Source organism: Zootoca vivipara, chromosome 7, assembly GCF_963506605.1.
Source record: "Zootoca vivipara chromosome 7, rZooViv1.1, whole genome shotgun sequence".
Classification (NCBI taxonomy): domain Eukaryota; kingdom Metazoa; phylum Chordata; class Lepidosauria; order Squamata; family Lacertidae; genus Zootoca; species Zootoca vivipara.
The window spans coordinates 11,567,344-11,639,432 of record NC_083282.1 but is presented as its reverse complement, the minus strand read 5'-3'; positions in this window follow the sequence as shown (position 1 = coordinate 11,639,432).

Sequence of the window (72,089 nt, the reverse complement as noted above, 5' to 3'; positions counted from 1 at the left end):
TGGTTTAACCCTTCTGCAAAAATAAACATTGCTTTCCATAGCCTGATGTGGCTAGGAGGCTTAGAAGAAGAGGTGCTGTTGTGAGAATGCATATTAGAAAAAAGCCAAAGAATTTGCATGCTTTTCAGGGAAACCTTGTTTTTCTGGTTTGTTTTTGGAGCAAATTTAACAGCATTTTTACCCGTCAAAGTTGAATACCCCCCCCCCATTTTGGACAGATTTGCTCATGAGTGACCTAGAAAGATAAACTAAGAACACTTCATTTTCCATTAGCTGAAACCCAGCTTTTATTATGTGCTGCATGTTGCTGGTTTCTTTGTCAAGGTTATCAGCTCTTTGAAACAATGGTGTGGCAAACCGTTTAATTGCCTTTCCCCACAACCTGCTCAAGTTGAAGAGTTTGAAGCGGGCTTTGTGCAGTTCCTGAACTCCATTTAAATCCAGGTCTAATTAAAGCATTATGTGAATAAAATGCAGGTTGTCCTTGTCAAAGCTTGATTAAGGTGACCATAGAATGCCCTTAAGTAACCAGTGATGTAAATGGATTCTAAAACTTCTGTCACAGTTGCCTGAAGGAGGTGGTCTGAGACTTCTAGAATAAGATGACAAAGCATTAGAGGAAAAAAATAGGTGAGACAAATCCAGAAAATGCCAAAATCAGGCCTGGCTCCAGGTTTTGGAGAGCCTGGGGTAAGATGCCAGTGATAGACCATACTCCTTAAGCAACAAAGCCTGTGATAATGATATCTCTCTCTATATTATATTGGTTTTTAAACAAATAAAATAATGATTAAACACTTATCCAGCAGTACGTTTCCGAGCACAATTCAAAGTGTTGGTGCTGACCTTTAAACCCCTAAACAACCTTGGCCCAGTATACCTGAAGGAACATCTCCACCCCCATCATTCAGCTTGGACACTGAGGTCCAGCTCCGAGGCCTTCTGGCTGTTCCCTCAGTGCGAGAAGTGAGGTTACAGGGAACCCAGCAGAGGGCCTTCTCGGTAGTGGCACCTACCCAGTGGAACACCCTCCCATCAGATGTGAAGGAAATAAACAACTATCTGACTTTTAGAAGACATCTGAAGGCATCCGTTTAGGGAAGTTTTTTATGTTTGATGTTTTATCACATTTTTCATATTCTGTTGTGAGGCGCCCAGAGTGGCTGGGGAAACCCAGCCAGATAGGTGGGGTATAAATAAACTATTATTATTATTATTATTATTATTATTATTATTATTATTATTATTACAGAATTCAGAGAAAGGGGTTGGCCTTTAATTGCAGATATAATGGAGAACACTCCAAGTTTTTAACATAGGGACATTCCCTCCAAACATGAATAAATGAACCAAGCTTTCAACAGCCCTTTCAACATAAAGGGGGAAAGGGAGGGATAAATTTTTGCCAGCCTGCTATCCCCAGTGACACTCCATGCTCACTCAGGGAGCCAACAGGTTAAAAGGGGGGGGGTGGAATAGGAAGCAGTGAAGATGAGGAGGTAGAGCAGTCATCCTAGTTGCTGCCCAAAGGGAGAAGACAGGTAGCAGGTGACTGAACACTTCTTCATCTCATTTTCATTGCTGTTGTTGCTTCTCCACTGAAGCACGTGGAAATGATGGTGAGAAAAAGCAACAGCAGAGAACTGTGACTGATGCTGGGTCCTTGCAGCATGTTGAGGCCTGGCTGCTGCCCAAGGATGCTTTTGGCAGCCATGTCTATTCCCATGAGTATAACATATTAGTGTGTCTCTGTGTGATGAATTCCTTTCAGCATTATTTCTGTCTCTTTGGCAGCTGATAATGTTGGAATCTAGGGACGTGGGTGGCGCTGTGGTCGAAACCACTGAGCCTAGGTCTTGCCAATTTTTTTGTTGGAAGCCGCCCAGAGTGGCTGGGGAAACCGATTGGAAGGTCAGAAGTTCAAATCCCCGCGACGGGGTGAGCTCCCATTGCTCGGTCCCAGCTCCTGCCAACCTAGCAGTTCGAAAGCACACCAGTGCAAGTAGATAAATAGGCATCGCTCTGGCGGGAAGGTAAACAGCATTTCCATGCACTGCTCTGGTTTCGCCAGAAGTGGCTTAGTCATGCTGGCCACATGACCCAGAAAAAATGTCTGTGGACAAACACAGGCTCCCTCGGCCACTAAAGCGAGATGAGCGCCACAATCCCAGAGTCGTTCGCAACTGGACTTAACTGTCAGGGGTTCTTTACCTTTACCTTTTAAATGTTGGGATCTAGGCAAAATTCTGTAGCAAACCCAAAATTCTGTAGCAAAGCCCACATTCCCTCCCCCCCTCTCTCTCCCTCTCTCTCTCCGCCTCTCTCTCTCATTGAAAGGCAAGGGTTTAAAGCTACACAAACAAAATGGTGACCTCAAATAACCATTCTTGTGCAAAACTTTCTTCATGGAAGGCCACCTGCTTTCCCCCACCCCTTTTAAATGTCTCAAATACTGGAATAGAAATAGCACATAAAAACAAACCCCAACAGCTTTTCAAAAATAGTCATTATGGAAAATGTCGCCCAACCTACTACAAAGCTTTCCATTCAGGGGAATGTACTGAGCTCAAGTGCCATACATAATTGCCTACCACACTCCCTGTATTTTAAGTGTAGGCTACTGATTGGGAGTACAAAGGGAGCCCATCAAAACAGAATTCAGTAGAACAACTCTTAACTCACAGTGCTGTGGATGAACGCCTCTGCAGATCTTGGAGAGAAGAAAGATTAAAGGTTGGCAACCATAGTAAGGTGCCAGAATGAGAACCATTAAGAGACATCTAACACAACCCCACAAAAAGAGGGAAGAATCAAGGACAACAAGTGTTCACCACTGATTAAACTGAAGTGGGACTGAAGATGTTAAGCAATCACCATCATAACAGCTACTGCCCGGGAGCTGTTGAAAGCTCTTTGTGAATTAGGAAGCAGCTTCTTGTTCATTCTCAATTACTGATTCATCCAGGGAGGGTTGGAATCATAGAATCATAGAGTTGGAAGGGAACCCAAGGGTCATATAGTCCAATCCCCTTCAATACAGGAATCTTAACTCTTCTTGTCTTTCTCTTCTTCTTCTTCTTTGGCGATCACTCGTAGCTGAGTAAGATTGCCTTCCATAAACACATTTTTGGGATTAGGGATGGGTTTTTGGAAGATGCCTGTGTGTGAATTTGTTTTGTATGTGTGTAGATCAGTGCAGGCTGACCAACGCACAGTAAGGCTCTGTTCTGATGGCATGAGTTAGGAATCTCAGCTAGACTCATACATGACAGATGACTGTCCAACCTCTGCTTAAAAACCTCCAAGGAAGGAGAGCCCATCACCTACTGTGATGTCTGTTCCACTGTTGAACCATTCTCACTGTCAGAAAGTTCTTCCTGATGTATAGTTAGAATCTCCTTTCTAGATATACTCACTGAAGAGTCTGCTTATCAGAATTGTTCCAGCCAAGAGAGTCCACTGTGCTTACACTAGTGTGACCAAGAAAGAGAAGCAGTGGCAGAGCTTTGCAATAAGGAGAAAGCTTCTTAATGGACTAATCAAGACCTTAATGGACTAATTGGTCCCTTTTGCCTGGGACTAATTTCACGCTCCCCTTAAACTCCACAGTATTCAGCGTCCATGCCTTTATTTGTCCCATATAAATGACTGGTGACCAAATGTGGTTCTTGGAGGGTTGTTGCCACGAGGATGAAACCATAGTATTTCTCCACTTCCAATGCCACACCCTTCTCCATTGCTTTAGCTTTGCTGGAATGTGTCCATGTATGTGTGGAATATAACCTACTGGCTATGTGTCCATGTATGTGTCCATGTATGTGTGGAATATAACCTACTGGCTACAAGGTAACAGTTGCATCCGTTGCAATGCAGATGTGCCTTTCAGCGCTGCTCAAAGGTATGTGGGGGGGGGTAGGGATTTGGTGGAGAAAACTGTGTGCTTTAGTTTTATTTAAGGTTCATGTTGTGTGTGTGGTTCCTCGGGTTACAAGTGCCTCAGGCTACAAACACTTCGGGTTACACACTCCGCTAACCCAGAAGTAGTACAGTCAAACCTCGGTTTAAGTACGCCTCGGTTTGAGTATTTTCAGTTTAAGTACTCCACGGACCTGTCTGGAACGGATTAATCCACTTTCCATTACTTTCAATGGGAAAGTTCACTTCAGGTTAAGTACGCTTCAGTTTAAGTACAGACTTCCTGAACCAATTACACTCATACCTCGGGTTAAGTACGCTTCAGGTTGAGTACTCCGCGGACCCGTCTGGAACAGATTAATTCACTTTCTATTACTTTCAATGGGAAAGTTCACTTCAGGTTAAGTACTCTTCAGGTTGAGTACTCCGCGGACCCATCTGGAACAGATGAATCCACTTTCCATTATGGGAAAGTTCGCTTCAGGTTAAGTATGATTCAGGTTAAGTACAGACTTCCGGAACCAATTGTGTTTGTAAACCGAGGTACCACTGTACCTCAGGTTAAGAACTTTACCTCAGGATGAGAACATAAATCGCGCGGTGGCAGCGGGAGGCCCCATTAGCTAAAGTGGGACCACAGGTTAAGAATAGGGTTGCCAGACTCAATAAGGACAGGACTTCGGTGCCTTTAATTGCCCTGCTCTCTTTTGAGTCTGGAAACCTTAAAGAGAAACCAGCAGACCCTTTGCTTGGATATTAAACAAACGGTCTGCTGGTTTCTCTTTAAGGTTTCCAGACTCAAAAGAGAGCAGGGCAATTAAAGGCACAGAAGTCCTGTCCTCTATTGAGTCTGGCAACCCTAGTTAAGAATGATTTCAGGTTAAGAACTGACCTCCGGAACGAATTAAGTGCGTAACCAGAGGTACCACTGTATGTTTTTAAAGAGAGCCAGTGTGGTGTAGTAGTTAAGAGCGGTAGACTTGTTATCTGGGGAACCGGGTTCGCGTCTCCGCTCCTCCACATGCAGCTGCTGGGTGACCTTGGGCTAGTCACACTTCTCTGAAGTCTCTCAGCCCCACCCACCTCACAGAGTGTTTGTTGTGGAGGAGGAAGGGAAAGGAGATTGTTAGCAGCTTTGAGACTCCTTCGGGTAGTGATAAAGCGGGATATCAAATCCAAACTCTTTTCTTCTCTTCTTACTCAGAAATAAACCCGTCTGGCTGCAAGGGAGGAGAGGGTGTCCTGTTTTAAGATTTAAGTGCCCTATATGAAATTGCTGGTTTTTATTCTGGTCCTGGTCTGTGGGTGCTTGGGTGGTTTGTGCGTGTGCTCGGTCCTATTGAAATGACCTAAATGTTTCTTTATTCCCAGATTAGCGTTGGAATGCCCCATTTTTCTTCTAGGACCCAGGAATGCTCCCATTACTTCTTACCAATGGAGTGTGTGATTTCTAGCTTATGTGAGAGCAGCACCATAGAAAGGGCGGCCCTTTTGGGAGCACTGCAGTAGCCTCAATGACCCCCCACCGCTTCTTGCTCATGTGCATGCTCCCCCCTCTCTCTTTACAGCTTTTACATCACTGTTCATCAGCTGATCTTTGTCCTGTGATCAGCTTTCTCTGAGACCAAGACTTGATTGGTTAGTGTTGGATTTCCTAGCCAGGTTAAATGGCGGTGATAGGAGGCGCCACATTTAGTGGTGCGCCTCATGTGCCCAAATGTCTTGGTTCTGGTCCTGCTTTGGTACATTAGCTTATGATCTGGGGTGGGGTGGGGGCAAAGGTTAGTGAGCATGATTTCTTCAGGAGGGGAGAAGAAGGGGAAGAAATTAAAACTAACTCCCATGCCCTACCGTTATAAGGGAGAGAATAAAATTTGGCAATCATCAGGGTTTTTTTTTCCTTCTTCTTTTCCCTCGGAGAGAAGAAAGTGAAAAGCAATTATGTTGCTTGGGCTACAACATTAACTTAAATTAACAGGGAAAACATTTAAAAAACTAATCTAAGTTCCATAAATGCTTTGCCATCTTGCAAATATAAAACTGAAGTGGGTGGGTGGGGGAAATAAAGTGCTCTCCCCCCCCCACTTAGTGTAATAATGCACTTCAGTTAAAGACAGATAAAAGGGGTGTGGGAGAATGTACAATGGTGCCGTCAAGAGGATTCAAAACTTGGCTGTGTAACATTTTAATCACACGTGTGCACACTCACATACTCACCAGGAAGAGGATAGCTAGCTTACAGTTTTCTCTAAACTAAGAATTACATGGATTATTCAATCTACATTTAAGTCCTATTGGAATCATAGAATTGTAGAGTTGGAAGGGACTTCAAGGGTCATCAAGTCCAACCCCCTGCAATGCAGGAATCTTTTGCCCAATGTGGGATTTGAACCCATGACCCTGAGATTAAGTTTCTCATGTTCAACCAACATACCAGAGCATGTACCACACTGGCGAGACAATGCATGGACAGGTAAGAAGGTAAAAGGTAAAAAAGCCTAGACGGTTAAGTCCAGCGACTTTGGGGTTGCGGCGCTCATCTCGCTTTCAGGCCAAAGGAGCCGTGTTTGTCCACAGACAGCTTTCCGGGTCATGTGACCAGCAGGACTAAACCACTTCTGGCGCAACAGAACACCATGATGGAAGCCAGAGCGCACAGAAATGCTGTTTACCTTCCCGCCACAGTGGTACCTATTTATCTACTTGCACTGGTGTGCTTTCGAACTGCTATGTTGGCAGGACCTGGGACAGAGCAACAGGAGCTCACCCAGTTGTGAGGATTCGAAGAGCCGATCTTCTGCTTGGCAAGCTCAAGGGGCTCAGTGGTTTAGAGCACAGTGCCACCCGCACCCTATGGGCAGGTAGGGTCTCGGTGAGAACAGAATGCTCAACTAAATGGGGCACTGGCCTGATCCAGCAGGCTTTTCTCATGCTTTTGTTCGCGTTAACTACAATGGGCAATGGAAAAGCCATAATTGTTTCTCTTTTGTAGCTGCACTGCAGAAGATCTAGCACACGAGTATACATTTGACTATGGAAATGTGTGATGGGGCCATCGGCATGAGTCAAAATTGCTGCTTCTCTTTATTTATATAGCAGGGAAACAATGCAGAAGAGACATGAAGTCACGTGGCTTCATTCACATGGGGAACTGTCACAACAGGCAAACCTGCAAAAATCCTCAACCACAAGCAATTTACTATCCCAGCAGTTAGGCTTCCCTCCCCTTTTTGTCTTGCTTATTACTGAAGCAATTTGCATCAGGATGAGAGCCTTTTCCACCAGCTCATATTTTTGCTTCTCCTGCTGCTTGATCCTGCCACGGAAGCCTAATTTTCTCACATTGATACCTGCCTGTTGCCATAGAAAAGAGATAATGTCTCAGAATTGACACTGCAACTTTATGACTGCATAGAAAAGGTATGTTTTAGTGCTAAGCAGCCTTGCTTTGAAACAGGAATCTGATAGTTTTGCTTTGAAACAATATCTGATAGTTAAGGGCGGGGAGAAAAATCAGGGTGTTGTGTGAAAATTAAGCCAATTATCCATATAGGCAATAATACTCATACTCCAAAGTCTTTTTTTTTTTTTTTGAATACCATAGAGGCACAGTGCAAACACATGCAAGTGTGCTCGGAAGTAGGGATGGGGAGAACATTGAGCCTGTTTGCATTTTAATGAGAAACCATCTAATTCACACGTCTCAATCCAATATGCTGTGTGTGGGCCTCTCTAAATAAATGTAGAATGATGAATAAATAACTTGGCTGATAGCCCTTATTCAGCTCAATTCCATGGCTACAAAAAAAATCTTATCTCCTTTTCTATGACTCCTGCGCTTTCCCATCCTTCAGCTTCCAGATAATGGGACCACTGCTGTCTTAGCATGCTGGGAATTTCAGCCTATGGACCAGAGTATGGAAACCCTATAGGGACAAATTTCTTAATGCAAACGAGGGAATGAGCTGCAGCTATCAGGACACAACACTTCCTGGCACCTCTTTGCACTCTTGCAGTTGGTCTAAAACTGCTTGCTTATTTGTTTCCCCTGCTTATTTTGAGTCTCCAATGAAAGTGGTTTGATTACCTAGCACTTGTGAATGTGTTTGGAAAGGGTACAGTTCTGTTCCAAGACTTCAGGCTATGCAGTTGACATACACGCTGTCTCACCAACACAACAATTAGAGATCCAATTGACTAGTTTTTTTTCCCTGCGCCAACTTCCCCCTGCAAGTTAATTGTGTGATGCTTTTTTTGTAACATTGCAATAATTTAATAATTGCTTTCAAAGCAATTATCTTTCCTAAGGGGAAAACAAAGCACAACAAAAAAGATCACAGATAGTAAACGGCAGCTTGGCTTCTTCTACAATGGCCTGCTTGAGGATTCACATGGGCAATTTGAAAGGGGGTTGTCACTTGATCAGTTTACAATCTTCCCACCTTAGTACTTGTTAGGCCTCTTCAGTCACATAAGGGATAGAGCAGGAATGAGCATGCTGCCCCTGCCCCTCCTACTATGCCAGTTGCTGCTTCCCTCAATGAAATGAGGGCTATTGTTTGCAGCAGGGAGCCTGCCATCCTGATTGTGCCCTACTTGGGCAGAGAAGGCTCCCCACTACAGGCATTCCACCCCTCGTGCATGGAGGTTGGTGCAGACCGCAGTGAGGCTGTGACAAAGGGGACAAGACCAATGGGCTCATCGCAGCAGTAGTTGGCAGCTCAGGTCAGTGAGACTTAAGTTAGCTTCCTGTTGTCCACATGGCTGCAGCATAGTGGGAGCGGCAGCAAGGTTGGTGCAGTGCAAACGTACTGGCGGACCTAATCAATCACTCCTACCAGTGTTTGCGCATCATGGCAACTTTGCCACCACTTTACCCTTCCTCCAAGTAGGCTTCATCAAAGCAGGCAGTGGGAGATGAGGTGCCCTGCCCATCGCTTTTGGCTCATCCCCATTAGGTGGGGCGAAGCCACAAAGTCAGGCAGCAGAAGCCCCCAAGGTAGCACCCCCCATGGGTGTCCTACCACCTTTGCCACCAGTGAAGAAGTGGCACTGATTTCCAGCGAGATCTCGCAGAGGCAGGGGGCAGCAGCGTGGCAGCACGTCCTGTTTCATCTCAAGTGTCAAAATGGGGCACACCACCCTGCCCTCTCATCATTATCTTATGAAGTGGATAATGACTGGAAATGGCCACTCACACGGTTCAATCAACGGCCATTGGGAAGGAAGCGCAAAACTGTGTTATCTTCATGGATATTTCTGCTTTCAAAGAAACTGACCATACACATTTGGTACATTATAACTGCTCCATAACCTTTTAACTCGGAACTCACCCTTCTTCAGAAGAGGCCACCCATAAAACACAATAGCCAACATCACATAACAGCAATACTCTGTAGATTACTGACCCCAGCAGCCAATATCGCAACCTCCAAAAGCCTATAAAAAGTTGAAAATCTTCAAGGGGTGCCTAAAACTGCACAAAGTTGAAGTGCTATCCCAAACCAGGTTGCTATTGCTGAGAATGACCTCGGATGCGCAACTGAGGAACCTTGTCAAAATCATCAGGATAATTTGAAGATTCTTTCAGAAATACTACATATATTTTTGCAAATGAGAGTTTTTGCTAACGTTATTCAGTACTTTTGGCTTCCCACAAATACCACCAGCATTCCAGCTGAGAGCTCCCTGGATTTTCTTCAAATTTGGAGGGGACAGGACACAAATTCAGTAGCAATTCTAAAGCTCATTAACCCATAAAGATTAATGAGGGTTGCGAACGGACCTCTAAGAAATGAGTGTGGGTGTGTTGGGGGGCGGGCTTAAGCCCACCGGGAGCGGCTGATTGGAGGGCGGTGAGTTGCTGGGGTAAATAGGATGTATCTATTCTTTGATTGACAGGGGAAGGCTTTAAATACTCAGCGTGTTGGGACGATCGCCATTCTTGCTATTGATTTAATCTGTGGCAGGGAGCACGTCGCTGGAGCTCAACTACGGTTGGAAATTTCCTTGTTTTAACTTCCGATTGGAATCTCTCCTTTTTCAACTCTTTTCTTATCCCATCTCTCCTTCCTTTTATTTGTTTAAAACCCCCTTTCCCCCCTCTTTCGCCCCTCTTTTTCCCCTCTATCTTCCCCTTCCCCCTCCCCCCCCAACTCACTTTTTTGCTCTTAGCCGGCTGCGGAGGCAATCGGCTAGCGGTGTGGGTGCTTCGGAGCTCTGCTCCATCGCAGCAGCCCGGTCTCGGCTGCAGGGGCTTGCCGCTTTTGGCTTCCTCCCCCCGCTGCTGCTTCGGGCCTCAGCTGGAGGGGGGGTTTTAGTGCTTGGGGGACGGGTTACTGGATCTGGGCTTCCCCTCTGGGAGCCAGGGTGTCGCCCGTTTCCCCCCGCTGTTGGCGATCCCGCTGCACAGCTGATCGGCGGGATCGCCTGCTGTGATTGAGGACGCGCCGCCGGGAGCGCACGGAGGCTCGCGCCGGCCTCCAGCCGGGCCTGGGAGCGCGCTGCCGGTTCGCGCGGCCTCCTTGAGCTCAGACGGAGCGAGGGTGGGGTCGCGCAAGGCCTAGGGTGCCCACGGCCTCACTTAGCGCCGCTTGCTGCCCCTCTCACCCCTCCGTCCGCTCCGCAGACGGGCCAGCACTCCCCTTACTATCCCTTGTTTGCCGGTGGCGGGGGGGGGGGAGGCGCGCCCGCGGCTTCCAGGCCCCTTCCAGGCCTGCCGTGGGTGGTTTGGGGGACCTGTGGAGGCGGGGGGGGGCTTTTGGCGTAGGCCTCAGTGGGGCCTCGGCCTCAATTTTTGGCTTGCTTGTTTTCCTCTAAGGAACAGCGGCAGCCTTTCACTCTAGATCTGGCTTGAGCTATTGCGGTTGGGCCCAGTGCTCCCTCTGGTGGCAGTTGCCTGCATCGCAGGGGAATTTAGTTTCCTTACACCTTGCTGTTGGCTGTACGCTCCCCCTTGTGGGTGGTCGGGGTAATCGCACCTGGGATTTAATTCTTTTCCTTAGGCCTCAGCCGCTGATTAGGCCCGTCGGATTCCCGAGTCATCTTTTTGGGTGGCGGCCATTTTGTTGGTACCTCTTAGGCGGCCGCCATTTTGGGTGAGCCTGATTCATCCAACCTCCTCAATTATATTGGTTACATCTAGTGAGTGCTTATTTATCGCCAATTTTGCGATTCATTTGCATTTTCTTAATTCATTAGTAGTTTATTGTTGCCTTTTTAGTTTGTTTCTTGCAGACGTTCCATCATGACTGAAGGCCAAGGGGGCGCGCAGCCGCCTAGCAAGGCTCTATCGAAGAGGATTATTAAGGGTCCTTCACAGGCCCTTCGCTCTCCTCCCTCAATGTCATCGGCGGGTCGTGTGCAGGCCTTTTTGGCCAGCATTGCTGGTGATGCACAGGCCTTGGCCAGTTTTGGCTCTGGCCTGGACGCGCTCATGCAGCAGACTGCCACGGCTGCAGCTTCATTGTCAAGTGCACCTTCCGATTCCACGTCGGCTGCGGCTTCCGCTACTGTCACGACGGTGGCACAGGTCCACGCTGCCTCCCCCTCAGTAATTCCGGAATCCCCTCCCGAATTGTCCTCCTCAGATGAGGACAATGTTGTACACCCTTCAGGGGTGATAACGACATCCACACAGGTTGGTCCTGCGGTACTTCTTCCTTCTCCCCCATTAGTTGCTAGCAAGAAGAAGGTGCCGCAGGCCCGTGGGCCTACCAAAAAGCAGGCCAAGAAGAAGGGTGTCTTGGGGTCAGGGGGGGCCATGCAACCTGCGGCGTTGCCCGCTCCCGTCTCCTCTCTTGTTGTCTCTCCTCAGGTGGCGCTTCCGCTAGAGGGGCAGGATCTTTCTTCCACGTCCTCGGCTGAGGACGCGTTGCCTGTGCCGGATAAGACCTCGCTCGGCGGGAAGCGTCGTCATAAGAAGAGGTCCAAGAAGCGAGCTAAGCGTCGCAAGGACGACACTTCCGCAACCTCTTCAACAGGTTCGTCCACTTCTGACGCGGAATCTGACGCTTCAATGGGCCTCTATTGGGGGTTTGGTGAACGGGCTGGGGGCTTCCCTCTTTGGGTTTGGAAACGTAGAGCCAACTCTCACCGTGCACGCTACGGCGCGGTGCAAGATTGTTTGAATGGCACACTTCTCCCTGAGGTCACAGTGTCCACAAATAGGGCCAGGGACATCATCCCTGGCAGCCATCTGTCGTCAAGGTTGCGGTCTCGCATTCTTGATGGGCGTTTCGTAGATATATTTGAACTGGCCCCCCCAGAGGAAGAGGTCCCGGTCCAGGGTAAGCAGGTGCCAGCACCTAAAAAAGGGGTCCAGTCTCGCAAGGTCGAGAGGACTTTTGAGAGATGGCTGGATTGTTTTCAGGTCTTCGCAGGTGTTGTAGTTGCTGCCTACCCTCGCCGGGCAGTGCACCTTATCGTATATTTGTCAATTGTGCGCTCCGCATATACAATGGCGGGCGAGGCAGCGGCTATAGCGTATGACGAACGCTTTCGCCGCCGGGCTGCCAAGATTAATTCGGCAAGATGGGACAGGAAAGACCTCGATGTTTGGACCACTTACGTGGCTCCGCTCGTCGAGAAAAAGCCAACTGAGCAACCAAAGTCAAAAGCGACCCCCCAAAAGCCTGTTTCCAAGTTGGTTTGTTGGGATTTTAACAAAGGGCTGTGTCAGCCTTGTAGATTTGCGCACCACTGTGATCGCTGCGGCGGGAATCACCCCGCAACTTCCTGTTTTGGGGGTCGGCGGCCCTTTCGGGGAGGAAGGGGGGGCTACAAGTCATCCTCAAGGGGGGCTCATCTTGCCCTCCCCGCCCCCCCAGCCACCCCAGCAGCCGCAGCCTCCAATAGATCTTAATTTCTCTTTGGCCTTTTCTCCCATTAGGCTGGCACCCCTTTTAGAATGGTTAAATCGTTATCCCAACACGAGAGCGGCGGCTTACCTGAGGGACGGTTTCTCTTCTGGATTCCGGATTCCGGTGGCATCGCGTCCCGTTGCGCGGAATCCTTTGAACCAGAAGTCGGTGAGGGAGATGTCGGGGGTGGCAAGGAGGAAGATCGATAAGGAAATTGCCCTTAATCGCATAGCCGGTCCCTTTGAGACCCCTCCTTTCCCCAACCTGCATCTCTCTCCCCTAGGCATCGTTCCCAAAAAAGCTCCGGGGGAATTTCGCTTGATCCATAATTTATCGCACCCAAAGGGGTCCTCAGTTAACGATATGATTCCCCCGAGCTTTGTTCAGTAAAGTACGCCTCTCTGGACCATGCGGTAGAAATAGTGCGAAAATTTGGCCCCGGGGCATTGCTTGCAAAATGTGATATCGAGTCAGCTTTTCGCCTCCTTCCCATCCACCCTAGTGATTTTTGGCTTTTGGGCTTTCAGTTTGAAGGCGCCTTTTATTTTGATAAGGCTATGCCAATGGGCTGCTCAGTAGCCTGCGCTGCCTTCGAAAGTTTCAGCACATTCTTGGAGTGGGCCCTCCGTTTTAGGACCGGTTTGGAGGGGGTCACGCATTATCTCGATGATTTTTTATTATCGGGCGCCTCTAACACGGGCGATTGCGTGGCCCTGTTGCAGGCTTTTGCTGCCCTCACGAAAGAATTGGGTGTCCCCCTGGCCGGTGAAAAAACGGAGGGTCCCACTACTAGGCTAATCTATTTGGGTATCCTACTGGATACCGTGGCCCAGACTTCATCACTGCCTCCGGAGAAGATTGTTAAATTGAAGGCCGTCATCGAGGAGGTTTTATCAGTTAAAAAAGTCACTTTGCGACAATTACAGTCTTTGCTTGGCCATCTTAACTTCGCGTGCAGAGTTGTGGCGCCTGGGCGCCCTTTCTGCGCGCGTTTGAACAAACGCACAGTGGGTCTTCGCTCCCCGCATCAGCATGTGCGTTTGCATCAGGGCGAGAAGGCCGATCTTAGGATGTGGCTTGAGTTTTTGAATGATTTTAACGGGGTGTCCTTGTGGCAGGATGTCTTGACCCTGCACAACGACTTTCAAGTTAATTCTGATGCGGCTGGGTCCTTAGGTTTCGGTTTATTTTGGAATGGCAGGTGGTGCGCTCAGCGCTGGCCTCCTGCGTGGCAGGGGACGGCCATCACGCGGGACTTAACTTTCCTTGAGTTTTTTCCGATAGTTGTGGCTGTTCACCTGTGGGTCGAGGACTTCAGAGACCATCGCATTTGCTTTTGGTCAGATAATCATGCTGTTGTTGACGTCCTTGCAAAACAATCTTCAAGGTCCCCTCGGGTACCTGCCCTTCTCAGGGCTTTCGTTTTACAATGTTTACGTTTCAATATAGCTTTTACAGCGCGTTTTATTCCGGGACTGTCTAATGATATTGCTGATGCTTTGTCCCGTTTCCAGATGGAGCGATTTTGGTCCCTGGTTCCGGACGCCCAGACGCAGCCGGAATATTTCCCGGAAAGGCTGTGGAACCTTGGGAGCTCCTAGTTTTGCAGGGAGTAGCCGCGTCTGTATCTCCCTCCACAATGCGTGCCTACCAGAAAGCCTGGACTGATTTTTTGTCCTTCAGACAGCAGTCCATGGCAGTTAGCGGGTCGGTCCGTCCCACCACCGCTCAGGTGTTGCAGTATCTGGCTCACCTGTTTCAATTGGGGAGGGCGGCTCAGACTATAAAACTCCATTCTGCAGCCATTTCTTTCTTTAGTAAATCATTTTTCGACAAAGACCCATGCGCTAAATTTGTAGTTCGCAAGGCTTTGGAGGGTTGGGGCAGACTTTGCCCCCCCCCCGTGGCGCTAAGAGAAACCCCATTACTTTTGAGCTTTTGACTAGCATGCGCTCGCAGTTGCGGATCGTATGCTGGTCAAAATATGAAGCGCGCCTTTTTTCCGCTGCCTTTGCCGTGGCCTTTTTTGGGGCCATGCGGGTTGGAGAGGTGGTTTTTGAAAAAGCACGAGCAGGGACTTCCAAGGGTCTTCTTTTACAAGACGTGCGTCTTTCGCCATCCGAATTGCACTTGACAATTAGGAGTTCCAAAACCGACCAACGGGGTCGGGGTGCTGTGATGCGCCTCTTGGCCACCGGCAAGAAGGGCCCCTGTCCCGTGAAAGATATGGCCAAGTATTTAGCAGGCAGGCCCCCGGGGGATGGCCCCTTGTTGAAACATCTCGACGGTTCGCCTCTGACTAGGCAGCAGTTCGCTAGGGTGATGAGGAGAGTAATAGCGGCTTGCGGTTGTAAGGCCGTTGATTACGCTCCTCATTCTTTCAGGATTGGGGCGGCCACCACTGCCGCACACTGGGGGCTGTCTGTTGATCAGATAAAGGACTTGGGTCGCTGGAAGTCGGCGGCTTACAAGTCATATGTGCGCAAGCGTCGCTGACATGTTCTTTTGTCCTTATTGTTTTCATCCAGGACCTGCACCGGTGCGCATTTGGTTGGCTGGCCATTCTATCGTTTATTGGGCCGGCATAAGGGCCGATGAAACTGACTTCGGGCGTCAACTTGGTCTCCCCCAACATGTGCAGGTCTCCTGGATGGGTCAGCGAGGAATGCGTTGGGGGGAACTTCTCCCTTTGCTGCAGGATAAGGTTCTCAGGGAGGGTCCACCCCACGCGTTAGTTATTCAGTTGGGGGAAAATGATCTTCACGAGTGGGATTGTCTGTCCCTACGTTTGGCCATTAAAAAGGATTTGGTGGTTTTGAAGAATTGGATGCCTAAGGTGCACCTTTTCTGGTCACAATTGCTACAACGCAGAGCCTGGCGCGGCAGCACTGACACGGCTAGTCATGCCGCTTTTGAACGCACGAGGAAGCGCATCAATAGTGCAGTTTCAAAACAGATTGTTGAGCTGGGGGGGTCGATAATCGGGCACCCGGGGATTAAATCTTGCTCCACCTCCCTTTATCGTGATGATGGGGTCCATCTGTCTCCCACAGGGAATGATTTGTGGTTGGGGGCGGTGGCTTGGGGTTTAAAAAGTTGGTTAGGATTCTGAGTGTTGGCGGGAGCCTGCGGCTTCTGTGGCGGGTTAGGCTTTGGTTGATGAGTTTGGGAGGGGCATGGCATGGAGGTGCATGCCCCTCAGTGCTGCTCTATAGAAGTATTCCGTTAAAGGAATCCTGGGGCTCCGGGGCTCTAGTCCTTACACCCCCGCAATGGGGCGGGGCTGGGGCCGGTACAGAGCACGAGCCTTGGGGAGCATTTCTGGTGGGGGAGATTGCCTGGTCGCAGCTATCTCCTCTACCAAGGTAGTGTTTACTTGACTTTCCTATTGTAGGAAGTCAGAGCTGGTCCTGTCCCATCGTGGGGCAGAAGATTAACCAAAGCCTAAGGCCAACACTCAAAATTAATTTGTAATTTTAAATAAAGTTGTGGCCAAAATTATGCCAAAAACAAAACCTAAAATGATGTGTCTGTCTGAGTTTTTTGGGGGGAATTTCTGGGAGGTCTTGGATCGCAACTGGGCATCAGTGAGACCACTCATTGATCTTTGAGCTATTCTCTTTGAATGGAATTTGATGGCACCTTAGAAATGTGAAAAGTCCACTGGGAAGTTTTAATATTATCTTAACTCTCCCCTGCCCCCATCTGAATCCCAGGTAATGTTTTGGAGAAAGCTGTTGGGAACCTGAAGTTCAGCTTAGTGAGGAGACTGAAGTTTCCAAACTTCTTTTCTTGATCGTCAATCTCAGGGCATTGTTAAACAAGAAGAAGCTTTAGGATTCAGACAGTGTTTTCTCCTCTACTGACTGCTGAAGATGGACCGGTGGAGCTTTGATTTATGTTCTCAGTGCTCAAGACAAATGCAGACAGCTCCAAAGTTGTACAGTCCTAGTTACGGTTGAAAGAAACTGGGAGGGAAAATGGCAAAAGTGTTTAAAGGCCGAATGCTTCCAGGAACAATGGACCCAAGGAATAAAATTTAACAAGGGGTCTCCCCCCCTTTTTTTTTTGCTGACAGATTGTTTTCGTCCTACAATAGATGTTTTCTTGGCACAGGTAGTGAGAGATGAAAAAATGCCATGAGCCAAACAAGCTAAAGTGGTCAAGTCAATTACTGAGCTTTCCCATCCTCCAGCCATAATTCCTGTATCTCTTCTTCCAGTCAGCATCTGCCACTTAAAAATGAAGTGTTCCAATTTGACCTGGAAGATGGATTTCAAATCCAAAAAGTCCCCATGCTTCAGGCTGTTGTGCTGCTATAGAGCAATTCCTCGGGGAATTAAGACACAGTCCCTGTCTCTACTGCACTCCCTTCTGGGACTCGGAATGGCTGGTAGTGTTGGTAAGGAACACATTGTTAGCTTTTCGCTGTCTTCCTAATGGCTTCCTCTTCGCCAGGATACACTGCACCCCAAAATGGGACCTTGGGTGGGGTGAGAATCAGGAGGAAGGGATCCATGACTCTTGTGTAATAAATGATGCTAGCAATTTGGACCCAGGTACTGATTCTTGCCCCTGCAATTCAGTAGAAAGAAATGCAAATTTGAAATTTGACACTTCATGTTTTTGAAGCCACCATGTTAAGATTTGAAATCCAGAACCATGTGAGCAGAACCGGTCACCTGCCACTGTCTGTGGGAGTATGAGTTTTTGAACCATGATGAGATGGGATGAAGACATGGGGGGAAATGTTGTAATTATTTTATATAGCACTTCACGAGATACTCTGCATATGTTCTCCATAGAATTCTTATTGCCATGTACAGTGGTACCTTGGTTCTGAAACTTAATCCATTCTGGAAGTCCATTTCAGAACCAAAGCATTCCAAAACTAAGGCACGCTTTCCCTTAGAAAGTAATGCAAAATGGAATAATCCATTCCAGACTTTTAAAAACAACCCCTAAAACAGCAATTTAAACATGGATTTTACTACCTCTGTTGTTGTTCTGTTAATGGTTCTCTTGGCTTTGCAGTTTTTATTCATTTCCACAGTCACACAATCAATCAATCAGTAGCTGAACTGGGTTCCACACAGTCACAAAAACAAATTAACCGAAAAAGGCACACAAACAAAAACGATAAAAAATAAATAAATAGCAAAAGCAAAAGCACCAAATATGAGCTCCAAATATCTAATTGGAAGCAGGGGACTCAAATCAGAAACTGAACCCTCAAACAGGAAGAGGAGCACTCTAATCGGAAACGGAGGACTAAAAGCGGAGCATGTTCGGCTTCCCAAAAAAGAGTTCAAAAACCAAAACAGTCACTTCTGGGTTTGCAGCATTCGGGTTCCAAGTTGTTCAAGAACTAAGCTGTTCGAAAACCAAGGTACCCCTGTATATGTTTCCTAAAGAAACTAATTTTGGAGGAAAGGTCTGCTAGTGTAAACTAAACATGATAATACCATCTCCAGACATGGTATGCATGTGCACAAATAGATCCATGTTGTTTGTACCTTGCACTGATCCAATTCACAATTATCTGAGTGGATAGAGAGGGCTTGTGCATATGAAGAGATTGACTGTGTTTTTTAGCTTCGAAATTATGAGTATTAAGACTTTGATCCTGCCACAAAACATTTCCTTGAAAACACTGAAAATAGATTCCAAATATTCAAATATTTGCATGCCATTGCAGAGATGTAAAATTGTGAATTAAGGCATTAAATTACACTTTGAATTTAACTTAAGGATTCCCCCTTGTGGTATATTATGTGTGGGGAGCTGAACTGTCTCATTCCCACACAGCTCTCAAAAGAGAATGGACATCGTTTTGCAACAGTGCCAAGTTTGCCTTGTGATGGGACTGCTTTTAACACCTGTTGACAAGCCAAGTCATTGTATCTCTTCAACCCCCTGTTCATATTTCTTTAACTTGGATCATTACCTTCTCTACCCATAATACATTCTGCTTGCTTCATGCATCCCTAATAAGAAGCTGTCGTGAATTTTTGGGTATGGCTGGGATCCCTTTTTAATTGTGCATTGTTTGTTTTTTACAGTGAATAGGTTGAAGTAAATGAGGCTTGAAGTGAAGAAACAGCTTGAAAGGCATCTGCTAATTTATCATCTCAGGTGTTAGCAGCTACTATTAAGAGTCCAAATGGATGGTTAAAGTACCAGATGTACTCACCAAGAGTTTTAAAGTCAAATACTCTTCAAATTCTTCCACCATGAAAATCTAATCTAGGGAACGGTGTTTCTTCAGCAGAAATCCATGCACTCAAACAAACCATTAAGGCTGTGAGCAGCACCTGTTTATGCAGACTGCAAATTGCTCGAGCTAATAAAACAAGTGTGGGGGGGTGTTCTCTGAAAGACTCCCATCTCTTCTAAAAGGTCCAGTTTTCATCTACAGTGGGACTGGACAACCCTATGTATGTTGCTTAATTATGTCCCCCATCAGCCCTAACTGGCATGGCTGATAGTCAATACTGAGAATGAGTCGCAGTCTGACAACATCCAGAAGGGCAAAAGCTCCCCATTCTTGCTTCACAGTCTATAAACAAGAAATGGCAATGTTCTCTTTGGCGGTCACTTGTAGCCGAGTAAGATTGTCTTCCATAAACACGGTTTTAACAATGAATCTGTAAGTGACTGTAGAGGCCAATTCTGGACCCACACGTCCTTCCACAGTGGGGACATTGGTTTCTGGGCGGGAGTTGATCATGGTGTGGATTTGCCAAGCGTGCCTTCCTCTTAGCACGTTTCTCCCTTGCATCCTGAGTTCAAGTGTCTTCAAAGCCCATGACACCTTTGGTAAAGGCTGTTCTCCGATTGGAGCGCTCGCAGGCAAGTGTTTCCCAATTGTCAGTGTTTATACTACATTTTTAAAGATTTGCCTTGTGAGATTCTTTAAACTCCTTTTGTTGACTGCCAGCATTATGCTTTCCATTTTTAAATTTGGAATAGAGTAGTTGCTTTGGAAGACAATCATCAGGCATCTGCACAACATGACCAGTCCAACAGTAGTTATTCACACAACATGACCAGTAGTTATTCACACAGCAAATAGTTAAGCTATGGAACTAGCTTGCCCAGGAGTCAGTGATGGCCAACAACTTGGATGGCTTTAAAAGTGGATCAGACCGATTCATGGAGAAGAAGGCTGTCAATGGCCAGTAGCTATGATGGTGATGCTCTACCTTCACAGTTGGAGAAGTCAGTGCTTCCAGATTCCAGTTGCTCTTGTGCTCATGTTCCGCTCGTTGGTTTCCCACGGGCATCTGGTTGGCCACTGTGAGAATAAGTTGCCATTGGACTGGTCCAGCAGACTATTCTTATGTTCTTGTCCACACCCCCCCCCTTTCAGGGGTTTATGCAGGCTACCATTCGCAGGGATACTGCTGGTGGTAGTTTCAACCCATCAGCACTCCGAGTGAACACAGTGGAGACTTCTGCAGAAGGTGGAGACCCTGTGCTGGTGGAATCTGGCAGAGCTGACCAATTCCCAAGTAGAGGGAAATGCCTGCAGTATCATATTGTGCTATGGATTGCTCTGTTACACCCATGTATAGAGTTACAGTCTTCGTTATCTTCTTGTATTGCTATATGTATTCCTTTGTGTTGCCTGATTTGTTCCAACCTTAATTTAATTTAAAAATAAAATAAAATTCCGTAGAAAAGGGGAAAGGGGACAGATTTCATTTTGAGCAATCATTCCCTTAGGCTTAGAGTGTCCTTGAACAATTGGCTTATAAAGTTATGTATTTTATTTTATTTTTTTTACCCTATCTTGCTTGAATAGGCTTCTCTGTTTAATCTGATCATCTGAGCTGGTTTTGCAATGATGTATTTGTTCATACAAGCCAATTTTTGTTCCAGTCCTGAGTTTTTCTTCCCTTTCCTGAAGTTGAAAGCAAGCTTTGTTCAACCCAGTGTTTCTAGAAATTTCTCTCTCTCTCTCTCTCTCTCTCTCTCTCTCTCTCTCTCTCTCTCTCTCCTTATGGAAGGAGAATAATTTTCTGGCATATGATTTCAGAAAGGCAGAAGAGATGGCGAGAAATGATTGGAAGGAAAAATACACTTCAAATGAAAGTGTGAACAAAAAGAGGGTGGAAAAATATTCCCCGCCTAGATGTAGCTGACTGCTCGAATCCATTGTGTAGCATCTATTCAAGAAAGGTTCTTTTGCTAATGCAACTGAAATTGTATCCTTCATTAAATCTGCATTTTTAGTGGGCTGGAATATTTCATCTGATCAGTAGTTACATAATGCCCCTGAGATCCCAAGACCAGCTGATTAGCCACTGGGTAATACTTCCCCTCATGTTAACATTACTCATAAATGATATCTTATTTCCTGACAACCATGAATACATTCCTGAATGCCATGTCTTGGGCAATTGCAAATTTGAAATCAGAATGGAAACTTCTTTACTTCACTTTAGATTCTTCTCTGATACACTGAGTAAGGAACAAAGCAGACACCACGTACATTGCATGAATTAAATGAATATGCATGATTTTAAAAGTATGAGTCACAGTTTATGAGAAGCATCTGAATGGAAAGGTTGGGATGGGATTTTTCAATCTCAACCACCCACAACGCCCTCAAGTGTCCATGAGCAGTGTTTCCTCCCAAAGAAAATAGTAGCTTCATAGCTGCCAAGTTCTCCCTTTTTTTAAGGGAAATTCCCTCATGCTGAATAGGCTTCCTCGCGAGAAAAGGGAAAACTTGGCAGCTATGAGCAGCTTACACAAGATCAGAAAGGTCATTCAACCACCAAGTCATCCTAAAAGAGAGTACACACAATGGCTGACATTTCTACTCATCTACCTAGATGAGTACTACCTACATAATTATTAGCCAATATTTTCTGGATTTCTCGACTGATGGACTGAGGAAGAGCCGAGATCCCATTATACTGCTCCCTCATGTTATGGACTCTTTGGGCAGTCATCACAAAAGACCAAGTGACCAGCAGGCTCTGGTGGAGACAACATTTGTTGGGTTTCATCATACATCCATGTGTGCTGAGAGAGATACAAAACTGATTGTTCAGGCTGAATTTAGCTTACAACCCATTAATAAATCACCTGTATCATAGAATTAGTGCTTGGTGGTCAGGAGGGTCTGCCATCTGCCCTAAGGAAAGGAGAAGAAGTTAATAGTTGTATGTTTCAATTACCCTGAATCAACAGAGGGAAGAATTTTGTCCATTACTGTGGTCGATAGCCGATACTTCTAATGTAAAGTACACACATATACACACACACACACACCATTAGGATAAATCTCAAGAACCATGAGTAGAAGGGAAATAGTCACTTGCACTGTTCCATATATAGGTGCTAACAAAACAGTTATGGGAATGATGTAATAATTAGTTCCTTCCTAGCTTCCACCTGCAGAAGAAATCTAGTATAAGGGTTAAAACCGCCCATTGTGAGTGAAAGTTACCTTTGCATCAAGGAAAGCATCTCTAGATCCAACCGGATGTATTTGTGGAGTTGTTCTATTTATCCATTTCTGTGATTAAAATAAAATATTTGTGTGTCTCTCTCTCTCTCTCTCTCTGTGTGTGTGTGTGTGTGTGTGTGGTACTGTGCATGGGCATACTTTGGTAATATGTTGCCCTGAACGAGGACAAAATTCCCCCTCCCTCCCAAAAAATATTATTTTCACAATTATTCCTTTTGGCACAGTCACTTCTTAAATGGATCTTCTCCGTAGGTACCTGTAGAAATATAGGTATTATTATTATTATTATTATTATTATTATTATTATTATTATTATTATTATTTCGTGCCCCCTTGGCTTGGCGCCCTGTTCGGGGGAACTGCCCACACCGCCCTAAATTGCGTGAGTTTGTGGTTACTGGCTGATTACATTGTCTGCTAGCTATCAACCTGTCCTTCTTTTTGCCCCCCCTGAACCCACTTACACTCCCACAAGCAGTGTTTATAAGTGCTGAATTTGATGATGTCCTTTGAGTGTTGAACAGGTGGGGTGAATTTCTTAAAGCCCCCTTACTGCCTCTTCATCACATTTTATGCATTCCTTGCTTGTGTTACTGGAAAGGCTAAAATAAACATTTGTCACACACTTTATTTACACTATCCTTCATTCCCCTCAATGCATTTGTCATAAACATATGGAATCGTTATTTCTCAATGGGGGGGGGGATACGCCCATCTTCATATTTACGTTCCATTAAGCTGTTTCAGATAAGTCAGTTCAAACCAAGTGACAATAATATGACAAATTGCTATTTGATGAAGTGCATCAGAAGACTGAATGAATAATAAGAGATTTACCATCACCACCGATACCTCCATTGCCATTCTGTTACAGGAATCTACAAAGCAGATTTCATACTGAGTCATACCACTGATCCAAATAGCTCAATGCGGGTGGCGCTGTGGTCTAAAACACTGAGCCTCTTGGGCTTGCTGATCAGAAGGTTGGCGGTTCGAATCCCTGCGACGGAGTGAGCTCCTGTTGCTCTGTCCCAGCTCCTGCCAACCTAGCAGTTTGAAAGCACGCCAGTGCAAGTAGATAAATAGGTACCACTGCGGCGGGAAGGTAAATGGCATTTCCGTGCGCTCTGGCTTCCATCATTGTGTTTTGTAGCACCACAATCACTTTAGTCACACTGGCCATATGATCTGGAAAGCCGTCTGCGGACAAACGGCGGCTCCCTCGGCCTGAAAGCGAGATGATCACCACAACCCCATAGTCATCTTTGACTTGACTTAACCGTCCAGGGGTCCTTTAACTTTTTTTTAAAAAAAACACCAACCTTTTTTATACAGGCTCCCCAAGGTTTCAGGCAGGGCTCTCTCCCAGCCTACATGGATGTGACAAAGGCTTGAACCTGGGACCTTCGGCAAGCAAGGCAGAAACTCTACCCCTAAGCTACAGTTCTTCCCCATTTAGATTGCACATCAAACTGCAGAAACAGGAGGCCTGCCATCATACAACTGTAGAGTTGGAAGGGGTCCCAAGTGTCCTCTAGTCCAGCCCCCTGCAATACAGGACTCTTTCGGCCAATGTGGGGCTCAAACCCATGACCCTGAGGTCAAAAGTCTCATGCTCTACCAACTGAGATATCCCATGTGTTGTTGTTTAGTCGTTTAGTTGTGTCCGACTCTTCGTGACCCCATGGACCATAGCACGCCAGGCACTCCTGTCTTGCACTGCCTCCTGCAGTTTGGTCAAACTCATGTTGGTAGCTTCGAGAACACTGTCCAACCATCTCGTCCTCTGTCGTCCCCTTCTCCTAGTGCCCTCAATCTTTCCCAACATCAGGGTCTTTTCCAGGGAGTCTTCGCTTCTCATAAGGTGGCCAAAGTATTGGAGCCTCAGCTTCACGATCTGTCCCATGTCTAACCACATATCCCATGTATAACCACACTAATCTGAAATGGCAGCTATCAGCCCAATGGACCTGTCAGAATTCCAGCATCCCTTTAAATTCCTACGCTGAAAACCAGAGATGTAGCAAGCCCATGTGGTACCCGGTGTGGATTTATTTATTTTGTCACCCTCCCCCCCCAAAAAAAAACCACGGTTCTGGCTCTGGCAAAAAGTGAAAAACATGAATTGCAAAAAAAAAAACATAGAGCTTACAGAACAAAACCGACTTCAGATATGAAATCAGCATTGAAAGAACATATAAGAACAGTTGAAAAATCTCATGCAACAGAAAATAAATAAAAAAAATGTTCCCTAGTGGGGGCCGCCGAGAGTCAGCCCCCCTCCAGGGTGGCACCCGAGGCGACCTGCCCCCATCGCCCCCCTTGCTACGCCACTGCTGAAAAGCTGAAAATGTCCCTTTGTTGCTGATGTGCCTCAAGTGTGTGTGTGTGTGTGTGTGTGGTCATTTATTTACATTTTAGCAGCCCTAAAAACATCATGGTTGAATTCTTTCAGGTGTGTGCGTTTCTCACTTGAAGACTTGGAAAATTTGTTGAAGTTCATCCATCAATGAGTGTACCAGGTAGCGATCACTTTCATGCATGGATTAGACACCTCAGCTTGATACCTGAAGAGAAGCTTTCAGGTAATATCAAATGCAATGCCTTCAAATGGAGGCAGGTCTCCTTATTCTGCTGAACTGGCAGGTAATTTGCATGCTTTAGAAAAGTAGCTAAGCTGCATATTAGACGCCAGGGTGAAGCCCGAGGTGTTTGCAAAGAGAGCTTAGCATCCCATAAACACAAATGGGATCGGATGTTAGCTCTGACCTATGGTGGTGCCCTGGGTCAGCGCTGCCTGTCACGGTGCAGGGAGCTAGTCGAACCAGAGACTAGGCAACCACTCACTTTTCTGCAATCAATAAAGTTGTGGCCCTAAATTCTGCCAGAAACCAAAACCAAAAATTGAGTTAAATGTCTCTTTGTTTAGTGGGGAGGTCTCTGGGTTTGAACAAGCAAAAAGAAAAAGATGTACTGGCTGCCGATGGACTCATTGTGATGCACTTGCAGAAGGAAAGAGTGGAGCATCGCAAATTGTTTTAGACAGTTTCGTTCCCATTGCTTTCATAATGTCAGGTAGAGGGGTAAATGAAGTATGACTGCTCCTCAGCCACAGTTGAATGAAGGCTTGTGCAATCAATATGGGGGCCATTCACATCCATCACTGCGCCTTCTGGGTGCATTGTTAGAAGACCAGCGATCCATGGCCCCAGTGGGCTTGTTGCTGGCATGCAAACATTGCACATGTAATAGACAATGTTTATGGTAAATGCATTTTTGGTCTATGTTTGGAACACTTACAGGATAGGTTTATTGGCTTGCTTTTGCTTTTAGCTTATTGTGTATTTTGTATTTTTAAAATTGTGATTTTATGTTGTAACTACCCTGAGCCCTGCCCTGTGGGTATAGGTATACAAATATAATAATAATAATAATAATAATAATAATAATAATAATAATAATAGGGGCTTGTGCCATGCAGGTCAAGAGCCGTGCTCATGGCATTTCAATAAACAACAGAGAATAAAAGGAAAAGTTTGATCTAAAATCATACAATGTAACCTGTAGCAGTTTACAATATAAAAGAAATTTGCAACATTAAGATGTAAGATTGGAGTGCATTCACATAGCTTATTGGCTGCCAGCACAAATTTGTGTAATGTATACAGTGTTTTTTTTTGGGGGGGGATGCAGGGGTACGCATACCCCTAAACATTTTGTGAATCTAAGTTTGGCCTCATTGAGGGGCAGTATTTCAATATGAGTAGGAAAATGAGAGTACCTCTAAACATTTTTTTTAGAAAAAAAGAAGAAGCACCAAATGTATATATGTTTATCTGCTAGGAGTTCGGCTGTCACTTCCTGTGCGGATCGACCTTGAAGCCAATTAAGAATTTTTCTCTGGGCATTGTACACAGGGGGCAAATCAGCAGATAGTCTGTAATGTCCTCTACCTGATTGCATCCATATATAAATTTGAGATCCATATGGGGAATTCTGCAATATCTCCCCTCTAAATACGCTGAGGGCATCTGTTGGAATCTTAGTTCTACAAAGGCCCTGCGTAGTTGTGGGAAGGTCAGAGTCTCAAGGTAACAGGGCCTTGAGTGATTCGTCTTAATTGGGGGGGGGGGTACCAAGTAGAGTAATGGGCGGGAATGATGGGTGCTCTGTCTTGGTTGACATCCTGATCAAAAATCGAATTTCTAAGGTCACGTAAGCTAAGGACTAAGTAGTTCTCCATTTGAAGATTATAAGCCCTAAGCTTATCTTGGCACTTTTGTGCCTAGCCCCCTTTCCTTAGTTGCTCTAACCCACAGAGCTTAGTAAGAATATGATCCTCGAAGGCATTTAGCCTGTGCCAGTATCTCAGATAGGCTAGAGATCAATTCCGGCTGCTAGCAAGGGAAGGCCCGACTCGGCTCTGAGGCATAGCTGCCAAGTTATCCCTTTTTTAAAGGGATTTTCCCTTATGCTGAATAGGCTTCCTCATGAGAAAAGGGAAAACTTGGCAGCTATGCTCTGAGGTGGGTTGCCGGTGTCCCACATGGAAGCCCCAAAATCTGCCTCATAAATTTATTTTGTAGGAGCTCTATTTCAGATTTAATAGCAATTCCCCATATCTCAACCCTGTAGAGAAGGCATAGGCAAACTCATTCCTCCAGATGTTTTGGGACTACAACTCCCATCACCACTAGTCCTGTTAGCTAGGGGTGATGGGAGTTGTAGTCCCAAAACATCTGGTGGGACAATTTTGCCTATGCCTGCTGTAGAGCATTTGGGCATTGATTTTAGAGACAAAGATTTTAATAGCTGGGTTGATTAACTGCCGTCCCTTTGAATGGAAGAACCTGGATAGCTGGCAGAGTAGAACGGCTAGATATTACCTTTAATTGCTTCTAGACAGAGTTTCCATAATGTCTTCCCATTGGTAAGTAATCCTAGATATTTAAATCTGGTTACTTGCTCTAGGCTGTGACCATCTACAGTCTACCTAGACTTGGTAGTCCTCTTGTAGAGTGATCTTGGTTTTTATCATAGTTAATTTGTAGAGGGAGGTGTTCGTGATGAGTTCTGTCACCCCTTTTACAAGAAAAATAGCACTGGTTACAGCCCAGTAACACAGGGAAATGCATAGGTTCCCTATATCTGCTTCAGATAGTATCCAAGAGTTCAAAATTCAATGCTAGTATCTTATCCTCAAACATTTAACTTTAAGTAACGTGGCATTTTACTTTTGCTTCACAGATATTCTGCCATAGCTAGCCTAGCACTATTTGATGCTACTTCTGACTGAAGCAGAAAATGCATTAAAATTGCAATTGACTGGTGCAACTATTATGGCTGTTTGAATGCCTTCTTAAGAAAGACACTCTCATAAACAAACTCGATAGAAGTGAAAACACTTCTTGAAAGGAGTATTATCTTTATAGTAAAAATAGCTGAGAGCTAGGGAACAATGCAACAAATCAATAACAGGATTCATGGGATGTTTAATGGACCTTATGTTATTCTGATTTTAAAAAATATGCTATAAATGTGTTTAATGGAGCTTTGCAACTCTCTGATGATTTATTCAAAGCTTCGTCCCCCCCCCCCCTATCTTTGTAAAAAGAAGGTTAAATACTAAATGAAATAGTTAACACAAAGTCAACTGTAAAACTTTTGTGGCCTCACATGACTGGGAACAACCCAACTGCCATCTCTTCATGCACTTATGAAACAATTTGGAGAACAAAGGCAGTTTGTCCTTTTCCCAAGTGCACTAATAATGCTGGAGTCAGGAAGATCCTTTTGGTCTGGAGAGTTCACATGTGCAAGCACATCACCTGCTTTCACTGCATTTAGGAGCCTAGAATGCTGCTGTAGTCACGCCTTCTAAACTCAGCATGCCTGGCATCAGCTCTCCAGGGTTTCAAAAAAAGAGAGAGGCTTCCTCAGCCCTTCTTGAGGATGCTGAGAAGCAAGTGAAACTTGAGCCATTTTGCACACAAAACATGAACTTGTATCCTCAAGCTACAACCCTCCCTTGATCTCTGAATACCAGGGGTTCACTCTTATCATTCGACAATGATGCCGAAATCCAGCAATGCCTGAGCTCTGCGAGTGGAAGCTTTCTCCCCATTGAAGTGCAGAGAGTTTGAGGACCCGGACATTCGCAGGGAAACCAAAATACTTCTTTACACAGCTATTGTACTACCAACCTTACTGTATGCTTGTGAAACATGGACCACTTATAAACACCATCTCCAACTCCTCGAAAGATTCCATCAACGGTGTCTCTGAAAAAACTTACACATCACTTGAGAAGACAGGTGAACTGATACCAGTGTACTGGAAGAAGCAAAGATCACCAGTGTTGAAGCAATGATTCTTCAACATCCACTTTGTTGGACTGGTCATGCTGTGCAGATGCCTGGTTATCATCTTCCAAAGCAACTACTCTATTCCAAACTTAAAAATGGAAAGCGTAATGCTGGTGGTCAACAAAAGGAGTTCAAAGAATCTCACAAGGCAAATATTTAAAAATGTAGTATAAACACCAACAATTGGGAAACACTTGCCTGCGAGCACTCCAATTGGAGAACAGCCTTTACCAAAGGTGTCATGGGTTTTGAAGACACTCGAACCCAGGACGCAAGAGAGAAACATGATAAGAGTAAGGCACACTTGGCAAACCCTCACCGTGATAACTCCCGCCCAGAAACCAATGTCCCCACTGTGGAAGAACGTGTGGATACAGAATTGGCCTCCACCGTCACTTACGGACTCATTGTTAAAACCGTGTTTATGGAAAACAATCTTACTCGGCTACGAGTGATCACCAAAGAAGAAGAAGAAGGGAGCATTGTCTTCGGTACCATTCTCCATTGTCTTGGGACCAAATGCATTAGCAGCGCCTGGTGAACTTCCCATCAACCCACTTTCCAGATGAATTATTTAGAATTAAGATGGGGAACATGTGGACCCTCCAGGTGACACTATACTACATATTGCATCATCCTTTTTTAAAAATATGCTTTATTGAGATTAAAAAGAAGTCACCAACATAAAAGTTAACCAGAAAAGAAAAAAAAGAAAATGTGTTACATCATATCACTGTACATTCTTCTTGAGTTACTAACAACTTCCCGTCACCTCATCGTGAATTTACCACTTAATCTATTTAGCACACTATTAATTTTCATTTCATTTTGTTAATTTTCATCAATGTTACTATGTCTCAGTTGTTGATCCCACCACAGAAGTCATTCAAGTCCTGCCACTGATGTCATATTATTGCAGTATTCAGTAAGATATTTTTCAAACATGTCCCATTTCCTAATAAATGCTTGATCAGTATTACCTCTCAATTTGTCTGTCATTTTTGCCAACTCTGCGTGCTCTAACAACTTGGTTTGCCACTCTAGCTTTGTTGGGATTCCCTCTCCTTTTCAATTTGTGGCGATTAATATTCTTGTGGCAACTGTAGCATACAAGAATATTTCTCTTGCATTTTTAGGTATATCCTAGTATCCCTAGGAGAAAAGCCTCTGTTGTTGTTTCCTAAGAAGGATACCTTAATCATTCTTTGTAGTTCATTATAGACATTCCATAATTGCATCATTCCATATTGCATCATCACTGACCAATGACCATGCTGGCTAGAACTGATGGGAGTTGGAATTTATAAGATGAAATCAGATGAATAGCAGTGGGACCAGAATGATAACAGTATGAGCTATTCGTGTTTGGTCCAGGATGCCATGTCATAATGCTCCGACTCCACAACCTTTGCAGCGCTGCCATTTCTTATAAAATTTTCCAACTTACACAGTAGTGCTTTAGAAATTCAGGCTTCCGGGTTCAGCGCCAGCGTCGATCGGCGGGGCTTCGTCTCGTCTCCGAGACGGCCCGTCTCTGCTAGGAGTGGGGAGGGCAGCGAGAGCGACGCTGCGCCCCTTAGAACCTCGGGAAGGGCGTCCCGAGGGCAATTTGCTCGGCACAGACCCAATCCGGACTCCCCAACTCTTCGGCTAGCTCTAATAAGAGCTCCGGAGCGAGGAGGGTAGAAGTCGCGGGGGCCATTTTGAGCGGCAACGTTATTCTAGCAGGGAGAAGCTTCAAGCCGAAGGCGGAGAGCGCTGGATTCTTCCGAAAATAAAACGATTGGAAAAGACTGTAAGTAACCTCATGATTTGGATTATTATAAAACAATTTGGATCTGGGAGAGAGGGGAGAAAAGAGGAAGCCACCCCCCCCCACGGCAACAAAAGAGACAGTAAATAGAAACCCGAAGCCATAAACAGAAGATTTACAATTCAAAGGATCCCTCAAAGGCATCAAAGAGAATCTCCCCTTTGATGCAGGGTGAAAAGGGGAGAGAGACTGCGGTTTATGACTGCCCTGCAATAAGAGGTACAGCCTAAGAAAAAAACCTTTCCACTCGGGAGCCGGCAGCCCAGACAACCCAGTGAGTTGTCAGGATTTATAAGTCAAATTTTACTTCACTTTGTATTTCTGGACTTTGTGGAATTTCTTTTTTGGCTTAAGTGTTTGTGAAATGTGAGTTCGAACTTTATTGTCAATAAGACTTGAAGAATGCAGCCAGCTTGTTAAAATGGAGTCGAAAAATAAACTGTGATCATATTCCACCCCACGTGACAAGTTTTGACCTTGGCAGGACTGAAATATGTCAACAAAAAAGTGTTCCCCTGAGTTCCAGCGGTCTGTTTTGACCTTAATGTGGGAAACAAGAATAGAGTTATGTCAAGAGGAGACACGACGGCAAGAGTTACAGGAAAAATTCCAGGAGGTGATGGCGGAATATGATTTTTTAGGAGATGAAGCTTTTGACACTGAAAAAGATGAATGTGAGAATGACAATGATGGGGAAGGAAAAGAAGAAGATGAGGATTGTGATGATTCAACACAAAATGAAGCACACCACGAAAAAAATGATGACTCTACTCTACAAAAAGTTGGATGGAGTGCCCTGCTTTTGAGGGGGGCACGATTGGTATCATTGGAACTCCAGAACGCCCACAGGGAAGAAGGAAAAAATATGCAGAGAAGAGAAGAAATTCAGGGGTCCTGTATGGTGGCCTGGATGACAAAAGACTGTAAACAGGGGGTGGGGTGAAGGGAAAGTGATGTTGTGATTAAGGATGGATTAACAGGTTTATAACTGGTCTGCTGATTTTGGAATTTGCTGGATTGGGGGGGGAAGCCGGCAATCGGGGATGTAAGGTTAAATTGAGAATAGTTATAGTTTTAAAAGTGAATGGATTTTGGAAAATGTGAAAATATGGAGGCTTATAGAGGGAGAAAAAACAAAAAATTAGGCACGGGAAGAGAAAATGGGAGTTTGATTTCTCAGTGATTTGAATATTAGATGAAAATGTTAACAATTGATTTATAAGTTGTATAAGATGCAAAGGTGTATTTTTATAAAGTAAGAAACTGTTGCAGATGATAAAAAAGGGATGAAAACCGGGGAAGGGGGGGAGGGGAAGCCCACAAAATATGGTTTTACAACTATGAATGCAAGAAATTTTTTTTGTTTTGTATTGTTTTTTCTTTTTTCTTTTTTCGCCCTTTCTTTTTTTTCCCCTTTTTTCCTATTTCTATTTTTCTCTTTTTTTTTTTTTTTTTTTTTGGTATGACAATAGATGGTTGGATGGATGTCCTCCTGCGTACTGCCCTGGTTTGCTGGAGCTCCCTGGTGGCAGGGGGGGGGCTTTGGGGTCAGGGGAGGGGGGGGAGGACAGAAACCCAAGCATAAAATGGACCATCTCTGACTGTTCACATACATGGGATACTTCTGTGGCAGGGGAGGACCCATGTGGGTGGGTAGGAAGGAGGTGGAAAAGGGGTTTAAGTATGTACCTTTTTTTTTGCTTTTTTGTATTTTGTAAAATTAATAAAAAGTATGTTCAAAAAAAAAAAATAGAAATTCAGATATGTACAAAATGGTGACCTATTTAAACCAGCTGAGCACCTGTCCAATAGATACCATGTTTGCTAGAACAGAGATGAGTAAATCTTTTCCCAAAGAGGATATATTTTCTCAGCTCAGGCACTGCCTTGGTGGTTTTTTTTAAAAAAATCCCCAGTTTTACTTATTAAAGTGCTGGTCTTTTAAATACTGCATATTCTAGTTCATAAGGGAGGGAGTCAAGAGAAATATATAACTATTTTACCAGAATGTCAGGTAGGACTTAATCTATCCTGCAAGCAAAAAAAAAGTAATATATGTTATCTAACTCTCACAGACCTAAAATCTATAGTTTTGGTATTTCTCTAACTGCAAATGGATATTGCATCAGCTTCTTGGCACAAAATTAAATCAGGTTTTTAAGTACTTAGAAGTTATTGATATTTATCTGGTGGGTTTTAAGCGCAATAATTTATCCAGTAATATAAGGAAGATGAAATTCAAATGAAATAGGATTGTGTCAAATTTAAACAAGATTTTTTTTTAAGGAGTGAGAGAAAGTATTTTTTTTTAAAAAAAGCAGCATTCTCTGCCCCCTTAATAAAATCGAATTTTATCATAAAATGGTTGTCTTCCAATGTACCTGTTTGTGGTTCTGGCCAAGATTGACATTTCCAGGTTTTAGAACTTTCCCACAGTGCTCTAGGTTCTTCTATGGCAAGTGTTTTTCTCATGAGTGTTCTACACAAAAACATGTTATATTTATGTGATTATCTTTGTAATATAATTTTTTATTAATTTTTTGAAACATTTTCACAATAATCTCCATATCAAACGGTTGCCTAGTTTCACAAATTGACTTCCCACCCCTACTTCTGCAATGTTTTTACTCAAGACCTTTTCTGTTGCATTATATTGCTGTGTGAGTTTTAAGCTTTGCAGATAAACATCCTTTGTTTGACCCTCTTAGCAAAAATGTAACAAAACTTTATCATGTCTTCTTTTTGCATTTATGGGAAGTGGAACAAATTAAGCCTAAACCAATAATACGGTAAATTTAAAGTGAATTAATCCTTTTATTTTTTTAGTTTCTGCAAATCTAGAGAGGCAGGAAGAAAATTTTTTCCCCATTCTGCCCTGTATTGATTGCATGCAGTACTGTTCTGTTCCACTGCAGTTCAAAAGGTACATTATTTGTCTCCCTGTTCGCTGTGGTGAAATTGTGTAACTTGCATTATTTATGTCACTAATTATGTTGTCCATTACATCATTCAACACTATTCATTTGAATGCAAGGGAAGCACAATGCAAAGGGGGGGGCATAATAAATTATGTGTCATTTGTAGATTGAAAGCAACAGAAGCAGCGAATTCCTATCATTCTGGGTGCAGGATGGGAAAGCAAACATTGGCAATTTCTGATTCAGAAACTTCACTCTTGTAGTTTATCACCACAACAGCTACTCACTTTGGATTTTTAGTAAAGCAAACAGTCTAATTTGTCAGCTCCTAAATGATAATGAGCGTCAGAACAACTTGGCCACAATAGGGACATTTTGCCCATGGTATGACTATTTTCCACCTTCCCATTTCGACTCTCTGGCACCCTATCTGCAAATCCTAGCAATTCTAAAATATAGACGTGCTCTTACTCTCACAAAATTGTATATATTGCCCTTGGCTGTACTCGAGAGATGATTGCAACAGATCCCACACGAAAAATGCTTATGCCCCTGTGGAGATGGCAGTACCGAATCGGTAGCGCATGCCCTTCTGGGTCACACTCTTTATAAAGACTTGAGGAATGAGATTATCACCCCTCTTTTATTGTTCATTCCGGGCCACCCAACTACTGCCACAGTGTCCTTTCTCTTGGCAGATCAAGATGAGCAGGTGACGGCAAAGGTTGCAAGGTTTTTAGCTGGGGCAATCAGAATAAGGAAGGACAGATCGTGAAGCTGAGGCTCCAATACTTTGGCCACCTCATGAGAAGAGAAGACTCCCTGGAAAAGACCCTGATGTTGGGAAAGATTGAGGGCACTAGGAGAAGGGGACGACAGAGGACGAGATGGTTGGACAGTGTTCTTGAAGCTACGAACATGAGTTTGACCAAACTGCGGGAGGCAGTGCAAGACAGGAGTGCCTGGCGTGCTATGGTCCATGGGGTCATGAAGAGTCGGACACGACTAAACGACTAAACAACAACAACAACCACCAGAATAAGATCCACTATTTGACGATAGATTCAAAACCGTAAAATGTATTTTTTATAACTGACTTTTTATTTCTATTCTTTGTATATTGTATTGTTGTTTTATTGCTATGACCAATGGCTGACACAAACAAAGATTCATTCATTCATTCATTCATTCATTGGCAATTTCTGATTCAGTGTCTGTTATTGTCGTAATTCTCCAGCATCCTTATGCAGTTTTACTTGATGGTGGAGCCGACTTGGGAGACCAGCTTTAAATCCTTGTAAGAGAAAAAACTGAGAGGCATACCTGCTGTTGTCTTGGCTTTTTCTTTCACCTCTCTGGGCAGATTTGCTTTCCTCACTTGCCTGTTCCTGCCATCATGTTTGCTGGCATTTATGCAACCCAATCTGCGGCATGGTGGGACACATTAAACTACCGTGCTATTCGTGTAACTAGTACTCCAGTCATGGACATCAGGATTGCAAATTGGAGAGCATGCAGGTATAGCCGGAATGCAATTATGTGTTGACATTACATGTCTCCTGGGAGAAAAACAAACCAGGGCCCACAAGAAAGCCGAGAGAGGATGTCGCATTTTAGAAATGGCAAACAGATTCATGGAATTTCCGCTTCACTGTAGACATAGCATGGGGATTTGCAAAACAACAAACACTCCATGGGAGGGAAATGTGAAACATACAAGAAAAAGTTCCTCTTTTCCATCATTGATTATGCCTATAGACTTGGTAGTTATTAACAATATACTGTATTTCCCTCCCTTTGTGCTTCTTTTGCAAACATACATAATATGAGAGCTTTGGTTAAGTGCTGGAGGCAATCGGCAGCATAATTTAAATGGTTATTGTAAATTTCCCTATCTGGATATTGAAAGGATATGAATAATTGCAGAAGTTCTCGTTTCTGTCATTTCAGCTCATTCACATTTGCCATCCCCCCCATGGAATAATTTCTGCTCTAAGTTTAAAGCATTTTCTTTCTCTTTTTCATAAAGTCATCTGAAAATGTAATTCCATGCTCATGTCCACCGTGTAGCTTCCTTGCTGCGTATGTTTGTTGAAATCATAATCCTAAATTTTCCTATAGGGTGTGGAGGGTGAGGAGGGATGATCTGAAACTGCTCACTTTCCAAGATGGCTGAAAAACAACTTCTTCCATTTCTTTGACAATTTTACCATCACCCCTTGTGTATTTTACATTGCCCTCATACTCCACAACCACTCTCCCCCCCCCTCAGTGGTGCCATACTTCCGAAGCTGATAGGCTACAATATTTATTGAATTATTTGGAAGATTGGTCGACTGCCCAATCCACAAAACTCCTCTGGGAAGTTCACGCACAGTTCAATCAATTAAAGCACGAAACAAAATAAAACATTAATTAAAACATTAAAAGTAATCGCTTCCATTTCCTGTCTAATAGCCACCACAAGCTGTACAGCAGCATTTAAAACCCAGCAGAAACAGATCTGTTTAAAAGGGCAAAAAATGTTTTTAAATTGCTATAGGATGATTTCAGGGGTGGGGGACCTTTTGTGAACTGCCCTGAGACCTGGGGGTATAGGGCAGTATACAAATTTAATTATTTATTTAATTAATGTATTATTTATTTATTTATTTATTTATTTATTGTTATTTCCTCCCCAGAGACATATTCATTTCCGGGGCACTTTCTGGGGTGTGTGGGACACAGGCAATAGCGGGTACAGCAATGAATGTCAGCCTTACATTTGTACTTTTACGTTGTACTTTTACGTTGTACTGCCTCACATGTACTTTTACGCTGTCGTTTGTATGAAGATATACGTTTGACTTTTATCACACCTGTCTTGCAAAAGTCCATGAAAGAATCCGAACATCATAGTCTAAAACTACTGTTAGAGGACAAAAATCCCAAGACTACATTAAATGTAGCCAAATTCTGTGTGTCCGCAATCAATCGCAGGAAGCAAGTAGTATCCCAGAATGATCCAACCCCTAAATGCTAACTACAGGGGGTCCGTTAAATAGTAGTTTAATTTTATATTTGAATCCTTGTTATGTTCACACTGCCTTTGTATTTTTGTTGTGTTTTATGATTTGTGTATGTTATGCGTGTTGATGCTGGTCTGCGAATGAATGAATTCATTCATTCATTTGTACAGTAGGCTAGATTCTATTATTATTATTATTATTATTATTATTATTATTATTATTATACTGCCCTATACCTGCAAGTCTCAGGATGGTTCATAAGATAAAAGCACAATATAAAAACACACTCTCTCCACACACTCTCACAGACCTTTGTCTATCCTCGGCTCCAGGAAGGTGTTGAAGAACACATTCCAGCTACGTAAAACCAGAGAGTTGGATGTGTGTGTGAAGTAAGGCTGGCAAGGGCTATGTCCTTTGGAGAGGGTGTGGCTGGGGAAGCAAGTAGCATGGGAGTGTCCTGAAGATGGCGGTTGTCATTTATCTAATTTCTTCACCACATTTCTCACAGAGTGACCCAAACCAACTTACATTAAAACCAATTAAGAACCGCCAATAACACAACAAGATTGTAGGCAGGCCTTACAGATCCTGCCACACTAAAAAAACACCACCACCACCACCACCATAATGTCCTCCTCGCTTCAGATTAAGGGCCAAAAAATCCATGTAAGAAGAGAAGCATTGCCCTGACTCTAAAAATAGATGAAGATGGTTCCAGAAATGCTTTCCTGGGGAGAGAAGGGATACCAGTTCCTGGGAGCCGAGGTGCTTTGGGCTCCCTCAGTATCTTTTTTGGTGGGTTGCCCCCCATGTTGAGGGGATGGAGGAGGCTGAGGAGGAGCCACCGGTCACTGGAGTAGTGCGTCCACCATGTTTAGCTCCAGCTCCAGCTGCTCCTGGTGTCCTGATGTCACACACATGATGTCACACGTGATGTTGCCCCCCCCACAATCACCCTCACAAGCTGATGCCTCTGGAAGAGAGTATCCCATAAAGGCACCACTGAAAAGCCCCCTTCTCATGTTGCCACCTGCCAAACGTGAGAGAGCACATGAAAACAGGCCTTCAATTGTGATCACCTGCTCAAGGATGGTTCATGAGTGGAGAGGTGGTCCTTGAGGGAAAAGGGTAAAGGACCTCTGGACAGTTAAGTCCCATCAAAGGTGACTATGGGGTTGCAGCGCTCATCTCGCTTTCAGGCCAAGGGAGCCGGTGTTTGTCCACAGACAGCTTGCGGGGTCATGTGGCCAGCATGATTAAACTGCTTCTGGAGCAACTGAACACCATGATGGAAGCCAGAGCACACGAAAACACCGCTCGCCTTCCCGCCACAGCAGTATTTATTTATCTACTTGCACTGGTGTGCTTTCGAACTGCTAGGCTGGCAGGAGCTGGGACAGAGCAAAGGGAGCTCACTCCATCACGGGAATTCAAACCGCCAACCTTCTGATCAGCAAGCCCAAGAGACTCAGTGGTTTAGACCACAGCGCCACCCGCATCCCTGTGGTCCTTAAGGTATTGGGGTACTGAGCCACACAGGGCTTTATAAGACAAAACCATGGTCTTGGGAACCATCCTGATAACAGTGTCTCAGTCTTGTCTGGGTTAAGCTTCAGTTTATTGTCTCTCATCCAATCCATTAATGTGCCCAGACACCTGTTTAAGACATCCACTGCCACACCTGCAGATGCAAAGAGAATTGTCACCAGCACATTGTCTTCAGCATATATGTTCTCCTTTTTCCACTCAACATGTGGCGCAGACTCTGAACAGCATCCAGTTGGAACTGTAAGCATGGAGTCCCAGCTGTTGCATGTGCATAGGTTTGTGTGTGTAGACCCCAAATAAATTCAGACAAGACTCAAATTTTTGGTTTGGTTTTTGGCAGAATTTAGGCCACAACTTTATTGATTACAATCAAGCGAGTGGTTGCAGAGGCTCTGGTTCGACTAGCTCCCTGCACTGTTGCAAGCAGCGCTCACCCAGGGCACACCATAGGTCAGCCTTGGGTGAACACCCGGCACAGTGGAAAGCGGGTACAAGCCAATCCACCAGCCAGATGCCCCCCTGGACTCAAGCTCAGGCCTCTCAGGGTTGACCAACCAAAGAGTCCCTGGATTCCTTTAATGGAATACCCATCGCATAGGGATGTCCAGACCGCTCTGCCACCCCTATCACCTGAACCAGAGCCTATCCACAACCTTACAAGTTGTGATGATTGCTACCCGGCATGTGAAACCCAAAGGGCACCAACCAATCAGCCAAGAAAAATTCCTGCCGTGTCCCTGTCCCAATGACAGATGACACACGACGGCATAGCAAGGTCAGGCGTGCAAGCCCTAAATATAGGGAGAGGTGGGCGGGTGTTCCGATGCACTGGCCCAAAAGAGGAAGCTCAGGGACACGTGCCTGGGCTTAAAGAGAGGTCCCTCGATAGAGTTTAGCTGGCATCCCATTGGTCTAATTGCATCCAGCATCGAGGGACCTCCAATAGGGTGTTGTGGCCATCCAAACGTTCCCACCCACAACACACAGGGTTTGGTTGCCAGGTCACACCGCAACACGTGCCCTTCTGTTAGGGAGGACCCAATTTGCCCTAGATAAGTTTTTATTTGGACATTTGGACATTTTTCTGCTCCTCTCCTCTCCTCTCACTAGTTCTTGGAAATTCTGGGCATAATTAACCCTCACCTCAATCTTTTGCAATCTTCTGTTTCTCCCTGCTTGCCACATAGATGTAAACCATTAAAACTGGACCAGCACGCTTCTCCCTGCTGGGCCATTGTCAAAAAATTTCTGAAAGGGTTTCTCTGATTGGCCTCAAAACTCAGCTATATCTCCCTGACAATCCTTAAGAAAGTGGAAGGCAAGCTTTCCAGGAAGATTACAAGACGAGACAAAATGTTTGTTCACTATGTTTCTGACCCAGCAACACTTCCCAGCATGTGAAAGAAAGACTCCATATTATTTGATATAGCTATAAGCCTCTCATTATTTTGCTCCCTGTTCTGTGTTGCAGGTTCCATATTCTTCAAAAAAGAACGAAAGTCTTTTCATTATCACTTTTTCTGGATATTTTTTTCTTTAGCTGGATACTTTTTAAAAAAGAGACCCAACCCAAAATATGGTTTTTACTTTCAATAGCAAGTTGTGTCATGACTTTCGAGATCCATACTGTTGTTGTTGTTTAATTGTCCTGCTAGGTTTGTCTTCACTGACATTTAGAAAATAAAGTGCAGAAGATTCTCTCTCAGAAAAGCAGGACCTTGAAGCTACACAGCCTACCCTCGGTAGCTAGCTTAGAAGACAGAGGATTCTCTGTCTTGAAAAATAATTGCTAGGATTTTATTTGAGAGAGAGAGAGAGAGAGAGAGAGAGAGAGAGAGAGAGAGAGAGAGAGAGAGAGAGAGAGCTACTAACTGAAGAATATAAGGCAGGCAGAGATATTTGTTAAATACTAGAAGTACAACTGAGTTAAAACTACTCATCCATTTTCATGTTTGTTGCTTCCAGAGATGAAAATCAAACAACAAAATAGGTAATAAAGTCAGTACTTTTGCACATCTTTAAGTAGAAAGCGTTTTACAGAGCTCTGTCATGTTAGCGTGAGATACTATGCTGTTCATAGATAAACCTCAAGCACCATGGGACTTGAAGTGCCGAAAGAAAGAAAAAAGAGGGAGCTTGTAACTATTTCTATAAAGAACAACAACCATTTTCAAAAGTAATATTAATATTTCAAAAGAAGCACTGGTCAGTTGCCAGAAAGTTTGGTCAATTTGAAAAAGGGTGGTTCTTATACACTTAATATGGAACACTGCAACAATTCCATTCAGCCCCAGTGAAAACCCCTGTCTAGGACATTGTTTCAGTGGTTCTTACAGATGGCTTAAAAAGCTGAACCTCAATAGGAGGGAGTGACTACCATTCTCAAGCCAACTTGCCTTATTTTGTACTCTTGAAACTTTTGATACCAAGTTCTGGGGTGGTTTTTTGTTTTTGTTTTTTGCCTGGGTTTTGTTGCACTATAGTGAGTGCCCCTACAGACAGTAATAATGCAACAGCATTGGGGAAGCACCACAAAACAAACAACAAAGTGGACTGATGTGTGTATAATCCAGTATAAATCCACCACTAATGTACTATTATTTTGTCAATGAGTGTCTGGGGAAACCCAGCCAGATGGGTGGGGTATAAATATCTTCTTCTTCTTCTTCTTCTTCTTCTTCTTCTTCTTCTTCTTCTTCTTCTTCTTCTTCTTCTTCTTCTTCTTCTTCTTCTTCTTCTTCGTTGCAGAAACCAGCCACAAAAAGGCTGGAGAGGGCTTTGTTTTTGGAAGGCTACAGGGGACATGATTTAATAATAATAATTTTATTAATTTAACCCCACCCATCTCGCTGGGTTTCCCCAGTCACTCTCCTCATTTGGCTAAAATCGGAGAAGGAAGATTCATTCAAGGCGCCTTTACCATCCGCTCTATAATTCTTAAGCTAATGGACATCTGTATTGTGAGTGTGTCTCTTACTGAACTCCATAAACAACTTGCACACTGAGTGAAATAGTATGATCTTTTGTCAGTCCCAAACCCACTGCTACCCAGCTTCTTTGGGTGACCTCAATTTCTAGTATTTTTCTTTGCCTCTCTCATATATTAGAGCTCAAGATCACCTCAGGAAGCTCAGGGATTCCATTGTACCTATCTGCTGAAATTCAAAGTGATATGCCTATTTTTCACCCAGTGTTATCGATCTGTTCATCAAGCAGCTCTCTCTGTCCACCCCAAAACCACAATGAAATCAAGCTACAAAACTGCACAGAGTGAGTATATGTCAGGAAGGTATCTACCGGCTGTGTTTTTGGCTAGGATGCTAACAATTAACAGTGGGAGATCATCCAGACAATTTCAGCAGCGACTAGTATTGAAATACTCTGCTGCACCGTATTATGAAAAATCAGACTTCTGCACTAACCCTTCTTCCCTGGTAACAGAAGAGCTTGCATTCTTTAGTTGCCATCTCTGCCAATGAAACCTAAATCTGTATCCCAAAAAGGGCTACATTTAGTGCCATAGGGACGTGGGTGGCGCTGTGGGTTAAACCACTGAGCCTAGGGCTTGCTGATCAGAAGGTTGGCGGTTTCAATCCCCGCAATGGGGTGAGCTCCCGTTGCTCGATCCCTGCTCCTGCCAACCTAGCAGTTCAAAAGCATGAAGTGCAAGTAAATAAATAGGTACCGTTCCAGTGGGAAGGTAAACGGCGTTTCCTTGCGCTGCTCTGATTCGCCAGAAGTGGCTTAGCCATGCTGGCCACATGACCCAGAAGCTGTACGCCAGCTCCCACAGCCAGCAAAGTGAGATGAGCGCCGCAACCCCAGAGTCGTCCGCAACTGGACCTAACGGTCAGGGGTCCCTTTACCTTTACTTTATCACATCCACACACTCCCACAGATCCTGCTGGATTCAGTATGACTTGTATTGCAGCTTAAATCCTTTAGCATGCTTCCGTGATTCAAGCTTGTAACTGAATTCAATTGGATTTTTTTTTAAAGAAAAAAATTGGATGGTGGTGGAATAGGTCTTCAGATAGGAATGCAAGAAGGAAAGGTATAGAGCAGAAATGGTCAGCCTTGGGGTTTGGACTGCAGTTCCCATTACCCTGACCATTGGTCATGACAACTTCTGGGGTTGAAAGATGGGAGTCCAACAACATCTTAAGGACTAGAGGTTCCCTGTTTCTAGAACAGAAGTGGGAATGAATATAGGAGGCAGTAAAGGTTTGCCTGTTGTCTTTGTCCATGGAGTTTTCTTGGCAGGGATACTGGAGTGGCTTGCCGGTTCCTTCTCCAGGTGGATCACATTTGGTCAAAACATAACTTCTCTGAGTTATTTAACCCCCTTCGCCACGACAAGGCAGTGATCCATGAAGGACAGATCCTGAAGCTGAGGCTACAATACTTTGGCCACCTCATGAGAAGAGAAGACTCCCTGGAAAAGACCCTGATGTTGGGAAAGATGGAGGGCACAAGGAGAAGGGGACGACAGAGGACAAGATGGCTGGCAGTCTGACCAAACTGCGGGGGGCAGTGGAAGACAGGAGTGCCTGGCGTGCTATGGTCCATGGGGTCACGAAGAGTTGGACATGACTAAACAACTAAACAACAACAACAACAACAACAACAACAACAACAGCAACAACAAAGGTTTGCCACCACAGAAGGATAGAGCCATGATTTGGAGTCCTCAGTTGTATTGTATTTTTAATATTTGGTTGGGAGTCGCCCAGAGTGGCTGGGGAAACCCAGCCAGATGGGCAGGGTATAAATAAGTTGTTGTTGTTGTTGTTGTTGTTGTTGCTGTTGTTGTTGTTGTTGTTGTTGTTGTTGTTGTTTAAAATGTCCCTTGGCTTGTATCTACAAGCATGCTTTTACCTACAGGCATGCTTAAAACATGAAAACTTGAGACATCTAAATGGATGGTGGTACCTTTTTTTCACGCTCACTCAATAAATGGTTGGGAAAGTGTTGATGTTTTTCGTTTTCTGGCTCAGCTCCCGATAAAATACTTCTTCTTCTTCTTTAAAAAAAAGAAAATTAAGTGCATCTATCAGAAGTTTTTGTTTGTCAGAAAAACAAATATTCAGCAGAGCAACTATAAGCTGTCACTTTCCCTCCTCTTGGTTAATAGAAGAGATAAAAGACAGGAAAATGGTTTGACGATAAGCAAGCATAACTTATTCCCATTTTATAACACTAGAAAAGAGCTGTTAATGCAGTTGTTTATGTCAGACTAAGCTGTACTGCATGTGCAACTATTTGACTAAGATTTCTTTTCTTACGCTTCTTTACACAGCTGTGCTTTGAACACCCAACGACAGAGACACCCCACCAACCCTGCACATCTAAGATGAAAAGAACAGTAACTCAAACCCATAGCTGCCAAGTTATCCCTTTTTTTAAGGGATTTTCCCTTATGCTGAATAGGCTTCCTCGCAAGAAAAGGGAAAACTTGGCAGCTATGCTCAAACCCCCTGAAGGAAAAGTGGGAGAGATATGAAATAAATAAAGCAATAACCTACAATGTAATTGAGATTTTGAGATATGATGCCACCTTGACGACATATATGAGGGCTGGGAGAGGGGAGGTATTTACAGGGAGGGAGGGTGGGAGAAAGTTTGGTTTGTTTGTTAATGTATAAAAGCTTTCCATAAAATGTTAATTTTTTTAAAAAAAATAACTCTTTGTATTTCCTTGCCATCATGCAGCCCAGTCCTCTCAGCCAATTCCCGAGGTGCCAAAAGATGACAAAATTAATTTAACTGTGGGCATATATTAGAAGCTTTGCGCCGCCTGCAGAGAAGTAAAATAATTTTGCCATGCTGCAGATTTAAATATATGTATTTTACTTAGTCAGCATCAAACGCAGCAAATATATTCTGGTCACTTCCAAAACCTGTCTGGGTGATGAAACGAGAAAAGAATTATTTCTGTGTTTGGAACAGCTGATCCATAACCATGTCAGAAGTTCATGGCCGAGGGAGAGCAAAACATTACACAGGGTGTTCTTTCAAACAAAGCAGTAAATCAATATGCATTTTCTACAGAATTTTTTTTAAAAAAAGGCATTAATATGTTTTCCTTTAGATCTGTGATCATTATGATAATCTCATTGTTACTATTGGAGAGACGCAGCTTGTTCTGCATTGACTCCTGATGCTCAGAAATGTAATGCTAGGCTTTTAAGTGCAAGTTAAGACATTAAAAATCGTTGCGTCTTCGGACCCAGAGACCTTCCCCCTAAATAAAGACACATTTGACTCAAATTTCAGTTTTGGTTTTTGGCAGAATTTAGGCCACAACTTTATTGATTACAGAAAAGTGAGTGGTTGCATAGGCTCTGGTTCAACTAGCTCCCTACACCCTTGCAGGTAGCGCTGACCCAGAGCTCTATCTAAGGTCAGCCAAGGGTGAACACCTGAGGCAGGTGAAAAGCCTGGGAACAGACTCTGTTCACTCCCCAGATGCTCCCCTGGACCCAGGCACGGGCACAACCCCCTCTCAGGGGTTGAACAAACCAAGTTGAGTCCCTGGATTCCTTTAACGGAATACCCTTCACAAAGGGATGGTGAGACCGTTCTCCCATCCCTATCACCTGAACCAGTGCCTATCCGCAACCTTGCAAGTTGTGACGAATTGCTACATGGCAGGCGAAACCCAAATAGCAACAGCCAATCAGCCAAGTGGGGAACATTCCTGCTGTGCCCCTGTCCCAAATGACAGCTGATACGCGACGGCAAAAGTCAATCACAAAAATGCCCTAAAATTAGCGAGAGGTGGGTGGGTGTTCCGATGCACGAGCCGAAAGAGGAAGCTCTGGGACACGTGCAAGGGTATATATAGGTCCCTCAATCTGTTTAGACTTCACCCCATTGGCCAGATTAAACCCAGCAATGAGGGACCTACCAATCGGGTGTTGTGGCTATCCAATAGACCCACCCACAACCAGGAGGTCAGTCTCCGGGTCTCACCGCAACACATGCCCTCTTTTAGGGAGGACATGATATGTCAGCATCATTGTGATGGAAAGCAAGGAGAGTCAGAAAGCAGGCTCTGACTTCTCCCTGAATTCAAGGTACTTCTCAGACTTTCTGTGACATTCCTGTACCCAATGCTTCCCTTTCCTTCCTGCCTTATGCCCTGCCCCCAGAGAGGTATGGATTGCTCGGGAAATACAACCAAGCCTGTAGCTATTTGTGGCTGTCTGTGGCCAACTAGTCCAATGCTAAAGTCCCTCTGCATATGCCTGATTGGGCTCAGGCTTTGGCAAAATCTGATGCACAGGTTGTCTCCTGCACTGTAAAGCTACAGACCAATGTTTGGTGTTGTCAGAGGTTGTTACGGCTACTCTTGAGTAACGACTTTCCACATACTTGTCTTTAAAAGAGTCTTTATTGGTGCACGTTATTTACAGTGTGGTGAGCTGTCGGTTTCATGTCCGCTTATTCCGTCTCAGAATCCGGCACTGCCCCTTTTCGCGACTTGGACCAACATAATAGCCTAGGGACAGCAAATCTCCTCCCCTTTCTCCTCCTCCTTAATTCCGGTGCCGGGGGAAAGGGTCTACGCTCCATCTTTTCCCTCTCCCCCCTTGCCGTCTCTTTCTCTTCCTGCCTGTGGAGCAGGGGCTCTCCCATGCTGCCGGAGACCTGACTCTCTCTCTCTCTCTGCTTCCTGACTAGCCCCTTCAGACCCTGGCGCTTTCATGGCTGCTTGGGGACGAACTGCTCCTGATGAGAGGGGGGGTTCTCTGTAATCTCTCCCCCTTACATCCGTGTTTTGGGGTATGCACATATACCTGTATACACAGGTAGGCTCCACACTGACCTTTTAACTCAATGCATGGCCCTCAGGGCATGGTTTGGGGTTTAGCACAGCTACTGGAGGACACAGCTGGCAGGCAGTAACTCCTTGGCACTGTGGCAGTACACATGGAAGAGACATTCGTGAACACCTCTTGTGTGCATCCTCAAACAGGTCTAGAATTCTCTCCCCCACCCCCAGCAGTCGGGCATTCTATGGAAGATAAAATGAGATTCCGCAGCAGACGTCAGTGCAGACCAGGTTTTTTTTTTTAAGGAATGAAAGCCACTGATATAATGAAAAAATGCTAAGAGTTACTTAACAAAAAGTAACAAAAAAGTAATGCGTGTTTTCCCTTTGAATCAAGCAAATCAATACATCCCTTCCTGAGTGGCTCTACACATCAAGTGCATGATTTTCATTTCAGGGACACCTGAAATCTGTTATTTAAAGAAAAGAAGTAATTAATTACAGAACAGGCTTGTATTCAATGCACAGGGCTGAGAAGCTCTCAATTTCATAGTTCAACAGTACCTATCTAAAAGATACTGCTCTGAAGATAAGTGTGCTTATGCATGTTACTCATGTGAATTCATGGGCAATATGCTTTTATGGGAACAAACAAAATAATGAGATAATGGCCTAGGGTTCTCTTTATGTCTGCATTGGTAAAACTATTGCTTGTACTGAACACAACCTTGTCAATGCTTTGGGAAAGAAACTGTGGGCTGTATCAAATTGACCCGCATTGAGTGGTATCTGAGCTCTTTTTTGTGTCTCCTTATATAGCGTGGGACTGCATACCGTACATGCAAAAGTTTTTGTTGCTACTTTGCTTACCCTTGTTTACCCTTGTTATGGGTATGGGAATGATTTTTAAAGTCACTTTCATATCAGTGTTGTTGTTGTTGTTGTTGTTACTGTTATTTTCCAGCAGTATAAATCAGCTATCTTTCCAATATGGTGGAAAGCAAGAGGAAGAGTGGCAAGGTGGAGGAGAGGTTGGCACAGTGGCAGGAAGATCAGAGTCTTCCAACTGCACCACTGGAAGTCCTTGTCTGTGTTCTGCCATTAAGGGGGCAAAGCTAGCAGTGACAGGAGACAGAAGCTTCTTGGTGGTAGCACCACAGCTATGGAATGCTCTCCCAGGAGATTTTTGACTGGACAATCACTGAGGGCTTAAACATAGGAAGACAATTAGGGTTGCCAGACTCAATAGTGGACAGGACTTCTATGCCTTTAATTGCCCTGCTCTCTTCTGAGTCTGGAAACCTTAAAGAGAAACCAGCAGACCCTTTGCTTGGAAATTAAACAAAGGGTCTGCTGGTTACTATGTGATTGGTTGGTAACTATGTGATTGGTTGGTAACTGAGCTCTAGAGAGTTCTCTAGTAGTACTTGTGTGATTGGCTAACGTTGGTCACATGGGAGGTATCTAGTGAAGGAAAGACTCCAATGTATGTGAGGCAAGATGACTGTGCTTTAGAATCCACTGTGAACACTGCTGAGTTGAATAGAGTGTTAGAGTGCCCCTTCTCTGCTGGAAAGAAAACGAGCAAAACTATAGGAGAAGGTAAAAAGTCTCTAATAGGAGCTGAAAGGCATGGCCTAATTGAGAAACAGAAGGCTGAGCTCTGGAAAGAAAGGAAAATACATTTCTTTGGAAATTAGAGGAAGAGACTGTACACCCATGCTTGGAGAAGTGTGTAACTGTAAAAATTACAAATATCTATAAGTTTCTGCAATAAAGTTTTTGAATGTAAAGTCTGGGCATTGGTTTAATTTCCAAAGAAGGATGTCAGTCATAGATATTATTTGAGCTCCCGTAGCTTACTTCAACAGGGAGTTGGAATCTAACAACATCTGGGGGGCCACAGGCTCCCCACTCCTGCCTTATGGGAACAGAAAGCTAGCATATGCTTATTTCTCTAAATAAAATAAATGAGGAGTAGCCTCACATGATTTATCTATTTCTAGACTGCAAGTGTGGAGATCAAATGTTTGAAATCTCCCATGAAAGACCTGCTTAAGGGCCACATGTCAGATTTTTCTGCTCTCTCTAGGTCACCTTACATTCTCTACTAGCGTCCAGTAGCCCAAGTCATCCTGTAGCAATGGACTGGCAGTAATTCCACAAACTAAGTATTATGAGGATTGCAGCAATATCAAACCCAAGTAAAGTGGCCTGTGTGGGATAAAATCCTTATCTAAGACAAATGGCTTTCTAAATTAACAGGAATGGCAAGGGAAATTAACAGGAAACACAAAAGACGCTTATATTTGAGCCTGATGTATTAGAAACTTCTTATCCATGGAGGACAAATCTTTTTAAAAAATGTGCTAATGCTATTAAACTTAAGTTAGGGTGGATTGTTCTCTATTATGATGACAATGATAGGAGCAAAATGTTATCTTCTGACCTCAAAAGTATTGGCTTGTTACCAAAAGCCACTCTCCAGAATTGGAGGGAATTAGGTGGACATGCATCACATTCAGTTCTATGGACTTATAGTGCTAAGTACGCTGTAGCATTTGTGCAAGCTATATCTCCACGGTTCTCTTGAATTTGCAGAGGCTTACTCCCAGATAAACGAGTTAGATGCAGCCTTAGATATACAGAGACCCACTGATTTTACTGGGCAGAGGAATGCCTATCTGTGCATAGAATCCGCTGCATTTTAAGGCTGTAATCCAGACACATTTGCCTGCTTTCAGCTCATTGGTACTTACTGATGGGTAGGCAGGAGTAGGACTGCACTGCAAATCACTTTTGATATGTCCTTGAATTATATTTTAATTTCCGCCCTGGAATGCTCTCCCCAGGGAGATTTGGGTGGCACCTTTGTTAGGCGCCAGACAAAAACATTCCTCTTTAACCAGGCTTTTGGCTGATTTACATCTTATACCCTCCTTTTGGGAGGGGAGAAGGGGTTATTACTTTTTCTTTCTTCTTGATTTTTATCATGTATTTGGTGTTTTTATGTTGTGAACCACCCTGAGATGTGCAGATGAAGGGTGGTATACAAATAATGAGAATGAGAATGATGGTGATAATGACGATGACGTTGCATGCCGAGGCCTTCAGACATCCCCCCTAAATAACTCACACCACACACATAAATTTTGTTTGGGTTTTTGGCATTAATTTGGCCACAACTTTATTTAAATACAATTTTAAAATTTGAGTGTTGGCTTAGGCATTGGCTAATCTTCTGTCCCCCGCTTGGGACAGGACCAGCTCTGACTTCCCTATCCGTATAGGGAAGTCAAGTAAACACCTCGTGGGAGAGGAGGTAGCTGTGTGCAGGGACTCTCCCCTCGACCAGAAATGTTCCCCAAGGCTCGTGCTCTGTAATGGTCCTAGCCCCCGCACCGTTGCGGGGGTGTACGGACTAGAGCCGTAGCCCCAGGATTCCTTTAACGGAATACTTCTATGAAGAGCATTTTATTGAGGGGTAGGTATCTCCATACCCCCTTCACCAACCAGGAATTATTAACCAATGACTAACCGCCGCCAACCTAACAAGTTGTGACAATTTGCTAAGCAGTAGGCAAAAACCAAATGGCAAAAACCAAATGGCAAAATTCGTACTGGGCCCCTGCAAAAGGTGACCCCATGAGAGGCAAAGTAATGTAAGGCTAAACCTTCAGAAAAAGCGGCGGGTGGGCGGGAGATTCAAACACTTTGCAAAAGTGAAACTGGACTGCAAGACGCTGAGAATATAATGGTCACCTCCTGTCTATCAAAAATGGCAACATACTTTTTCCCCAGCAACCAAAAAAGCCCCAATCAGTCACGCTCTTACATACACTAGACCCTCCCCCACCCAGAAGAATATCTTTTTAGCTGGCCGCAACCCTCACTCTCCCTGATAGGAGAACGTGCTATAGCAATAACAACAATACCAATACCAGTAACAATAACAACAATATTAATAACAATAACAATGTGTCTTGTCTTATTTCTCCCCTTCTTCTTTGGTGCAGAATACATTTGGAAATAAGCATTTGGAGAGAATCTATGTTGTGACCATACTGTTCCGGTTGCGACACCTCAAAAATGATATTGTAGAGCTGAGAAAGTTTTGGAAAAGGACAACACAAATGATCAAGGGCTTAGAGTAACCCCCAATGAGGACGGTTTAAAACTTTGGGGGCTTTTTAGTTTAGGAAAAAGGCAAGTAAAGGAACTAGCATATGGGAGATGTATATACAATTATACACGGTGTGAAGAAACTGTGTATAAGAGAGTTTTCCTCCTTGTCTCACAATGCAAGAACTCAAGGCCTTCTAATAAAACTGAATATTGAAAGATTCAGGAGAGACAAATGAAAGTACTTCTTTGTGCAGCATGTAGTGAAGCTATGGAAATTCCACAAGATATAGCCATGGCCAACATTTTGGAAGGCTCTGGAAGGCATTTAGACAAATTTATGGGCTATAAGGCTATCAATGGTTACTAGCCTTGATGTCTATGTAGCACATTTGAATCACAAGTGGGAAGAATGGTCTCACACTCATGTCCAGTTTGTGGGTCGGCCACTTTGAGAACAGGTTGCTGGGCTAGATGGGCCTTTGGCCTGATCCAGCAGGTTCTTCTTATAATCTCACATTCACTAAAACAAGGTATCACCAGGCTTGGCAACACACCAAGGTTTGGAAAAGAACGAAAAGATCTTCGTTTACACACACACAAACAGCTTTTTTCTAAAAAAAATGTTTAGAGGTACTCTCATTTTGACTCAAGAAAATCACCATCATATAGTTCAAATCAGGGGAAATAAATACAGTAAATGGACAAAAGTGCAAAGAACATGCAATACCTCATATTACATAGCTGCATTCAGTTCACATGGCAAATACGAGAACTACTTTCGAGTGTAGTTCAAAGTGTTATGAACTAATTCAGCGAATTTTGTTAAACCAAACTAGTTCATTACAAGCACTGATCTCCAAAATCTCCTAAATAACCTATAATATTTAAGAAGGGGAAGAAATGGAGGCAGTGAGAGATTTTACTTTCTTGGGTTCCATGATCACTGCAGATGGTGACAGCAGTCGCGAAATTAAAAGATGCCTGCTTCTTGGGAGAAAAGCAATGACAAACCTAGACAACATCTTAAAAAGCAGAGACATCACCTTGCCAACAAAGGCCTGTATAGTTAAAGCTATGGTTTTCCCAGTAGTGATGTATGGAAGTGGAGCTGGACCATAAAGAAGGCTGATCGCCGAAGAATTAATGCTTTTGAATTATGGTGCTGGAGGAGACTCTTGAGAGTCCCATGGACTGCAAGAAGATCAAACCTATCCATTCTGAAGGAAATCAGCCCTGAGTGCTCACTGGAAGGACAGATCCTGAAGCTGAGGCTCCAATACTTTGGCCACCTCATGAGAAAAAAAAGACTCACTGGAAAAGACCCTGATGTTGGGAAAGATGGATGGCACAAGGAGAAGGCGACGGCAGAGGATGAGATGGTTGGACAGTGTTCTCGAAGCTACGAACATGAGTTTGACCAAACTGCGGGAGGCAGTGGAAGACAGGAGTGCCTGGCGTGCTCTGGTCCATGGGGTCACGAAGAGTCGGACACGACTAAACAACAACAACAACAACAATATTTAAGTGTGTGTGTATTCCATTCATGCCTAATTGTTTCAGTCAGAATGCACCACCCATGTGCCCTTAATATATAAGTTTCTTCTTGGTTTATAATGTCCACAGACAGTTAATTTTATGCTCAGACTCCAATTCTCAATAACATATTGTTTCTGGGTAAATGAGGCTATTTTATTTAAATGTCTGCTTAAGGGGAGGACACTTTTGGTTAAGTTGGAAGCAAAAAAAATATCCTCATTAACAGAAAGCAGAAAAATATCCTCATTAAGAGAAAGCAGTAAGTAACTAACATCTTGCCACAGGGGGGGAAATCTGGCAAAATATATTTCTCAACAGCTAGAGATAACCCCAATTCCACAATCACATATGCTAGTTTCTCTCCTTTCTTAATATTGTACCAGACGCAATAGCACCTAGGAGTCATTTAATACAAGTAACCGAATCTCAGTTAATTTTCCATCTGCTGTTCCAGATTGGCTACTTTTGCTGATATTAAGCTCACTTAGACTGCCGATACATCGCACTCGCTGCTCAAGAAACATAGCGGCAGAATGCAGTGGATCTTTAATACTTCCTCTAAGCTTTGTCTATAAAATTCGCAAACAAAAAACACCTTATAATGCAGGGGTGGGAAACCGGCTGCCCTCCAGATTTTGTATGACTCCCACCAGCCCCAAAGCACTGGTTAGAAATGTTGGTAGTTGGTGTTCAAAGACAATTGGAGGGCCATCAGAACCCATTCTCTGTAATAATGCTGCAGTGCTACAGCAAAATGGTTACGCCATTGGAATTAATTCCAACTGTAGATCTTCTTTGCTGGCTGCATCCCTGCAACTTATTTACTTTCAGCACAACTGGAATAATCCAGGGCTCCCCCCCCCATGGGAATGTTTATTGGTTGAGATAAAGGTAAAGGTAAAGGGACTCCTGACCATTAGGTCCAGTCGTGACCGACTCTGGGGTTGCGCGCTCATCTCGCATTACTGGCCGAGGGAGCGGCGTATAGCTTCCAGGTCATGTGGCCAGCATGACAAAGCCGCTTCTGGCAAACCAGAGCAGCACATGGAAACGCCGTTTACCTTCCCGCTGTAGCGGTTCCTATTTATCTACTTGCATTTTTTTGATGTGCTTTCGAACTGCTAGGTTGGCAGGAGCTGGGACCAAGCAACGGGAGCTCACCCCGTCACAGGGATTCGAACCGCTGACCTTCTGATCAGCAAGCCCTAGGCTCAGTGGTTTAACCACAGCACCACCTGGGTCCCATTGGTTGAGATACAGTGCCATAAAAGTGCCATCCAAGGCAGAGGTTTAATTAGTTCTTTCCCAAATGAGTTTTTGTGAAGAATTATTCTATGGCTTAATAGGAAAGCATTCTGTGGGGTAGACTCTTGATTTCCTAGACATCAAGTGTGTATCCAGTTTTCTTAAGTGACGTCCAGATCCTTCTCGCTATAATGCCCACTGGCTATTTTATGTGCATGGGGCACAAGGACAAATACAGCATCCTTGCTTTTCTCATCTTCTTTCTTTTTGACATAGCATGGCTCAAAAAAAAAAAAAACAGAAATAAGAAGAAACAAACAAAAGAAAATTAGTAGATTGGGATCACAGCCATTCTCGTATGTTGGAGTATCATCTTAGTTCCTTGAAAAAGAAAAAAGTGTTAATTACATAAACCAGATGTACAAGTTAATTTTTACATGTTTACAAGAATTTTGCAAATCGAAATTTCCAAGGCATCAGACAGAGTTCTCTTAAATACACATTCGGCAAGGCATGGATGGTTAATTTCAGTCTAAAACATTAAACAGCATTTTGGCAAGAGAATTGGCAATTAGCTAGGGAAACTGAAGACTATGAGCTTCTGGGTTACTTGACATTCAGAGAACAAAATCAAAGCACCTTTAGCTTATTTTCTAATAATCAACTAACGGGAAGCGGTGTCTAATCGATTCTGTTTGAATCTGTATAAGGAGAAACCATTGTGATATTTCTCTCTGTGCTTTCAAATTTTATCATTAGCAATTGGGTGAGCAGAGCATCTCTCAAAATTGACATTACATCATGGTCATCATCCTTACTAAGATTTTACAAATGGTTATTTTGCATGTTATGTTGCATATTAATTCAGATCCCAATCATCTCTCAGTATAGCTTATTTCAAGGTGTTAAAATAAATTGGGTTATACCCTTACATGCCCCAAAGGACAGAATAATAATAATAATAATCCCCTTCATGGATCAATGCCTTGTTGTGGCGAAGGGGCTTGAATAACTCAGAGAAGCTATGAGCTATGTCATGCAGGGCCACCCAAGATGGACAGGTCATAGTGGAGAGTTTTGACTAAACGTGATCCACCTGGAGAAGGAACTGGCAAGCCACTCCAGTATCCCTGCCAAGAAAACTCCATGGACAAAGACAACAGGCAAATAATAATAATAATAATAATAATAATAATAATAATAATAATAATAATAATAATAATAATTTGCCTGCTACGTACATTGCAGTCTTTTGAGTGCCATTTTAAGATGTTTTTCTTTCCCAGGTGCTTCCATCTTTAAATCTTAGATATTTTTAGATCCTTTATATAAACAAACAACAACAACAATTTATTATTTATACCCCGCCCATCTGGCTGGGTTTCCCCAGCCACTCTGGGCTACTTCCAACAAAAGATTAATAAACATAAATGAAAACACCAGTCATTAAAAACTTCCCTAAACAGGGCTGCCTTCAGATGTCTTCTAAACATGAGATAGTTGTTTATTTCTTTGACATCTGAGGGGAGGGTGTTCCACAGGGTGGGCGCCAACACTGAGAAGGCCCTCTGCCTGGTTCCATGTAACTTCGCTTCTCGCAGTGAGGGAACCACCAGTAGGCCCTCAGCGCTGGACATATTGAATACAAATACGTTCTTACAGTAGCCAGCCAAATGCCTCCAGGAAGCCCATCAAGGCTCCAGGAAACAGGACACGACCACAGAGGTTTCATGGAATTATTATGGTTAACAGAAAATGACACACGGATCATCCTCCATGATTTTGTTTAACTCTGTCTAAAGCCAACTAAGCAAGGAGCCATCATCTGTTGCGGAATGAGTTCCCATACATTAGAAAGCAACATGGATGGATAAAGAGCAATTCATTGGTGTGAGGTCTATGGGAGTGGAAGTGCCTTGGACATATTGTAAGTACATCTGTGTTAATGACAAGAGAGACCCTGACTCACATTTAAATGTAAACATCTGAGTACGTAGAGAATAACTAGTTCTGCACTGGATCCAGGAAACCATGTCTTGACATTACTAATATCTCCAATGCCATTACTATTATTTAATTCTTTGCATAATCAAAATTTTAGCTGGGATTTCATAAGCACAAGCATTGATTAGGAAAGACAGTATATAATGAGTTCATACCAGAACAAATATACACTTTAATTGCAAATGGTCTTTTATTAAAAGTCCATTAAAAAGTTAATTAAAGTAACAAGTGAGGGAAATATGATCATGTCATTAAAGTTACAAACCTGTTGGTCTGTGTCATAATTTTTGCCAGAGTGCATCACCCTAACATTTCCACTGATTTATTTATTTTCAGGATCTATAAGCATGATGATGAAGTCTACCAATCTGGAATGTAAATGGAAATGTTGGCCACTTCTACACTTCAATATGGAAGAAAAAAAAAGGGTTCATCTTATAATATAAAAACACAAAAATACACAACATATATAACAAACAAAACAATTACCCTCTCCTCCCTGCCCCCAGTTTCGAAGGTCATAGATGGTTTAATTAGCCAAAGACCTGGGAGAAAGATAATGTTTTCCCCTGGCACCGAAAGATATGTACCAAAGGTGCCAGGTGAGAAAGCATTCCACAAGCAGGGAACCACAACAGAAAAGGCTTGTTCTCATATTGCCATCCTCTGGACCTTTTGTGGAGGGGGCACATGAAGAAGGGTATCAGATGGTGCTTGCAGGGTAAGTTTATTTGGGGAGAGAGTCCTTGAGCTATTGCAGTCCCGAGTTGTTTCTTGTTCTGGAAGTGATTTTGGGTGGCTAATTTTCCTTTCTGAAAAATACTTCTTTTAGTGAAGTATCTACAAGTCTGGCATTTTAAAATGCTCTTCTGAAAAGCATAAGCCATAGTATGTAAGTTTATATCAACCAATACTGTTCAGATTTTGTGTAAAACAAAACAAAACAACACACACACACACAAACACACATCCATGAATTAGCTTGAGGTGATGGGTGGAAGTTATGGCTTGTATTTCTGGAGATGAAATATGCTATGCTGTTCTGCCTGAGGATTATAGGCCTCTGTGGTTTCTGGAGGTTTTTCAGAAACATGGGATGCTATTGTATGTTAAGGGGATCAAGTCAATATCTGGTAGGTTAAGGAAGACACCTGATGGCATTCGGTAGTTACGAAGCAGAGCCAGAATTGACTTTTCTGGAACAGAGGCGGCCTCAGAGCAGCACTAACAGATGCAGATCTCCATCCAAATGATGTGGTATGCATATGTTTTGTATTGGTGAAAATAGCTTTGCAAAAAAATGTGCATATGAGAGAAGATTGCATATTGGTTGAATTTTGCAGTACAATGGTGATGAAGTTTCATAAGGATTTCGGATCAGAAAAATGAGAAACTTCCTTTGACAAATTTGCTCATCCCTGCTCCATAGACAGGACTGTTTTCAAATGTGGATTTCACCCCCTTCAGCTCCATTGAGTCCTTGTCTCTGACTTGTCAAAAAAGAACCAAGGAAATCTTATCTGGATATATTGAAAGTCAAAGTGATTTGCCTGAATCCATTACCAATCTTGATATAGAATAAGGTTCTATACATTGCATACTAGGATAACAGAATGGAAAAGGCTTAAAGCCTTAATAATTCAGCTAAAATGGCTGTTACAAAAAGTCAGCTCTGAGCGTTTTTCAGAGATGAAGGTTTCAGTTAATGCTGTGTCAGAATGAACAAAGAATGAAAGCCCTTTAGTTAATCAGGACATGTGCAGACTATTCTGTATTAGCTATCCCTCTTCGATTGCTGGCTCAGTGTCACTAACATTTCCCCTAGGAAGAAGCATATTTGTTCCCCTAAATAGAACTGCCCAGGGACCCATATCTCTTTCTGACACCTGGAGAAAATAGAGCAAAGATCTAATTCTAATCAAGTAATGGCTTCAGACCGTTTATAAATATGATTATTTTAGAACTATATTTTACATCTCTTAGTCCTTCACAAGAATGTCCTCTCAATAAACTCTCATTTGCCTGAGTAATGTACCTATTCCTGAATGAGTCTTCTCTGCTTGCCTCTTCATATGCTAGTTTCTATTCCTGAGCAATTTAGGTTGCCTCCCAGTTGCCACTATTTTACAGGAGGAATTCATGCCAGAGATTTAGCTTTGTGCAATTGGAGTGATCTGTTTCCCTAGTACAAAAAAAGTAATTAAACACACACATACACACAGAGATTGGGGTTATGGACATGGGCATACCCAGGGGGCAGAGGGGGCAGCTGCCCCCCAGAAGCTAAAAAGGGAATGGGAAAAAAGACAGCTTGTGGCGCGCACTTTTGTCCTTCTCGGTCGGGTACACGATCTTGCCGCAGCGGGCATAGCGTAAGACCCCAGCAGACAGACCCCAGCAGAAGGCAGCGGTGGGAGTTGCCCCTGGCTGCCTGGAAAAGGCTGGAAAGCTGTGTCTGTTTAAAGGCTTGTAACGCTGCAGAAGCGAGCGAGAGGAGGAAGAGGAAGTGAGGGAAAGAGAGAGAGAATGCGCACACACCAGCCTACCATCGGCGCACACCGTTTTATTCCAGGGTAAAAAGAGCAGAGGCCAGCGGGGAGGAGTTGCGGAGAACCGTGTGACCGCCCCTCCCCTCTGGGACCTTCAAAGGTAGCCCCACATGGAGCGCATTGCAGTAATCCAAGCCGGAGATAACCAGAGCATGCACCACTCTGGCGAGACAGTCTGCGGGCAGGTAGGGTTTCAGCCTGCATACCAGATGGAGCTGATAGACAGCTGCCCTGGACACAGAATTGACTGCGCCTCCATGGACAGTTGTGAGTCCAAAATGACTCCCAGGCTGCGCACCTGGTCTTTCAGGGGCACAGTTACCCCCTTTAGGACCAGGGAGTCCTCCACACCTGACCGCCTCCTGTCCCCCACAAACAGTACTTCTGTCTTGTCAGGATTCAACCTCAATCTGTTAGCCACCATCCAACCGCCCCCAGGCACTCACACAGGACATTCACCGCCTTCACTGGTTTTGATTTGAAAGAGAGTCAGAGCTGGGTATCATCCGCATACTGATGAACACTGAGCCCAAACCCCCTGATGATCTCTCCCAGTGGCCACATATAAATGTTAAAAAGCATGGGGGAGAGGACAGAACCCTGAGGCACCCTACAAGTGAGAGCCTAGGGGTCTGAACACTCATCCCCCCCCCACTTTCTGAACACGGCCCAGGAGGAAGGAGCGGAACCACTGTATGACAGTGCCCCCAGCTTCCAACCCCTCTAGACGGTCCGGAAGGATGTTATGGTCGATGGTGTCAATGCCTGGCATCTTAAGGTAGGGCTGGTAAAAACACCTGTGCGGCTAAGCTAGATAGTCCAATGGAATGACTTAGCAGAAGGCAGCTTTCTCTGTTCCTCTGTTCTGTATGGCAGGATATACGTCACCGATTTGAGGGATGGGTACCTATAAGTTTCTTGCCCACACAATAAGCTTGCCAGTATATAGCACAATGCATTGCAGCAGACAGACACAGTTATTAGACTTTTCCAACTCTGCTTAAACTCACTGCCTAGGGTTGCTATGGCAACACCATTAACAGCACCAGGAAAGGGAAAGCAACAGGCGTGTCTTGATAACGATTTTGATCAGCACTTTGTGCTGCAAATTAATATTAAATTGGAAGTCAATAACAAGCGAAAATACTTTTGTAAGCAGCAAGCAGGATGGGACACATAGTCTTAAGCATTTTAGCGGTTATGCACTTCTAATGAAGAACGGGCCATAAAAAAAGAAAAGGGGAAAGGGAAAGCGGGTGGGTGGGGTGGGGAGGGGGGGTAAGAGAAGCCCTCTTGCTTTTCATAAACACTACAAGAAAATAGGTTCCAGAAGAAATTTTCAATGCAGAATGAATCATCTACACAGCAGGCAAAATTATATGCCGTCTCTCTCTCCATATTTAGGCCATCGTTCATGGTGCTTAATTAGATGTTGTTTAACGCTTCGCTTGTCAAAGGAGCCGCAGACTAGACATGACATATTAAGACGGGGGGGGGGGATCTTTTGTCATCTTTTATTGAAGGGGTTGGGAATGTGCACAGAATATTTAAAAGAAAAATATGAAGGAAAAAAAATTGGAAAAGGGGTGTTTCCATCTGCCTGGGACCACCGGCTGCAGCACCATAATTTCGATCAGTGGTTTCCAAATCCCACCATCAGAACAATGGACCATTTGAAGAATGAAAAGGGTCTTAGTGGATCTGTGAGGGACAGGGGATACCGGGAGGTCCCTCCCATCTTAAGTACCAGCTCATCGCCAAGCGCTGGGGAAAGCAGGGAGAGTTCCGCCTCAAGCGGAGAATCAGGAAGTGGTGACCGAGGCTCCGGCAAGGTAGCGGAGCCCATGCACAAGGTGGGACAGGAAGGGGGGAGCAAGGGGGGGAAGGCCGATCCCGCCGACCCCGGAATTACGCAAGAAGCGTCGTGGGAGGAGATTAGGTCTCCCCAAACTTCTTTGCTGGAAGAAAACGCGCCAACCTCCATTCGGAGGTACTGACACCTGACTGACAACATGTATATAGATCGCTCTGAGCACTGTAAATAATCAGCACTTAATAAAAACCTAAAAGGACAATGCTGTGAGGAGTCGTTACTCTAGAGTAGCCGCATCTGCCTCTCTGACAGGATCATTTCAGGATTTTCCTGTCTGTTCCAGTGATTGCAATGTGCTGTGCTACGTGCTGTGTGATTTGTGTGTGTGTGTTTTATTGTATTGCAATTTGAATGCCATAGAATGGAATGTTGCTTTTTTGTTTGTTTTTAAACGATTGTGATTTTTAAAAATATTGTGCCGTGTCTAAGATCTATCTATGGGAATTGTCATATATATATATATACTTTTCAAGTTTATCGCAGACGACTCTGGGGTTGTGGTGCTCATCTCGCTCTATAGGCTGAGGGAGCAGCCTTTGTCCACAGACAGCCTCCGGGTCTTGTGGCCAACATGACTACGCTGCTTCTGGTGAACCAGAGCAGCACACAGAAATGCCGTTTACCTTCCTGCCAGAGTTGTACCTATTTATCTACTTGCACTTTGATGTGCTTTCGAACTTTCAAGTTTATACATTTCACTAATTTTATACATTTCACTAATTGCACAATCTTTTTGACATTTCAAAACTTGACTTCCTTCCCCCTCTTTCAGGTTATTACAATAATCCTGCCAATGTTGTTAATCTGTTTACAATTTTATATATATATATATATATATATATATATATATATATATATATATATAAAAGTTACCTTCATTTCTTATTCTTCCGGTAAGTTTTGCCATTTCTTCATATTCCATAAGTTTTTGTACCCATTCTTGCCGGACCCATTCTTTTGTACCACCATTCAGCCTGGACACTGAGATCCAGCACCGAGGGCCTTCTGGCGGTTCCCTCATTGCGAGAAGTGAGGTTACAGGGAACCAGACAGAGGGCCTTCTCGGTAGTGGCACCCGCCCTGTGGAACGCCCTCCCAGCAGATGTCAAGGCAATAAGTAACTATTCTGCTTTCAGAAGACAGCTGGACACAACACTGATAAATAAAATTTTTAAAATCATTTTGTGCGTGAGGGTTTTTTTTAATCAAATCTCTTTGAAAGAAATATTTTATCTACTCTTTAATGAAAGCTCATCAAATTATGATACAGGGAAATGAGGTTGTAAAAAAGTCATCACCCTACTGGTTACACACCCATTGCCTGTGCCCAAATCTGCTGACATCTAAAGTTATGGCCTGTTTTTATCCCGAAATGATTGTTATGTGTTCATTGCAATTTTACCATGCCTGAGCTCCACTACCCATGGGTTCACTGGGACTGGATCCACAACCAGTACTCTGTTAGTGTGACAGAACCCTGCTTTGGTCTGACTAGACAATATATTTATGTGCTTTCAATCTTAGCCTTCTTAAAATATGCAAAGTATATTCCCCGACCCAATAATAATAATAATAATAATAAAGGAAGTAGGTAGAGCAGGCTTGACAACAGTTGGGAACTCTGATCACTTATGATTCATATAAACTCATCTTTCCTAAAATTAATTAGTGAATATCTCAGTGTTCTAATGCAGCTGTAATTTGTTTTCAAAAGTTGTCTTGGTTAATGACTCACAGAAAGCTGCTCTTCCATTTTAATGTCAGATTCTCTCTCTTGAGAAGTGTGCTCAGTATTATGATTTTAAAGTGCTGTCATTTCAATGGTGCAATCAAAATACTTTTTTTAAAAAATGGAGGGATGGCGGGTTGGGATATTTCAACTGCATTAGTTAGATATGTGTGGGCCGCTTGATATTTGCTGCTGCACAGCCGCCAATGGAAACAAAATATCTGTTTAGTATTCCTTGGAAATAAATAAGAGAGAATTACTACTGCTGGGAACCATGCTGTCTTATACAAAGTGGAGATACGTTCCTCTCTTTAGGCTTCTTTAGAAAGGACAATGGACACTAATGAGAAATTCACAGCGGCAAGAAACCCTTTTTTTCTAAGCACAGAAATGTAGTTTGAGTCACATCCACCTGCTAAGCTTGCTGCTGAAACCTGATTTGCCTGGGGAAAGATTTGCCTATGGGAGTTGAAAGGAACAGCAGAGTTCTGGGGAATTTTTTCTCAGCTAAGATCCGTTGTGGACTTTTGGAGTTGCTCTGAATTTTGTACTGGCAAATCGCTTGTTTCTGCAGCCCCATAATGACTGCTCAGTCTCTACTCATGCAAACAAGCAGATTTATTAAAAGGCAACATACATTTCCAATGTGTTAAGAACCCACTGAGCTTAGTTTTCCTTAAGGAAGGTTTACATTCAGGGAGTTGCATTTATGATGTACCAGCACACAGGGCACTCTATATAAAATGCAACCTTCTGCCGAGTCAGACCATCAATCCATTTTACTCAGTACTGCTTGCAATGAGCATCTGCAGGGGTTGAACCTGGGACTTTGCACATGCAAATATGTGCTCTACTACTGAATGATGATTCATCATGCTAGTTCATTCATACTAGGAACGGGCAGAGCACCTAATTTGTCAGTCTTCTCACAATAAGTCATAGGTCTGTTCCTCTCCGTTTTGTGCATTTTTAAAAAAGAATGTACAAAAAGCTGTTACTTAAATTGTACACATTTACATAAGATGCACATAGAATCATAGAGTTGGAAGGATGCACATAAGATGCACATAGAATTATAGAGTTGGAAGGATGCACATAAGATGCACATAGAATTATAGAGTTGGAAGGAACTGCAAAGTTCATCTAGTCCAGCCCCCCATCCTATCTGAAACCGTACCCGGCCTTGCTTAGCTTTGCAAATGTGCTAGACTAGAAGCTTTATTCCTGGACAACATGTAATGCAAAATACACATTTCCCATACTTGTAAATGCATTCCATACTTGAAAATGCCTTGAACCTGTATAGTTGAAGGAGCATTTCCACCCCTCATCATTCAGCTCTGAGGGTCTTCTGGCGGTTCCCTCACTGTGAGAAGTGAAGTTACAGGGAATGAGGCAGAGGGGCTTCACAGTAGTGGCACCCGCACTGTGGAATACTACTACTACGACTACTACTACTACTATATTATTTATACCCCACCTATCTGGCTGGGTTTCCCCAGCCACTCTGGGCGGCTCACAACCAAATATTAAAAACACAATAAAACATCAAACATTAAAAACTTCCCTAAACAGGGCTGCCTCCAGATGTCTTCTAAAAGTCAGATAGTTGTTTATTTCCTTGACATCTGATGGGAGGGCATTCCACAGGGCAGGCACCACTACCGAGAAGGCCCTCAGTCTGGTTCCCTGTAACCTCACAGTGAGGGAACCGCCAGAAGGCCCTCGGCACTGGACGATGGGCGTGGAGACGCTCCTTGAGGTATACTGGGCCGAGGCCATTTAGGGCTTTAAAGGTCAGCACCAACACTTTGAATTGTGCTCGGAAACATACTGGGAGTCAATGTAGGTCTTTCAGGACCGGTGTTATATGGAAGGCCATCCCATTAGATGTCAAGGAGATGAGCATATACAGTTGTAGGCATGAAGGCTTCCATGCAATTCAGAACTCTGTGTGGTTGGTGTTCTATGTCTGTGGAAGCCTTAGTATATACAGCTGTATGTATGGAAGATCTGCCAGTAGAGAGAGTTACACAGGTTGTAGAGACACTCGGAGCAGGGCATCCCTGTTTCCATCCCTGTTCAGCAACACAGGAGCAATAACACCTGAAGGGGGCAGGTAGGTAGCCGTGTTGGTCTGGATCGAAGTAAAATAAAAAAATTCCTTCAGTAGCACCTTAAAGACCAACTAAGTTTTTATTTTGGTATGAGCTTTCGTGTGCATGCACTGGTATCTGAAGAAGTGTGCATGCACACGAAAGCTCATACCAAAATAAAAACTTAGTTGGTCTTTAAGGTGCTACTGAAGGAATTTTTTTATTTTACCTGAAGGGGGCGACAGTGTTGCCTTGACTGAATTAGGAAGTGGAGAACAATTAGGCAAACTGTGAGTTCAAGAGGTTTGGGGCCAAAGCATAGAAGGTGGGACCCTCCTCTTTCTGTTTCAACAGTAGATGTCAGCAAAAACGGCAAGTGTTTTTATTCTCTAACTTGCTAGGCCAGCAAGATAAAGGTAAAGGGACCCCTGACCATTAGGTCCAGTCGTGACCGACTCTGGAGTTGCGGCGCTCATCTCGCGTTATTGGCCAAGGGAGCTGGCGTACAGCTTCCAGGTCATGTGGCCAGCATGACAAAGCTGCTTCTGCCGAACCAGAGCAGCGCACAGAAACACCATTTACCTTCCCGCCAGAGCGGTACCTATTTATCTACTTGCACTTTGATGTGCTTTCGAACTGCTAGGTTGGCAGGAGCTGGGACCGAGCAACGGGAGCTCACTCCCGTCGCGGGGATTCGAACCACTGACCTTCTGATCCACAAGCCCAAGAGGCTCAGTGGTTTAACCCACAGCGCCACCCGCGTCCCGTGAGGCCAGCAAGATAGCATTTCCAAATTAACTGTGAAGATTTTTGAGCCATTCATAGACTGGAGGTAACACCACATTCCCATGCGATGGTTTTCTTCATCTGTGACAACATTTTCCCAGATAGCTTTGCCTAATGTCCTAAGAGTCATTGAATCCAATTAATTGAAGAATAGTAATAAAGAATTTGGTTTAAAGCAGCTTCAAGAGAACAACGATTACATCTCCATTGGGCAGCTTTTTTATTCCCTTTGCACTCGCAGCACAGCTGGTAAATGACTCTTTCTTTCTTTTTTTACCGGCCAGCTGTCTTTTGTGGCTTTCTATGTAAAGCTTTTTGGCTAGCAGCATACTGCATGAGGGAAGGAGATGCCACTCAAGGACAGAGTGTACTTTACTTGAAGCTCTAATCACAAGGCACTTTCAAATGTGGAATAGGGAAAGATGCGCAAGATAATCACTGTGGATAAAGGGCAGGCCTGCAGAATTGGTAACCCATCTAGCTAAATGCAGCCAACTGCCTAAGTTTCGAGGCCTACCAGCTGCTCGACAAACACCCCTAAACGCCTCCGTCTCACAGAAAGAGGGGGTAGATTTTATTAACAAAATGAACATGCTTGAAAGGAATGCAGGAACCTCCCTTCATTTGTTGCATATTCATTTGTGAGAAAGGCTTCAGGAGTAAACCCCAAGGAAAATACATGCCTGCTACCTTGTGGGGCCAAAAAACTCTTGGCCCCTAGGAGCTGGCTCCTATGGCCTCCTTCTAGCAGCTCCTGCAACCAAGTTGTGGGTGTGGGTGTGGGAGAGAGAGATGAGGGAGGGAGAGGGAGAATGCAATAATTCCTTTATTGTTCTGGCAGTTACCAAATTCAGTTCAAAAAAGGATATTATCTTCCACTTGCAACAACAGGCACAATTCCTGTTTACTTGAAGGCTTGGGTGGATGACAAAGAATCACATCTACATGCCTATTAAGATTCTGACATGATTTTTAAATAAATAAATAATAAATAAATAAATAAATAAATAAGATTGATTTCTGTCATTATATAAACAAAAGCCACACACTGGAAAGTCAAATGATAGCTAGCTTCAGTGAGACGTATTAAAGATCATGAGTAGCCTTTCATGTTAGTCCTCCTCAGAGTAGACCCAATGAAATTAATAGACACAGAAAAATTAGGTCCACCCATTTTGATTGGTCTACTCAGTTGAAGGGGAAATAATGACATGCTGCCGAACAGATGTGGTAAAGAGGCTGAATTTGAAAAAAAATAGTAATATTGCTTTTATCTGTGTGCCGAGGAAGAACTCCAGAGCGGAATTTTAATGGGGGAGTTTGGGTTTGCATTCTGTGAGTTATTATGGCTTCAGCTCGTACGATAGTCTATAAACAGCAGATGGGATGGGATGGGATTGACCTTGTACCATCCAGAAAAACACTGCAAAGAACTAAACAATGGAAGATAGTAATTAACTCTCCCAGCGCACCAGACCCAGGACAACAAGGGCTACATTATTTGTTTCTAAGATATAACAGAGGTACTGTTTGTAAGGTGAAAAAAGTGGCCAGTTGGAATAATGGTTTAACGGCAAGTGAGGGATGTAAACTGGACTCTAAATAAGAAATGATGTGGCTATGTGAGGAAATGATGATCATATGTTTGGAACAGGAGCAGGAAACCTGATTTTAAGAAATTGTATTAAATTAAATTAATTTAGTTTGATTTGTAATCATTTGGGAAATTAATAAAAAAAATTTAAAAAATAAAATAAAGAAATCATGAGTCCCAGCGGTTTTGCTTTTGAACTCACTAAGATGTCCTTAGGCACAGTTCCAGCTCTCAGCCTCAGATTCTTACCCCACCCCAGAAACATCTGCAATATTGCTCTTTCTAATAATGAAAAAGCTTTCAAGTTTTCTATTGCACTAGGCCTATGCAGGCAATTAAGAACACATCTTTCCACGATGTTTATTTGATGTCTGTTTTTAACTTTTTAAAATGTGGGTTTTAAGTATAGTTTTGTGCATGTCTAGGAAAAAAAGGTGCCGGTGCTGTGTACCCTTGCGTACCCCCAGGGAAAAGCACTGGTTTTATGTATTTTTTATTATAAACGGTTTTGATTTTTTTTAAAAAAATGAAGTAGTGGTATATAAAAATATATTTTAAATATTTATAAACAAATAAGAGGGAGCTACCAACAAGGTTGAGGGAACATCAAGGTTTGCAAAGAACAAACTTTAAAATAATCCTTAAGGGGACAAAACGAACTCAAGGACACCCAATGAGAATTGAGCATGAGAATTGAGAATTGAGTGCTAGTTGAAAAGGGGGGGATGGGGACTATGGTGGGAGCTGGAATGTCCTGTTTGACCTCCTTACACCTTATATTATCCTACAGGAAGGCATGGCAGTCGGCTAAGAACCCTGAACAAGAAGATTCCTGCTAGGAAGTAAAGATATTGCCCTCTCAGTTGCAAGGGCAATAATATTGACCTCTCTTAGAGATTTAAGATTTGCTGAGACAAGGTTTATATATTTTAAAAGTGATCTGAATACTCTAAAGCACTTCGGAAGTGTTTGGTGTTTTATAGCAAGCCCATATGTTTCAACTCCATTGAACTTTGGACTTTATGTCTAATTTATCCCCACCCACAAGGTAAAAAACTATAAGACGTTTTATGGAGAATGAGGTGGAAGCAGACAGACTCAGCTGCACCACTTCAGTTTGAAGAAAGAGGACTGTATTTTTGAATGCTCCTTGCATACAGCAAACTGGTGTATACATGAAATATTGTTCTCTGAAGGAAGTTTAAAAGCAACAACATAGGAAAGTTTCACAAAACATGGCTTCCACCAGCAGTCTGAGGGGGTGGAGCCCAGAATTCTGTAACCTCATTTGTCATAATGTGGTGCAGTGCCCCCCCAAAATCCTGTCCTGCCAAGCATTCTTTATCAATTAATGAAAAAAGAAATTGCATTAAAAATTACGAAAGATGAGAGAACATTACACCAAGCTTTTCATAGATGCAGGCAGTGAAGAGTTTTCGTTGCATAGCCAATCAGGCAGCATGTTACGCCAGAAACATAAAAAAATCACATATTAAAAGAGAATAAAATAACCCTCCATGTTATAAGTCCTTCATTTTAGAAATTAACAGCTGCTAGTAAGTTATTTGCTCATTTATATACTCAGTGCTTTTTTTTTCTGGGGGGGGGATGCAAAGGTGCACATACCCCTAAACATTTTGTGAATCTTTGTCCATTTACTATATCTTTCCCCCCCAATTTGAACTATAAAATGGTGATTTTCTTGAGTCAAAATGAGAGTACCCCTAAATATTTTTAAAGAAAAAAGCACTGCATATGGCACCTAATTACACTCTAAAGTGATTTACAATATATATATATATAACCAATTACACAAACATCAGTATCCATAATTAAAATACACTACAAAGCAAGCCCATGAAAACGGAAGAATGCAAGCATCTATAATTAAAACATGCAATGAAACAATTCTGTTACAGCAATACAGCAACTAAAGGGGGGAGACTCAAGTCGAGAGATGAAGGGGTTGCCGGAGTAAACAGGTTCAACTTCAAAGGCGGTAGAATGCCATTGCAGATGGTGCCTGTTGTATTTCAGCAGGAACTGCATTCTGTAACACCACTGTCACCAGTGAAAATGTCCATCTTCAAATCACTACAAGCTGATAACCATCAGGCTGTGGCAAGAGGATTAATCAAGCGCACACCTACATTGCAATCAAATATGCTGTGCGTATTTTCTTAGAAGTAACGAGGTTTACTTTTGAATCTGTGTGCATGGGAAATGCACACAGAAATATCTATAATTTGTAGACCCTCTGTTGGTCAACAATAATGGATAACAAGAACCTCATACAGTATTGGGGGGGGGGATCTAATGGAATTTCGCTTGGGCGAATCTAGCAATGCATTTTAAGCTTTGGAATTCCTCTGGTGAATTAACAAATGCTAAGTTAAAGTTGCCATGTGCATCACCAAAATTACCGGATTCAGCAGTAGAACAGAGGGGGAAAGGAGCAGGAAGATGGAAATTTACTGCTGAGCATATATAATAATCTTTAAAGGCAAATGAAAAAGGAAATACCCCTTTCCTGGCTATGGAAGTTGATGGAAGCGAAGTATCAGCAATAAAACATTGAAATGGGCCTAGTAAACTTTAACCACTATGGCCATTACTTAAAGACAAATAATTGAGATGGACAAGGATCATGGATTTTATTTCTGCACAAAGATTAAACAATGTGGGGCTCCATTATGCCTCTTAAACATAACTGAAATGCTCTTATTTCAGGTGGTCACTTAAGGTTGACACTGACTCACTGAAGGTTTGTTTTTTTCTTTTACACTGCATAGTTTGCTTTGATTTCATAAAAGTGGCTTACACACACACAGAGAGAGAGGGGGTACCTCTAGTTGCAGACTTAATCCATTTTGGGGTGCTGTTTGCACCCCGAAAAGTCCACAACTAGAGGGCCTCTTCTGCGCATGTGCGTGGCATGATCGAGCGTTTCTGCACATGCGTGAAGTGCGCTAATCGCTTCAGCACATGTGTTAAGCACGCAGATCACTTCTGCGCATGTGCGGGCAGTGAACCCAGAGCAACCAGGAAGGCCGGAAAGTCTATTTCTGGATGCAGATATAGCTGGGAACAAGAAGAAAGTCGAGTTAGGAACAAAGTTTTATGTAATAAAAGAGCATTGATAATCTGATGGTGCGGTTTCTGACTGCAATTACTGACTACATTTGGAAAACTGTGAAACCTCACACAAGGCGGCAGCAGTCAATGAGGAGAGGCATCATCACAAAGCTAACCTCCCAGTAGCAGAGTTATGAGTGTTTACCAGGAATGGAAGGGGTGAGGTAAGGGGGTAGTCGTAGTGGTCCTGTGTCATAGAATTGCAGTTGGAAAGGTCAAGGGTCATCTAATCCAACCCCATGCAATGCAGTAATATCAACTAAATCATCCCTAAAAGAGAGCCATCCAACCTCCCTCTTCAAACCTCCAAGGTCTACCACCTTCCAAGGGAGTTGTTAGGTTTAGTGCTTATCCCACACAAGACACGGAATGCTGGCAGTTTAAGTAAAGGTAAAGGTAAAGGGACCCCTGACCATTAGGTCCAGTCGTGACCGACTCTGGGGTTGCGGTGCTCATCTCGCATTATTGGTCAAGGGAGCCGACGTATAGCTTCCAGGTCATGTGGCCAGCATGACAAAGCCGCTTCTGGCGAACCAGAGCAGCACACGGAAACACTGTTTACCTTCCTGCTTTGAGCGGTTCCTATTTATCTATTTGCACTTTGACGTGCTTTCGAACTGCTAGGTTGGCAGGAGCAGGGACCGAGCAATGGGAGTTCACCCCGTCACAGGGATTCGAACTGCCAACCTTCTGAGCAGCAAGCCCTAGGCTCTGTGGTTTAACCCACAGCGCCACCCGTGTCCGAGGTGCGTCAGCAGTTTAAGTAGCTGAGTCTTATTTCTCAATAACAGGCTTACTGCAGTGCAAGCTTCCACAACTCATCCTTTGCCATCAGAGTCAGTTGACTCGACTGGCTTCTGACCGCTCCCAAGGCCAGATATATGCCACATCCTTCCCTGCCTCCTGCTGGCCCGCCTCTGCTCTAATCGCTTGCTCTGCCTCCTACTTCTGGAGGTAGAGGTGGAGACAATTCCTACTCCTCTGGAGATTCCTCTCTGCTTGGCGTGTCCCTGACAGGAGTCCATTCCACTGTCAATCAGTTCTTACCATCAGAAAGTTATTCTTGATGTTTAGTTGGAACCTCGTTTCTTGAAACTTGTATCCATTGATTCGAATTCTACCCTCCAGAATCAGAGGAAACAAGTTTGCTCCATCTTCCATGAAACAGCCCTTTAGCTATTTGAATTTTCCTCTTAAACATACCCAATTTCCTCAACCATTCTTCCTTTGGCTTGGTTCCCAGACCCTTGATCATCTTGGACACCCTCCTCTGCACATGTTCTGGCTTGTCAATATTATTGTTTTTAACTTCACTTGCAAGCTTGAGCTAATTTTGAGGTTTGGCTTGCCTGAAACTGTTGGCTACTGCTACTCATGTATACTCTTGTCGTGATTTCCCCTTTCTTCCATTTCTTATACATGATCATTTGCAGAAGTGTCAGATTGATTCGGCTAGTCAATTCCTGCATGCCACCTCCCCTCTCTCAGAAAATGGCAGCAACCTCTTTGCCAGGAGGCCAGGTCCACACCATACCTGCCAAGTTCCTCTCTGAAAAATAAGGGGCCGGACCGGAAGTAGCATACCAGAAGTAGTGCTGCCGCCATTTTGGAACTGGGCGGAGCATGCTCAGAAGTGACTTTTGATGCTGCTGTGCCCAGTTCCAAAATGGCCGTCGCACCAGAAGTCGCACTGCAGCCATTTTGGAACTGGGCAGAGCAGCATCAAAAGTCACTGCTGAGCATGCTCCGCCCTGTTCCAAAATGGCTGCCGCACCAGAATAAACTGGGGGAAAACAAAAAATCCATTTTTTTCAGCTGGGGACAGCTGGAAAAATGGGGGTTTCCCGGGGAATATGGGAGACTTGGCAGCTATGGTGCACACCCACCACCACAACTCACCAACAGCTCCTGGCCTATAATAAACAAGGAACTGAGAAAGGTTGCACCTCTTATTTATATATATAAAAAATAACCATCCAAGGATCATAAAGCAATTTTACAAGGCTGACAATGGTTATCTTCAAGCAATTTTTTGACCACTTTTTTGTCTTCTCTTTTATCTATGCTTCCATCAATGGACCATGACATGCTAACCAAATATTGTTATTCTGGGAGGATGACTGAAGATAAGCAAACTTTCAGAAAAGTGAGGCAGCCGTTGTTGTCTCCCATTGCCAAGTCCTCCTTTCTCTCCTCCAGGAGCAAAAGACGGTGGTAATGAATAAAGATTAAATGTACTGAAGCCCTTTTTTATGAGCCCAATTCATTAAAAAGCAACCTCGTTCCCACAGCAGCAACAAAATGTAAGAAAACTGCCATGTTAGACACATTTCAACTGCCCCACATCTCATTTCTCAAACTGAACTCTTTATTAGCGCATTTCTTCTTCCCTCTTCAAACTGTCAGTACCAGCCTCCAAAAAGTGGAAGTATTTGATGTCCTTGGTAGCTTGGAACACGAAAGAAACCTTTACATGGCCTATCAATAATCATAATGGACAAATAAACCCTTGCAAAGCCTAAACACAACAACAATAAGCATTCCCTTTGAAGACTGTTTCAAAAAGAGGTTCAGAACTGTATGCTTGAGACGTATGATGTGGAGGACCTAACCGTGGTAACCATTATGCAAAATATTGGTGGGACACAATGGATGAAGAATTTGTTGATGGGGCCACATGTCCCTACATGCTGTGTGCTTGCGGTCTGGCGGCACCAGTTCCCTGAAATTCCTTTCCCTTAGAAATGATGCAATCCTCAACACTCTTAGGGTTGTAATGTTTGTCGAAAACTTACTTTTTCTCCTAAGCCTTCCTGAATTAGTGAAAAATATTTCTGATTCATTTCTTCTTGATTCAGGGCATTCCATAAGCATTGTAAAAATCCAAATGAAAATTTATGCTTTTATTCACAGAATACATGTTTTTGTTTGCTTGTTTTTAAACGCATATGTTATCTCAATGTATGCATTTCTAAGTATTTTACTCATATGCATGCACTTTGACTTTTTTTTGGTACAGTGGTACTTCTGGTTTCGAACTTAATTCATTCCAGAGGTCCATTCTTAAGCTGAAACCATTCTTATCCTGGCACGCACTTTTGCTAATGGGGCTTCCCACTGCACGTGAGCATCCAGCAAGCAATTTCTGTTCGCATCCTGGGGCAAAGTTCGCAACCAGGAGCAGCTACTTCTGGGTTAGCGGAGCTCGTAACCAGAAGTGTCCGTAACCAGAGGTTCCACTGTATGTTATTCCAGACAAAAACTACATTGCAAAATTCAGTGCAAAAGCTGAAGGATAATTGCATTCCAGTTTGGATATTAGTCAGAGAGTTGCAATTTGGGTGAAATTATGGTCACTTAGAAAGGTAAACCAAATGAAATTCTCCTATATCTCTACATGTGACAAATCCTATGTAGAGGCCACAATCCAACACATTACTAGGTGTATTTCACCTAACGCTTCAGCACAGATCTAAACATCATGACAAACGGTATCAATTTTGTAATAAAGAAGGAAGCATGCTATAAAAATGTCTAGACTGGAAGATTAGATGTGTTTCTCCCCTCATCATAGCGTTTATAGAAAACTATGGATCTTAAAATTGTGTTAGTAAATGCTGTGCTGAAAATTTCTCCTGCAATTTGTTTTTTACCATTCTGCATTGATTAATGAGAAAACAAATTGCAGTAGAAAATTGTTAAAGGGGGTGTGAAATCCTCATGGG